Source organism: Lissotriton vulgaris, chromosome 9 (assembly GCF_964263255.1).
Source record: "Lissotriton vulgaris chromosome 9, aLisVul1.2, whole genome shotgun sequence".
Taxonomy (NCBI): domain Eukaryota; kingdom Metazoa; phylum Chordata; class Amphibia; order Caudata; family Salamandridae; genus Lissotriton; species Lissotriton vulgaris.
The window spans coordinates 903,831,886-903,903,974 of NC_141697.1; the positions used below are offsets into that span (position 1 = coordinate 903,831,886).

The following is a 72,089-nucleotide window of genomic DNA, read 5'->3' on the forward strand; positions in this document are numbered from 1 at the left end:
GTGCAGCAATTCACGTCAATGGCACTGGCTCGCAACATATTGGGAGGAGATAACCGATTTGCTTTGCAGAATAACTGGGCGACAGATTACTATGGATAAGGGAGCTTGCCTGTTACACTGGTTTCCACACACTAGTAAAAATAAGATAACTAGCAAGTTTGTAGACCTCAGATTTGTTCTGGCTAAGAGGGAAATTACTTCTCACTGGAAGGCGGCGGCTGGCCCTAGCTACGTTAGATGGAAGGCGGCATTGCTTATGTGGGCGGGCAGCGAGAGTTTGGTTTGATTGCAACAGGCTCATAGGTCCCATAGCGATAGGGCGCTGGAGGCGGCGCGGGCGTTGGAGGCTTTGGTGATGGAGCTCCGGTCGCCAGAATTAGACACTGACTCAGACTCCGGGGCACCGACGGAGGATGAACACCAATAGGCGACTTCCTTTGGCCTTGGGGAGATTAGCATGGGAGATGACTCCCGACTTCCATGGTAGTCGCGGTATTTACTAATATTATGGATGCGACAGCCTGCACACTAGGGTAGCCTTTAGTAGCACTCACTCTTTTAGATAGTAGCGCCGGCGGCGGGGGTGGGGTGGTGGGGTAGTTGGACAAGGAGGGCAGACCTGCCTGTGGTGCCGAATGATGTCCTAGAGCCCAGAGTTTCATACGTGATGGAATGCTGACCAAGGGAGCTTGCCACTGCAGCGGCAGGCCTAGAACAGGGGCATTCCGACATTGACTAAGATTTTGATATTTGCCCTGTCAGATTGCTGGGTCTCTATCAATGTTTATTTTATTATTGAATGTCGGACTCTTTGTATTGATGATGGTCCTACCTCATGTATGTTTGTGTTGTTGAACTAATAAAAATATATTTTTTTTAAAATGGCACTGGCTTGCAACCCTTTGACATCAGGCGGGGCACCAGACAGTGTTGCCCACTCTCGCCTTTACTCTTTACGCTCTACATAGAACCACTTGCGCAGAGAATCAGGGACAATCCTGATATAACTGGTATCACCTTCGGGGGCGAGCCACATACCATCAGCCTCTACACCGATGATATCCTGGCAGCTTTGGACAATCCCACACAGTCCATGCCAGCTTTTCTGAAAGAAATGGAGGCCTGTGGGAAAGTGTCAGGGTTCAAAATGAAAACAGGGAAATCAATGATCCTCCCACTGGGCCGTAATGCTCGTAAGTCCATTGGCATATTCAGGACATATGGTGGACTGTCATCTCGCACTTTGATCCCATACTTGGGAATCACCCTGACACCGAGCATTATGCAGACCGTCAACCGGAACTACTGTACACCCAAATTCAGGGAGACCTGAGAAGATGACGGCAACAACCGCTTTCACTGTTGGGGCGCGTGGCAGCAGTTAAAATGTCCCTACTACCCAAGGTCCTATATGTGTTCCAGACCATTCCTGTGACTCCACCGCTAGGAATGCTAAAGAAATTACAAGACGCAATACAGCAGTTCATATGGGCTGGGAAGCCCCCACGGATGCGCAGAGACCTCTCTCAACGCGCTCCACAGGAGGGGGGACTGGGGATTCCTAACCTGCTGAGGTATTTCCAGGCGACACAGCTATGCTATATCTTAAAATGGAACTGCTTCGAGTCAGAGAAGAGATGGCTCTTCCAAGACAGAGCGATGGCCCAAATGTCGCTCTGGAAGGTCCCCTTTTTGAAACGCTCGGATAGGCCGGTATACCTTAATAAGTCACCCATCACTCGCACAATACTCAGATTGTGGGACGCAGTGGCGGACAGAAGGGGACTCACCACCTTCCCTTCACCTATCACACCGCTCTTTGACAAACCTGCCTTTGCTTCTAGGATAGAATGGTAGTGGTTTCAAAATTTTCAAATTTGAATAGTGACTTTAAAAAGATCATCAAAAGACACTGGCCAATCCTGGGCATTGAACCCGATTTCAACGCTTTATTCACGAGACCACCGGTATTCGCTTACACTAGAAACAAAAATATGGGAGAGATATTTAAAACCTTACTATTCAGAGCACTACAGCAAAAGGAACCAGACCCTGTACCAACTGTAATAACTGCAACAATATAATAAGAGGCAGCAGTATAAAACATCCAATGAAGGGCCATAACATCAAACTAAAGGTTTCGGCCACTTGTGACACATCCAATGTGATATACCTACTTAAATGCCCATGTGGGAAAGTCTGCGTGGGAAAAACTGAATGAAAAATTAAAGTTCGGATCAACGAACACAAGTCAAATATAAGGACACAGAATGTAAAATCCTACATGGAAGACCATCACAACATCTCACAAATGAAGTTTTTGGTCTTAGAAGTAATTGAAAAAATGGAAAGTAGAGATAACAACAAATACCTACTACATTGAGAACTTCTGGATAAGCAAATTTAACTCAGGCAAACCCAATGGGTTAAATGATCGTATAGAACTGGCATGTTACCTTTAATGCAGGAATAGCACACTGCCAAAGTGGCAAAAATGTCTGCGACTATGGTACAAAAGGTGGTACCAATTTTTCCCTTACAGGCTGTTATTACCAGTTATGATGCCCAGTAAATTAGCAAATGTTAGCACTCACACACATGCTTTATCAATCATACAGAACACTCTAAATGAGCACGAGGGGTAACATTAGGATAGTCACTCACAAGTTTTTTCGAGCTTTTTCATGTCCTCGCGCTAATTATTTTGCTCTCATCATTATTTTTCCGTTTATTTTTTGTCGGTTTATTTTAGTGCGATTAATCCTTATGATTCATTTTCTCTATATCTTGGCACTTATGGATAGCGCGGACCGATGAGAGTCCACATAGTCTGTTGTTCATACCGTTGATGACGTTGGGACACATGACGCCCGCTTAACCAATACGCGGTCTCGGACAGAATAAACACGAAAGTGCCGCCAGAGATAAGGTATTTGGTACAAGAAGGTGATGTCGGACACTAGGAATACGGCGCCCGCACTGAACTAACTATTAGTAAGTTCTCAAGTTGTCCCATTACGTACGATTATACGTAATGCTATAATGAATTCATGTTCACTTTAGTTTCTTCTCGTTTGTAATTACAGACTTAAAGAAAACACAACCGACGAGCGCAATGTGAGTGCATACTCGCATTTTTATTTATTTATTTATTTTCGTTCACAACTTGGGGCACACTCAAACTAGATGATAAATACACCTATGCATGAGCACATGGGGCACTACACAGTTTAATGTTCACACATGTTGCCTTTAGGGGCTATAAGGACACATGGAACAGGAAGATAAATGTACTGCATTTTGGTTTGATATAAGACATAAGGATGTATTAAAAACTTGTGCTATGATTTCATATTTTAGAGATTCTCCCTGAAGAAGGGTTTTCTGCCCGAAATGCATAGGAGCCATCTAAGCATATGTGGAAAATATATTGGTTTTGAAAAAGCAAGAAAAATGAAATTATGTAAATTTCTGACACGCATTAAAGAATATCGAAGCAATTAATAATTAAAACATTGTTTAAAAAGCGCAAACAATTCTGTGGAGTCCGTTCTCTGTCAGCACCTAAGGTGTGCCCAAGTGGATGCAACCAAATCAGTTTGGAAGCACAGAATTCATTTAACCCCGCCTTTGCCCCAGGGATGGAGCCACATGCGTTTGACCAGTGGAGAAATTCTGACTGCAGGTCTGCGGGACATTTGTTCGACCTAGACGGCTTCATTCAGCTCGACGCCCTAACGGGGATGTATAATCAAATTGCACCACTGCGTTACCAGTATTAACAGATCAGACACTGGCTGACGCAGCCGGAAACGCTGCCGTTAGCGGCCAGGCGACTCACGGCCTTCGAGAAATGGCTCTTCACGAAAACGAGCAACAGACAAGCAATCACGGACCTCTCCAAAATGATCAGCCTACCACCGCTCCTACTTCGCTCTGCTGGCCAGAGAAGATGGGAAACCGAGCTGGGGAGAAGCTTCACAGACAAAGAATGGCAAGATATATATCATAGGCCAGGAACACGGCCAGTAAGGAAACAGCAGTTAAGATTACGTCTTACTGGTACCTAACTCCTGCCTGACTAAATAAAGGTAATCCAAACCTCAGCCCTACATGCTGGAAGGGTTGTGCCGAGACAGGGACTTTAACCCACCTGCTGTGGGAATGCGTAGAGGTGACGGACTACTGGACGGCAATTCTGGACGATATCAACTCACACTTCGACAAAGAGATTCCCCGATTCCCAGCCTTCACATTGTTAGGGCTCCCTAATGCACTCACATTCCCACTAAAGTCGATCAGAGGAAAACAAATGGTTTAGCAATGGGGGCTGCAGTTCAACATATCCTTTCGCTCTGGGGCACTTTGAGGCGTCCCACACACACAGGCAGGCTCCATAGCCTCTGGTATATATTGGGCATGGAACGGATTCAAGCAACTCTCACGCAATCCACGGCGTCATTTGCTACCATCTGGCAGCACTTCCTTACCCTGCTAGCCAAGGAATTTAATGAACTCACATGTCCGAAATACCTAAGATTGCTGCGGCTTACAGATGCATCTTCCACAGGGGCCACCCCCAAATGATTGAAAAAGTGCTGGCACTCTGTCTCTGCGCCTCCACAAGGCAAAGAAGCGACAGACCGGTTGGGGAGGGAGGAGGGGTGAGGGGATTTCACAGGAGGAGGGGGACGTTGACAATTCATGGGGTGGTTGGGTGCGCCGACTGCTGATGCCTGCTCTGAACATGCTCTCATGGACACATTACTTCCATACTTCTCCTGAGCCTGTACACCCTCTGTACCGGGGGGGGTAGGGTATTTGGACTGCAGGAGTTCGAAAGGAGCATGTATTTATTGTAATGTCCATACCTGATACACCTGAAAATTAATAAAACAAAGTTAAACAAAAAGAAAATAGGTTTATTGCATGTTCCAGAACACACTTCACCAACAGATTTGACCAAAGAACATTCAAAAGTACACACGAAGATTCAGCAACAAGGTCCACTATAGTGGATTCAACATTAGCATGAGCACTTGCATGCATGCTAAACAGTTGCTCACAGTGCATTCATAACCACAGACTTCAATTGTGTGAGTGAAGTTGTCTGAACTCCATCCTTACTTATCTAGTAGGATACTTGATCACCTTGTATAGTTTGGCTCTTGTAGTATAACTTAGTGACCTGAAGTCATCAAATAGGATGGCAATGACATTAATTCTTACAAGTCAAGTCAAGTCAAAAAATTTATATAGCGCGCTACATACCCAGAGGGTCTCAAGGCGCTTGAAGAGGGGTGGGGAATTACTGGTCAAATATCCACGTTTTAAGTTGCTTTCTGAATGCTAGGTGGTTCTGAGTAAGGCGAAGGTGAGTGGTAAGTGAGTTCCAGGTTTTAGCTGCCAGGTAGGAAAAGGATCTACCTCCCATGGTGCTTTTGTTGATGCGAGGTACAGTGGCAAGGGCTTGGTTGGATGATCGTAGCTGGCGTGAGGGGGTGTAGAAGGACAGTCGTGTGTTGAGGCATTCTGGTCCGATTTCGTAGAGTGCTTTGTGTGCGTGGGTTAGGAGCCGGAAAGTGATCCTCTTATTGACGGGGAGCCAGTGGAGGTTTTTCAGGTGACCAGAGATATGTTCTTTGCGCGGGATGTCTAATATGAGCCTGGCTGAAGCGTTCTGGATTCGTTGGAGTTTTTTCTGGAGTTTGGCGGTAGTACCGGCGTAGAGGGTGTTTCCGTAGTCCAGTCGGCTCGTGACCAGAGCGTGGGTGACCGTTTTCCTAGTTTCGGTGGGGATCCAACGAAATGTTTTTTTGAGCATGCGAAGAATGTTGAAGCAGGATGAAGAGACGACGTTGACTTGTCTATTCATTGAAAGTGAGGAATCCAGGGTGACGCCCAGGTTCCGTGCGTGGTCCGTCGGGATGGGTGCCTTTCCAAGGGCCTCTGGCCACCAAGAGTCGTCCCAGGCAGAGGGGGAGGTACCTAAGATAAGGACTTCTGTTTTATCTGAGTTCAGTTTCAGACGGCTGTGTTTCATCCATTCGGCTACTTCTTTCATTCCTTCGTGTAGGTTAGTTTTGGCGGTGCTAGGGTCATTGGTGAGTGAAAGGATCAGTTGAGTGTCATCCGCGTAGGAGATGATGTTGAGGTTGTGTTGGCGTGCGATGGCCGCGAGGGGGCTCATGTATACGTTGAAGAGGGTGGGACTGAGTGAGGATCCTTGGGGTACGCCGCAGATGACCTCAGTGGCCTCTGAGATGAATGGTGGGAGGCGGACTCTCTGGGTTCTTCCGGTGAGGAACGAGGTGATCCATTCCAATGCTTTTCCTTGTATTCCGATGTTTCTGAGTCGCTGTAGGAGGGTGCTGTGGCAGACTGTGTCGAAGGCTGCGGAGAGGTCAAGGAGGATGAGGGCGACTGTGTCTCCATTGTCCAGGAGAGTTCGAATGTCGTCTGTTGCTGCGATGAGGGCGGTTTCAGTGCTGTGCTTGGCTCGGAAGCCGGATTGTGAGGAGTCGAGGGATTTGTTTGTTTCAAGGAAGGCGGCGAGTTGGTTGTTGACTGCTTTCTCGATGACTTTGGCCGGGAATGGAAGGAGCGAGATGGGGCGGTAGTTTTTGAGTTCGGTGGGGTCAGCTGTGGGTTTCTTCAGGAGGGCGCTGAGTTCGGTGTGTTTCCAGCTTTCCGGGAAGGTTGCGGAGTCGAGGGAGCAGTTGATGACGTCTCGGAGGTACGGTGCTATGATGGAGTCTGCTTTGTTAAAGATGTGGTGCGGGCATGGGTCTGTGGGGGATCCTGAGTGGATAGAGTTCATCAGACGGATGGTGTCCTCAGTGGAGATTGGTTTCCAATCATTGAGGGTGTTCAAAGGAGGTGGGGGTCCTGAAAGGAGTTGGGTGGGTTGGTCTTCGGGTTGGTTGTTGAAGCTGTTGTGGATGTCTGCGATTTTGTTGTGGAAGAATGAGGCTAGGGAGTCGCAGAGGGCTTGGGAGGGGGTGATGTTGTTGGAGTTGGCCGTGGGATTGGTAAATTCCTTGACGATATTGAATAGTTCTTTGCTGTTGTGGGCGTTGTTATCTAGTTGGTTTCTTGAAAGCGGCTTTCTTGGCATTTCGGATCAGTTGGTGGTGTAAGCGGGTGGCGTTTTTGAAGGCTTCCTTGGTGCTGGTGGTTGGATCTTTCTTCCAGGCCTTCTCAAGGGAGCGGCAGAGTTTCTTGGATTTCTTAAGATCATCGTTGAACCAGGAGGCCTTCTTGCTGCCGAGTTTGTTTTGTCGTTTTTTCAGTGGTGCTAGGATGTCGGCGCTGTTGGATAACATTGGGTGAGGTTGGAGGCGGCTTGATCGGGATTTGAGGAGTGGGCTGGGGGGTTAAGAAGAAGCGATGAGGAGATCTGGTCGATGGTGATTTTGTTCCAGTTTCTTTGCAGAGTTGGTTGGGGGTGGTTGTTGGGTTTGGGTTTGTTGTAGGTAAAGTGAACGCAGCTGTGGTCAGTCCAAAGGAGATTCGTGGTGTGACTGAAGGAGACATGATTGCTGGAGGTGAAGATAGGGTCGAGTGTATGACCTGCGATGTGGGTGGGGGAAGTGACAAGTTTTTTAAGTCCGAGGTTGGCGAGGTTGTCCAAAAGGGTGGTGGAGTTGCGGTCGTTGTGCTTTTCAAGGTGAAAGTTGAGGTCTCCCAGAAGGATGTAATCTTTGGAGGGGAGCGCGTGTGGAGTGATGAAGTCCGTGATGTCCTCACTAAATTGAGCGCGGGGTCCTGGAGGTCTGTAAAGGAGGGTGCCTCTGAGTGTGGTCTTGGGGTCGATGTGGATCTGGAAGTGGAGGTGTTCAGAGTTGGCGAGATTGACGTCTGAGCTGGTAGAGATGTGGATTGATTTCTTATGGACGATAGCGATTCCTCCTCCTGTGTGGCCGGTACGGTCCTTGCGTATGATCTTATAATCTTCAGGGATGGCAATGGTGATGTCTGGGGCAGAAGAGGCGTTCATCCATGTTTCTGTTAGGAAGGCGACGTCCGGAGAGATGGTGTCTAGTAGATTCCATAGGTCAATGGCGTGCCTGTGGACCGATCGGGTGTTGAGCAAGATGCATTGTAGGTTGTTGGGGTCGGATATCTGTGGTGTGATCGTAGCGGAGTTGTAGACGGTGCCGTAGAATTTGCAGGAGTTGCATGAGAAAGGTCCGTGGGTGTGTCCAGGAGCGGCTTGGACGCAGTTGGGGGAGCGGCCGGGGTTAAGGGCTAGGAGGGTGGTGGCATCGTAGGTGATGCGGGAGGGGTGGGGGGTGCAAGGGCCAGGGGGTCTGGCGCTGGGCGCGGTCCAGGCGCGGACGGGCGTAGACGGGCTTACCTTTGGCGCACCTTTGGCGCGACAGGGGCGCGATCGCTGCGCCTAAACGCTGCGCGCGGGAACAGCTGTCATATATGGATAGTGGAGGGGGAGGGGCGAGGGCGGCTCAGCTGGGAGGCGGGGCGGGCTTACTATGACCACAACAACAAACAAAATGGCAGCGGAGCGCTTGGGGATAACGCGCAAACACACACAAAGTTACTATGGCAAATTAAAATGTAAACAGAGCAAAAGCGGCAAGCAAGGCAGACTGCAGGCAATAACAATGAGGCAGTTTGATACAAAGCGCTGCACAACGATACCAGGTGTCGTCAGAGACACTGGGGAGCGACCACTCGGCTCGAGAGCGAAGAGCGAGTCACAGCGCTTCGAGGAAATGGAGCGCTGGATGTAGTCTGTGGGAGGGCGGCTCAGCTGGGAGGCGGGGCGGGCTTACTATGACCACAACAACAAACAAAATGGCAGCGGAGCGCTTGGGGATAACGCGCAAACACACACAAAGTTACTATGGCAAATTAAAATGTAAACACAAGGCACTGCAATCAGCAAATGGTCATATACCTAATACTACATCATGATGAAATGATGGTCAACTAATATAGCTATGTTGCAGCAATCTGTACAGTAGCAGGAAGAAAGAAGGCAACATGTAAAAGCCCATTTCAGACTGAAACACTTTCTAATAGAAACTTCCTTGTATGTCCACAATCAGAATAGTCTCGTGAAAGCTGTAATTAAATAGCTTTACTATGTAGCACAGAAACGTAGACTCTAGAGAATCTGGCCCAAATATCTGGGAGAATTGTCTACAAATATCCACAACATAACGAATCAGCTAGGCCTAATGGCATCCTCAATCCAGCTACAGTTGAGGTCACCATTTTTGCATTGCATATATAAAAGGCAATAGACTATTGAAGGTTGTTAGGGTTCAAGGAATCTCCATTACATGAAGACGTGGTTTAACTTGTGTCCTAATGGCAAGGCACATCACAATACCTTTTTGCTTCACAAACACAAATAATTGTATTACTCACATGTAGTGTAGACACTCACATATGATCCCTACATTTCTGCATGTCAATCGTTGATGAATATGTTTAAACAACAAGAGAGACAGGGTAAAGCAGATTACTCTCACACCCCATAGGATAATCTTTCAGAAACAACTAGAGAGTATCTCAAACTACAAAAAATTGAACTAGAGGGTAAGAAGATGTAAGACAACCTCTCCCTACCACCCCCACCCGTAAGTGCACTAAGCAAACAAAGACTGTGTCAATTTAGAATAAAGGTAGTGAATTTCTAGTGAGGAAAAAGGAACCCTCAGGCATCCACACATGGTCGGTAGACGTTTGTCTTCATCGGGTTCCAGTTTTTAGTCAGTGCAAAAGTATAACATAAAAGTGCAAGTTAAAAAGAGTATAGACCACTCCCCCTGCCAACACTTTTAATAGAGGGGTGATTCAAACTCAATTAAAAACAAAGTGAAAGAATCGGACACATAAGGGTTAAGTCAGTTTGAACCCACTGTCCTAAAAAAGGGGGTCGACATGTTTCAGCTAAAGAGTCCTTATCGACTCAGCATTCCTCAGGACCAATCATATTTTTTCTCACCTTGCGGGAGGCACACACTAAGGAACCTACTCACACTTGGTGGAAAATTGTTCGTTAATACGCGTTTACCAACTTGGAATCGTTGCACACTCTCTAATCTCTGAGGGAAATGTAATCTGAAAAGAGACCAACAACATTAATAGATAATGATCATATATTCATGTTACTCACTTTCTAAATGTATAAACTCATAATACTATATATTTATACTACCCCCCACCTTCCCCGTGACACAGTCAATAAAATGTGTGTAGATCGGTAGCCGCCCTGGCCACTCAGTAAATGGGTAGGCCCAATCATAAAATACTAACTACCATCTAGGTAGTAGTGGTAATTACTACTTCAAATGGTGCATTCATATATTAACCAGAAGCACTCCGAAGGGCATAATTCGCCTAAGTCATAGGTTACTGTTCTTAACCATGAAAATGGTATTGTAATGAATTTAAAAACAAAAGATTTCCTTTTAGAATTGACCTGGAGGCCATTTGTGCTGAACGCCTCCAACTCCCTTTTTATCACACCTTCATAGTATCAAGACCCAAGTAGATATCACAATATTCATCGTCACTTCAAATTACTCAGTTTATTTTTCAACCATCTTCCTTAGCGCGTGGAAGGAGAAAAACTTCCACCTTCAGGATCTGCATAAAAACGCAAACCGCAAGTCATTTCAGAGACATCCAAATGATGTTGTTATTGCATATCTTTTAATTAAAGCATCTCCGCCGTCACCGTGGACCTAACTTTTAAGCAAGTACTGTGGAGGCACCCTGAAAAGTCATACCCTCCCCTGATGAATTACTCGATTTATCCTGTAGCCCAACTTCATGAGCACGTGGTGGGGGAAAAATCTTCACGCCAGCCTCTGTTTGGGAACAATGTTAAATAAGAAAAGATCACCTGCTGCTCAGGTTGTGGTGTTCAAAAGTTGCATTATCATGGCCCATGGTCGCTGTTACCTCTCAAGTCAAGGATATACGTACTGGAATTGATTACACAGTGTTAGAATGGCCCTGCTTGATGTTTATAACCATACTAGCCAAAGAATGTTACTAAGCATAAAAAGACATTAAACCAATTGTTTAACATAGCCTACTGTAATACACGCCTCAATTAACTGGCGCTTCGCTGACCTGGTGCATCCTAATGCCCGCATCAGGTTTCTATCGTAATGTCTTCTTTATTACATTTGTAGTACCGACTATCTGCACCACGATTAATTGCGCAGTGTCGAAATAGCGCTACCCGATCATTAGATAAGGCTCACTGTAAAGCGGGCCGCGGTAAAATGGCGCTTTGTTGAATGTCACCAGTCAGTGAATGACCCCTGATATATCAACATGTGTAGTTCACATAACTGAATACTCCCACATCAATGAGTAAGTAACTTTATTAACTGTGCGATTACTTAAAATCTTTACAGTATAAAACACATAAACAACACATAAACAACACCCCCCACCCAAAGTACCCTTCCCCCAGTAAAAACCCAGTAAAACCCCAATGTTCAGCTTTAAAATAGCACTGTGACTGCGCAGGCTCTATTTACTACTTTGTGTCCGTTAAAAATTCAATTAAAAGTTTTTTTTATTTTTTTTATTAAAATGATGAGTTAGCACCGTTTCGCATCTTTGCACCTCCAGGGATCAAATAGTTGTATAAGAGTCCAACAGGGTTGTTCTCTCCATAATGCTAATTGTCAATACGATAAATTCTTAACGAGCTCCCTGTCCGGCCCCAAGTTGGATTTCTAATTCTAGTGATTCCAGTGGCTTTGCAAGATATCCCTAAATTAGGTGACGACTAATAGGGTTAGGGCACCAGATAATTTTCATTGCAGAATGACAGGACCCCTGAGTTCTGTGGCCTTTTGATGGAAATCAAGTGCAATTCTAACTTGATGGATAAACTTGCCTACCCTGGCAAGTAAACAAGTTGTGGTTTCTGAGAAGCACCAGTCTGAGGCCTCTCTGTAAGTTCTGAAGCCCAAGTTCCTTAGGGCCGGGCGCAGTAGACGATGACGATCGCTGGCCAGCTTTGAACAGCAGCATAAAAGGTGTAGCCAAGATTCTCTGTGGTAGTTGCATAACCGGCAGGAGATGGTACCAGTTCGTGCCCATTTTGGGTTAAAATCCAAGATCTTAAGGGCCAGGAGGCGCAAATACTGAATTTTCTTTCTTGCTAGAGTTGAAAGTGAATCTTGCAAATATGGTTGAAGTTTGCCAGGAGTATATGACTTGTCCAGGGCCAATGTGAGAGGGTTGCACCGGAGTGATGAGCGATCCAGTTCAAACGAGATGGTCTGGACTTGGCGCTTTACAGCTTGGGCCCAGGCAGAATAAGGAATTTCCTGAAGGGGCATGCTCTTTCCCTCGATTTTCAATAGGTCTATTGCTTGTTCCAACTTGGAGTGCCATGGGGAGCCCGCTACTCTGAAAATAATTTTTAGAAAGTGTTTAAGATTGTTTTCAGGAGCTTTCAGTACCCTGATGTAGTATTTTATTAGGTCCCCCTGTAGTACCAACTCCGGGCGGTTCAAACCTATTTCCAGCCTTAGCCTGGTGTTCCTTGCTTGTCTGGGAGCTTGTAGCACAGTCTTGTAAGCTTTCATCTGGGCCGCATTAATGACTTTCTCAAGTGCTCCTGGGAAGGCTAAGTGACCATACATGATAGCGGGAATCAGTTTTGCCCTAAGTACAGTCAACATGGGTTCTATTGATGGACTAACTAAGCGATGGCTTAGACGTCTAAAAGACAGGATTATTTTGTTAATTCTCAGTGTTAACTCCTTTATGTGTTTGACTGCAGCGGCCCTCTCCGATATCCATACCCCCAGATAGTTGTAGGATGTGGCTGTCCTGATTCGGTGCTCACCCAAAGACCATGTTGCTTGTTTTTTGTAAGAGTATTCACCAAAGATTACTATCTTGGTCTTACTCTCTTTAATCCGTAGGCTATTTTCCTTGTTGTATATTGCAAGACTATTTAATGCTCTTTGGAGCCCCACCCTGGTGTGGTCCATGACCACCATATCGTCCGCATACTGGAGAGTTCCCAGGGCCAACTTCCCCAATCTCTGAGGTACTAAGTTGGCGTCTTTCAGGGCTTGCCCCATGTCTGCTGTGTACAAGTTGAAGAGTAGGGGGGCCGAAACACAACCCTGCTTTAGTCCGGTATTATTTTCAATTCTTGATGTTGTGATTGTTGGACTTAATTTGACCTGAACCCATGTCCCCTCATAGAGGGCTTTTATAGCTTTTAGCTGGGTTCGAGGGATCCCCCAAGATTCAAGTTTTGCCCATAACCGTCTTCGATTGACTCGGTCGAAGGCCGTGGAATAATCTATGAAGCAGCAAAACAGGGGCAGCTTGTTCCTCAAAACGGCTTGCTTCGAGAAGTAGGAGAGCGCTATGATATTGTCCATGGTGGAGCTACTGGCCCTAAAGCCAGTCTGAAAAGGCGGGAGAATGCCGTTCTTGTCCACCCAGGCCTCTAGGTCCGTTAGTAATAGGCGGGCATATACCTTGGCTTCTATGTCAAGAAGGGCTATGAGCCTGTAATTAGCCGGGTTTGAGTGGTCTCCCTTCTTATGTATTGGAAATAAGACCGAGTCTTTCCAGGATGTTGGTAAGATTGCTGTGGAGAATGAATGATTGTATAGCGGAGTAAGTATGGATGCAAAAAAGGCAGGGGCAGTTTTGAAGACCTGGGCGGGAATACCATTTGGGCCAGGGGCCCCATCAGTTCTCGTTGCCCTAATGTACCCTACTGTCTCCTCCTCTGTATAAATGACGGGCTGACTGGGCACTGTAATATCTTTCAGCGCGCTCTGAGTTTTAATGGTTACAGCTGCCACCTGCGACCACTCTGAACTAAGTGACTCTGAACTTGCGTCATAAAAGTGACGCAACTGCGGCGTAAAAGCGGCGCAAGGGGCTAGTAAATCTGCCCCTACATGTGTAATTCTCACATGCTAATCACTTCAAGACATAATTACACACTATGGTAGTCAACTGTTGACTATCATCAACACTGATCATGACCCACACTGACTAACTCAGCCCACTAACATCATGTAGCCCAGGGCCATCCTACATGTACTGTGATGTGAGCTACAATGAAACACAACATACCATTGTGACCTTCTGAAGTGCAGATTACTTGTGTATGACTGAACAGACACCTTTACAGCCACGCTTATTGATTTGATGCATACAGTCCATGCAGGCTGGTACCATAGTATAGACTACATCATAACACTTGTGTCACAATGAAAAGCTAGTATGTGAGTCGCTGAGAACTTCCTCTCTGGGGATGTGTGGACATGTGGACTACTTAATGGGATATCATTTTACATCTGATTGAGATTGTGTGGTATTTACTGCCATAACAGGACTCACATTTTTCCATATGTGGTACTGTTACAGAGATGACATCAACATACCATTGTATTTCTAGTTTGATACAGAAATGACATCAACATATCGTTGTATCTATAGTCTTCAACTATCTGCACTGTTAATGTGTTATGACAGTGGAAACATGAATTATGGAAAGGTGACAACAGACCTGTGGAAGTAAAGGGTCTGTCATCAGTAAATGGCACACATTGACAATTTGGGTCAATAGGAAGAAGTATCGGGTCTGTGGGTTACCTCAGTCACCATTCCAAATGAAGTCAATGTAAAAGCAATTAGGGCTACTATTGGGTCAGAAAACTCATTTTGGGAACATCCAACGGTCTGCAGGTCTTCAGGGAGATTACTCTGTGCATCAGTTGTATCAACAAAGTAACTCTGCCCCAGCTTGTGCCGTGGCCCAGATTGGACCTAACTCATTATCAGACCTTGCTGTCTGTAGGCTGAGCATACTGATCCCACACGAATGTCACATTTCCACCATGTCAATACATAAAGGTACATCTTGTGTCCATCTAATATGTGACCTCACGGTTTTGTGGCACTCTGAAAGGGTCTGTGAGGTTTAGCTAGCTCCCAGACAACAGTTTGGCAAGCCCTGATGTGGGGTGCGTGATATGTGGGACTGTACACATAGCTAACATTATCCTCAGCGGCTTCTTATAGTACACATACACAGCTCATGATGTAAAGCCTATACATTTCTTTGCACATTTAGCATGCCCTTATTAGCAATTATAACATAAGTACTATTAAATGTATACATGCATAGCTATGTGCATGCAACACAAGTAGGACGTAGGGCTTATCACACATCACAGTGGTGATGTTAAGGACACAAATTACAGTTCTAAAGAATCCATTACCTGATACAACAGTAATCTGAATTCACCCTAGGACTCAGAGGCACATTGTAGCCTGTGGGAATGGAAAGGATAAAGTTGAACAGAGTAATATATGTATGTGAGATAATTGTTTGTTCCTCTGGTGAGCCATAGAACTGGCCATACAGGGGAAGGACCTTTTCAACCAATTTTTCCAGCTCCTCTGGAGAAAAGAAATGGGCCCTCTCACCTGTTTGGCCGGGCATGATTGCTCCCAGAGGTGGCAAACAGCAGCTAAAGTGGAGGAGGTATTAATAACAGCAGTGTCAGGAGGCAAGTGAGTTATTTTTCAAACCCCGGCGTACATGCACGTACGTAGTCATCAGCATAGACTGACACAGCCATTGGGCAGTGACCGTCACCATCACCAACATTAGCTTTTGGCTGTGTACACTGTGAATGAAACCGCCCACTGCGCAGTCGACTTCCGCTGGCAGTGGTAGGTTCCAAATGTCGACTATGCGAGGTCAGGCAGCCGCCATTTTAGCGGTTGAAAGTACAGTTTTGGTGGTCCCACTACAAATGTGTTGTAAAGCGTTTACATATATACTACTCCATTGCCCTGTAATTTCCTTTATACAAACATCTGTTTTGTGCGTTACAGTGCATAAACGCTATATTACCGCAGTGCATTGTACACCGCAGGTGATTGTATTTTGTGAGAACAATTCAAAATTCACAATATTAAGGTGCTCATGAGATATTTTTAGATGAATAATGTGCACATTTATGTTACAATCATGTGAATTCCACAGTGGGGATTATAGGTAAATGTTGGACAGTAGACAATTATTATGTGAATCTTGTGTAATGCTTTCTGAACCAGTTATATTTGTTAATCTGGACACTGTGATCAATGCTCAAAATTGTTTTCTCTCCACACATAGGTACCCTGGGAGAGGGTGGAGATGCCAGCCTCCAGGGTACCGACCATTCTCTGACCTTCAGACCATGGAATAAAGGTATGTCTTCAAGAAGTTTTGTTTGAGTAGGCAAACAATACAGGATTTATGTCATCAGGTGGAGCATGAATTCCCTCTTCAAAATACTAATCCCACATGTATTCCACCAATTGTGAAACTTATGGCGGTATTGCATTTTCTAGTCACAGGTTCCTTTCAATACACTGTGGCTATATCTGATGGTATGTTACCGCCAATGTTTAGTGGTGAACGGAGTGTAGGTGGGTCCATTAGGGCGCTGGGTCGTTGCCCTACAAGCCTCCAGCACCCGCAAAGTTAACAAACAGTAATTAACTGACAATGCATGTCAGACAGTCAGCATGACACCAGAAGACGGACCGCCTACCCCCTTCAGAGTCTGAAGGGGTGGGCAGCCTGGTGTCATGCTGACTGACTGAAATGCATTGTCAGGCAGCCAAGGGTGGCACGGAATGCACAGCAGGCAGCAGCACAAGTGCGTATGCTGGGTGAAGGTTGGAGAATGTTTCCGACCAGCCCAGTCATGCGCAATAGTGTACTGGCTGGATGGCGGCTGCGCATTAGGAGATCGAGGGTTGCTCAACGCTGCAACCCTCTGTCTCCTAATGGGCGGCAGGGCGGCGAGTAACTCTGCTAAGCCAATACTGGTGCTGCTGGAGCAGCACCAGTATTGGCTTAGAGGGGTTATGTTACAGAATACACTGGAACATAAATTGATTTAAGTCTTTAATCCAAAGTTGTGGCACAGCAACAAACAGCATCAGGCTGGCAGACAGGAACAGTGCAACTGACCTGGTGCCTAGCAGCAGTGGAGGTTCTAAGTAGAACCAAAGAAGTACTGAATGATGCACAGGGTTTAAAGGGACATTAACAAAGTAAATATGTACAATGAGAATGTAACACATCTCCCTTTTATAATAAAACAAAAACAAGAAAGAAAATAAGTAATCTAGGAAACAACAAGAATTTAAGTTACATAATCAGCAAACCTAATAGGTTGAGATCTAGAGCAAACAGACATTTTAACTCTTGAAGCAACATCACAATTAGGACTAAGCTGTACATCAGGAGCGGTGGAATTAAGCAATGAAGAATGATTGGAATGATGTAAAGAGGGACTCTTAGAAACATGTCTAATGTTCCATAACTTACCATCCTGAGTAAGTAGACTATTGCTAAAAACCTTTACCACTTTCAAAGGTTTACCAAATTTGTTTGAACATTTGGTGATGAAACCAGGTTTCCTAATCCTGACCCAATCACCAATAGAAAAATTGGGATTTTTCACATTCCACTTGTTATCATACCATTCCTTAACTTTAGCTTGTTTGCATTCCACTCTTTCTACAACATCTTTAATCAGATCATCAGAAAAGGATTTGTTGGAACATTTGTCCTTAAACCACCATGGACAAATGGTAGAGGCGGGTCACGCCCTTTTAGTAAACGGAAAGGACTAACTTCTGTTGTAGAATGTGGAGTTATCCTGTATAGCCAAAGTTTTTTTCTCAACAAATTTCTCCATCCAGAACCCATCTTGAAAACATCAGAAACAAAACCCTTCAAAACGCTGTTGAAACGTTCAACTAAACCGTTCTCATGAGGTTCATAAACAGAAACTGTACAATGTTTAACGTTTTGTGATTTGAGAAAATTCTCCATTTCCAAAGAGGTAAGTTGCACCCCATTATCTGTTACAAGCACAGAAGGACACCCTTCTCTAGAAAAGACCTCTTTGAAGAACTCTATCACATTAGTGGAAACCGAAGAAACAAACTTGACCTCCGGCCATTTAGAGTGGTAATCCAGCAAAACAAGAGCATAATGAGAATCAAGCGGAAGACACATAAAAGGACCAGAAATGTGAAACGCAAGTTTCTTCCAAGGTTCATTCGGCCAAACAGAAGTTTTTAAAGGAAGAACATTTACCCTCAACATCTTCTCACTTACCATGCACACCTCACATTCTCTAACCTTGCGATCTTCCATTCTATCAATACCAGGCCACCAAAAATAGTTTCTTATGAGACACTTCATAGCAGACATTCCAGGATGCATCTTATGAGCAATATCTAAAATCACTTTCTGCATTTCAAATGGCGGAACACACTTCCCAGACTTGAAAACCAAACCATTTTCCAATGCCAACTCATCCAAAACAGAGAACATGGGTAAAATACTTTCCAAGATATCTTTTTTATCAGGCCAACCCTCAAGAATATACTTCTTGATGGTTTGTAAAATGACATCATGATCATCAGCAAGATTCCAAGACTGTTCAGAAATATCTTCAAACGAACCCGCAATAACATCTTGTAAACAACTAACCACTTCTTTCTCAAGAGAAATTCCATCAGTAGTCGACTTACAAGGCATGCGAGACATGAAATCTACAATGACATTCTTTTTCCCTGGAACAAACTCTGCTGTAAAACAATATTCCTGCAATCTTGAAGTTAACCTAGCTATACGAGCAGTGGAACTCCATCCACCCCCCGTAGACAAAATATTTACCAATGGTTTATGGTCAGTTCTCAAGAGAAACTTACTACCCCAAATATAATTTCGAAGAATGTTCTATGGCCCAGACACATGGCAAAAGTTATTTTTCTATTACCGCATACCTCCTTTCAGTTTCATTAAGAGTGCGTGAAGCAAAACAAACATTCCACTCCTCCTTACCTGAAATTTGAGACAGAACCGAACCCAAACCATATCTACTAGCATCCACTGTGATTATGCACATTTTGTTCAAACAAAACGGTCTAAGGGTTGGAGCTTGCAGGATATCAGACTTAATGAGATCAAAAGCTTTTTGCTGATCCTGTTCCCAAACAAACACAGCATTATGTCTGAGAAGCTTCCTTAAAGGTTCCATTTTGGAAGCAAAATTATACACAAATTTGCTATAGTATTCGCACATACCTGCAAAAGAAAGTAGTTGTTCCTTATTTGCAGGAGCATTTGTGATACCATCAACATTAGATTTTTTAGGAACAACCCCATCCCCAGACAATGTGTGACCCAAGTACTCTACAGAATGTTGAAACATTTTACATTTGTTGAGTTTCAAAGTAAGACCATTTTCTCTCAATTTTCCACAAACACACTTTAAATGTTGCAAATGATCATTGATATTGGCTGAGAAAATCGGAATGTCATCCTGAAAACATCTAACAAACTCATCCAAATCTCTAAAAATATGAAACATAACTCTTTGAAATACTGATGCCGCCGATGCTAACCCAAATGGCATTCGAGTGTACTGAAATAATCCTTGAGGAGTAATGAAAGCTGTCAGGCATTTGGAGTCTTCAGTAAGAGGTACCTGATGGTAAGCTGACCTTAGGTCTAAAGTAGAAAACACTTTTGCCCCCTCCAACATCGATACAACCTCATTTATGTTTGGAAGAGGATGACAATCCACAATGATACCTGCATTAAGAGCTCGAAGGTCCACACACATTCTTAGACTTTTATCAAGCTTCCTCACTAAAACAATGGGAGAAACCCATTCTGCCGATTCAATAGGCTCTATAATATTCTCAGTCACTAAATCATTTAACATTTTCTTAAGTTCTTCTCTAACATTAATAGGTACACCTCTCAGTTTTTGTTTTACCGGAACCACACCATTCTTAAGTTTAATTCTATGTGAATAGTCCTTAATTTTACCCAAAGTATCCGAGAATACATCTTTGAACTCTTCTTTTACCAAAGTCGGTAACCTAGATGAATTTTCCTCTTTTAATAAAGCAATATTCACCAGATCAACATTATTATCCAACATTACTGGCTCTGTAGCACGAGGATTGAGAGTAATTCCAAACTTCCACTGGTCTCTCCATCCTAGAACATTAACACCTTTTACAGCCACATATAACTTGACACTCAAACATTTAGTTTTAAATGTAAGATCCACTACAAAATAACCTAACATATCAATTTTGTCTTCATTGAAACTTACAGCTACAATGTCGGATGGAAAAATGTTCCTGATATTAAGAACAGAACTAAGTTGTAAATCAAAATACTCCTTTGTAATAATTGTCCAGGGAGACCCTGAATCAGCCATGAGCTCTAATTTGACATTTAAGACTTCCACCTCACAGACAGGTTTTTTGATGCAAATGCAATCAGTGGAATCATTTACATTCGATATACATTCCATCAAACATACCACAAAACCCTTATTGTCATCACAGTGATTCCCACCACAATCACATTTATTAACTTTTTGAATCTCTTCCATGACAGCAGCAACTTTAGCTTGAGAGTTAGGAATACTTTTCTTAAGATCTCTACACATATTTGAAAAATGTCCTGATCTACCACACTTCCTACAGTCTCTGTTAATCGCGGGGCATCCCCCATATGAAGCTAAATGTGTTCTACTTCCACATCTAAAACATATGAACGATTTATCAAATCTCCTAATATTTCCTTGAACATTACTCCTGTTAGAATTGAAATTATAATTCGAATGAGGATTTCCATTGGTAGCTGATTCTGTGCGTTTTACCACACATACTTCATCTACCAAATCTGCCTTTTGTTCAGTGTGCTTCTTAACAGTATTCATCCACTTTTCAGATTGTTCTAACGATTTCGCAATTGCAATGGCTTCATGTAACTTTGGATCACCCAATTCCCACAAGCGTTCCTGTGTTTTTTTATTTTTTACATGTACTAAAATTTGGTCTCTTAACATTTCATCACACATATTGCCAAAATTACAATGTATGGATAATGACCTCAAAGCAGTAATAAATTCATCAAAGGATTCCGTATCAAGTAGTGTTCTGGTATAGAACTTGTACCTGTTAAATGCAATATTCGTAACTGGTTTAAACCTCTTTTCTAATCTTAATAAAGCTTCCTTATACACATTGGTACCTTCACCCTCCCCTTCAGAGGGCGGAATTTGTGGAAGGGCCCTAAACACCATTTGTCCCTCAGAGCCCAAGAAATGTAAAAGAATGCTCTTCTTTCTCTCTGCTCCCATGCGTTCGCCATCAATTGCCTTCACGTAATTAATAAATTCTTCCTTCCAACGTGTCCAAGGTAAAGGTGGATCTCCTTTATGTTGCAAAAAAATTTCTGGTGGATCAAATTGCATGGCCATGAGAACTCTTCTTAATAAATACAATAAAATAGTGTGTAACACACCAATCCAAGGAAACACAGAAAACCAGAATATAAAATATATGTAATAGAATAATAGGATCAAAATAAAAATATTTAATGCGTATATGTTGATCCCTGAGGAGTCAATTACTAACTAGGTTTATTTCTCCAACAGTCATCCAAGTTTCATATGTAGTAAAGAAGAGTCTCACCTGTCTCACAAAAATGCAATTAAAAGTATGAGGACATTTTTTCATTAAAACAAGAAAAATAATCTGCACATATTACTTCCCCGATGAGACAACGCTGCTGTAATGTCCTTAGTGTATCGTATAAATCTTTTTTTAATACGATCGTTTACTCTGTGAGTCATTGTTATGGAAACCGAATCCACAAAATGGCCGCCACGTTTTGAATGACGTAGTACGTCGCGTAGCGTGGTGCAAACCAATCCTGAGGAGGTTCTCTTGGAGACGCGGTTGCAGACTAGTAAATCAGCGTCAGCGTCATACAGGAATGTTAAGAAGCTTCTTCCTCAGCGCGGGTGCAGAATCTTCCGATGGCGTCACGAGAATGCAGGCGCACGGCAATATATCCAGTAAGTGTCGCTCGCGAAGCTCAAGGAGGATTTTAAAAATAAACTTAAGCTCAATTGGTTCAAAATGCTTCAAATTCCTCTTCTCCCGACCCAAAATGAATAAAGAAATCGGGTTTCCAGGAAAACAAAGTAACAATACCTCCAAATCGCGATATTTCCTCAAAGTTTAAATCAAAGTTCAAGTTCCTTTAAAAAAAAAAATTCGATTCACTCCACACCGGTGCCACAAGAAGTTGATGGAGTGTAGAATCTTCTTAGTTGACCCTAGTCGCCAAAATTATGTTACAGAATACACTGGAACATAAATTGATTTAAGTCTTTAATACAAAGTTGTGGCACAGCAACAAACAGCATCAGGCTGGCAGACAGGAACAGTGCAACTGACCTGGTGCCTAGCAACAGTGGAGGTTTTAAGTAGAACCAAAGAAGTACTGAATGATGCACATGGTTTAAAGGGACATTAACAAAGTAAATATGTACAATGAGAATGTAACAGGTTGCCACTCCAGTGACGCCCCATGGCTGTTCCTGAAGACGTTGGGCACCAACGCGTGACCCCAGGGCCGGCCCAGGAGCAGAGGTGGTCAGGTAAGTTTTCTTAATTTTATTCTCCTGAGTGAGTCTCCCGGCCACCCAGGTGCGACCCCCCCCACGAGTATTGCGAGCCGCACTGTCCCTCCCGCTTTCCTTCCCCGCCATTTCCCCTTCTTCCCACTCTAATATAAGCAGCTGCAAAGCACTGTGTGTAATCTGAAGGTCACAGGTCTGAATATTGGCAAGAAAGCGTAACGGGTTCATGCATTTGTAGCTTTGACCACAGTGTTTGAGGTTTCAAGTTAGAATAGTGATAAAATAGCTCAGTAAGTTATGCAGCCACTGCAAAGGCTTGCTTGTAATTTACAGGAAATGTGCATTAATGTGGCAGTATCTTCTTGCATGAACCGAAGACAGGACATTGCATATTTATCATTGATATCAACTTTCTTTCTTTATTTTTTTACACATTTTGTTCGCCTCTATATGGGAAGTCGCTTCTCTTTTATGACTGTGTAAAATTGTAAGCTTGTACTCATCTGTTTAGGGTATGCAGATAACTGGATTGAGAGGCCACAAGTGTGTGTGTGAGGAGTCGGCAGGCGCAGGCTCTATGGACTCGCACAGGGGCAGCCAGAACACACAAAGACTAATGTGTTCCTTCTGTCCATCTCAGAGGGCACGCCACCTGCAGAATGGCTATAATTCACAAGTGTAAACCTCGAGGGGCTGACTCACACTGTCATCCCTCCTAGGTCGATAACACGAGATCCACTGAGTTGTTGAATACTGACATTTGCCATTAAAGCGCTTGAAAGTGTTTAAGAACTAAACATGAATTCCTCATTCAGAATTTCTCCTAACGGCCCCATGCTGAAATCCCAGCTTTGTGGGAAAGTTGTGTTATTTTATCCCAGCATTTGTGTAGCGTTTAACTGCCACTGGTTTGGCATCGTAGGTAGCACTGGAACTGTCCGGAGTGAGTACTACAGACGGACGTGTTTGGGATAGGGTGACCAACCGTCCGTATATTTCACGGACAGTCCGTAATTTCGGCCGTCTGTCCGTTGTCCGTGAATGATTCTTTAACTGACATCATTTGTCCGTAATTTTAACCCCAGGCACCGGTCGCAATACCCTAAAGTCGGCACAGCTTCCACCCACCTCCCTTCTTGACTCGGATGCAGTACCAAAGCTCAGATACCCAGCAGCATTGGAGAGGCACAACGGGATGGCAATCCTCACACCTCCAGTCCTTGATGAGCTGTTAAGAGGTGCTTGAAGGTAACTGTGAGGGAGGGGCGGCAGCTTCAGGAGCAGGGGCATCTATTCAGATGCAAACAGCCCTGAATGCGCCATGTCTCTGCGATTTAGGAGGGCTTCACACATTCCATTTCTGCCCAGGGCCCCAAACATCCTAGAACCGGCCCTGATTACACTGCGCAGCACTGGTTCTCTTCACAGAGCTTAAATACTGTCACTAAATTGTGAACAAACCTCGGTTCTTCAAACATGCAGTCTTAATGTAATAAAATTAAGAAATGGCACAATCGCACCCATGCTGATTAACAAAGTATGGAGGACAGTCAGTTAAATCAGTTCTCTTGGAACATCTCCTGTAAGTACTGTACATCACAGTGGGGGATGGCAAAACGAACATTTTGGAAAGAGGCTGTATTCTCGTTGTCTTGTCAGGAGGGGGTGAGGAGCCCTACCCCACCCTGGAAGAGACCAAGATTATACTAGAATACTGCATGCCCACCCCTGTGCCCACCCTGGTGGATCCTGTTCCCCCTCCTGCAATGCTCCTGCCCCGCCCCAGTGATGGCTCCTGTCCCCCCCCCCCACCGCCTGTGATGGCTCCTGTTCCCCCCCCCTGTGGTGGATCCTGTCTCTGCCCTGGGTGGCTTCTGTCCCAGTCCTGGAATGGCTCCTGCAGCGCGGGTGAAGTTCTGGATGGGCCTCTTGTCAAAAAGGCTCTGCTCAAAATTAATATGAAAAGGTGGGCGAGTGAGTAAGTGAAGGGATGGGTGGATGGCTGGATGAATTAGTGAAAGGGTGAATGGATGAATGAAAGATTGAATAGATGGATAATGAGAGAGGATGGATGGATTGATGAGTGAGTGGAAGGATGGAAGAGAGAAAAGGGAAATAGCTGGATATATGGGTGGAAGGGTAGCTGGGTGGGTAAAAGGGTGGATGGGTGAGTCAAAGCATGGATGAGTGAAAAGGTGGATGATGAGTGAGTGAGTGGGTGGATGGATGGGTAGAAGAGTGGATTGATGAGTGTACAGATGGATAGGGTGAGCGTGGCTCAATGGTTAGAGGGGCAGACCCTGATTCAGAGATCTGGCCCGGGACCAGGCTTCAATTCCCGCCTCGGCGGCTCTTGGACTCAATCTCCCCGGACCTGATAATTCTCGCCTTGGTGCCTAGTCTAATCATGGGTCCCACTCTGTGACTCTGGGCAATAGCTTGCTTAATCTCCACAACGGACCCAGCAGCACTTGGATGCCTGGCTTCACCTTGGGGGTGCCCAGGAGTGGACATCTCACAGGAAAGCCAGGAAGGGTTCCACAGCGGTATGAATACAACGCTACGAGACCTCTGGGTAGAAGGCGCTATATAAATACAAACACATTTACATTTAGGGTGAAAGGGTGGATGGATAATGGATGGATGAGGGGATGGATGAGTTAAATGATAGATGGAAGGATACATGATGGGTAGGTTTGCAAATGGTTGCATTTGTTTGGATATGGCTGGGCTTACTTCTATACTATTGCGCGACCTCGGATGTGTCTGTAATACGTATCAAATTGTCCTGAAGTTTTGTCCTGAATTTTGACCTCCTGTCCTGAATTTGTGTCCTGAATTTCGACCCTTTGTCCTGAATTTTTACACTCACCGTCCTGAATTTGCACCAATGCCAGTTGGTCACCCTAGTTTGGGAGAGTGTGTGGTTACATACTGTAAAGTGTCACGTTTAGCATTGTTTGGTAAGGTGCATACTGGGGTTGCCAGGGCGCACTTCAGGGGGTCAGAGCAGGTTCTGGCAGCAGGGCATCGCTTCCGCTGACACAGTACAAGGGCTGGTACAGAGGTCTGCTTCAGGGAAAGAGGTTTGCACGTTTTGGCGTCAGGCCGTCTGTGTCTCTTTTGAAATGTGCATTCTGAACCTAAAGGAAGCTCACTGTTTGTTTTTGGACATGGTACATTAGTAGCATTGCATTGCATTAGTAGCATTGCCAGGAAATTAATCTCGAGCAAAGTTGTTTCCTTGTGGTGTCACTCGAGCTCAGGGCCAGCGCCAGGCATGGGCGAGCCCAGGGCACTTGCCTCTGCTGAGCTTCCTCCCAAACTGCTTTTAATCCCAATTCCAGAGCTCTCTAAATATCTTTTTGTTCTCATCCTTTAATACCTTATTTTACTCCTGTTTCACATTCTCCTTCACTGTACTCTTTGTCCCTACCGGCCCCTCACTTCTAATTTGGTATGATTGGGCATGAATGGGCAGGAAGTGCGCACCCGCTTTCGCCCAGCGTGCTAGATGTTACAGGGGCTTCTGTAGTGTGACATGCATAATAAAGGTCTGTACCGTGCAAAGTAATTCAGTGTGTGTGTACTGCATACGTAGCTATGGTATGAGATAGTGCCAATGCTTGCTCACACCCACCCATTGCAGGAAATCATTCGAAAAAATTGGCACCTGGTGGAAGAAATCATGCCTGATGTCGATTCACCATTGTTTGCCCTCAAGAAAAATCGGAGCATAGTACAGCTGATCACCATGGCCGGACTGGCCATAGCGGGCACCGGGCGTTTCCCCGGTAGGCCGCCAGGGTGAGGGCCGGTTTTGGGCCCCTGGGGTCCGTTTTTGTTACGGGGGGTCGGCAACATCGGCCCCCGGTAAAAAAATCACCCGAAACCGGCCCTCACAAACTGCTCAGCTGCACTCCCCTTCACCCCAGGGGGAGGCAGCTGAGCAATTTGCCAGGGCCCGTTTCTGTTCCCAGTCCGGCCCTGCTGATCACATCCACACGCCTCCCCAAGGAAAAAGGACACTCTGAGCACCATTTTTGGAATGAACCTGGTCAAGGGACATCGCAAATGTGGAACTTGTTCCGTTTGCAACCTCACGATAGAAGGGTCACTGTTTGCTGACGGAAGGAAATTTTGGCGTCATGAGGAACATACCAACTGCAAAACTAAAAACGCAGTATATGCCATCCAGTGTCCATGTGACAAAGTTTACATTGGAAAGACAACACAGGAGGTGCGACAAAGGATTATACAACATCGTTCTCGAATCACCAACAAAACCCTGGCAGCACCACTAGTGTCTCATTTTTTACAACATAACCATTTGGCGAACGTTCTGAGATGGACGTTGTTGGCAGTAATTAAAGGTGGCAGTGGGGATCCAGAAATACGTCTATCTCAAAAAGAAGCGTACTTAATACTGAAATTTGATACAGCCACCTCAGGGCTGAACGAACTCTCTGAATCGGGCAATCTATGATCAAAAGGCCGCTCTTCCATTGTACTGTGAGCCGATCTCATCTGCAGTGTCTGTGACGTTTCTCAGCTTTGGCCGTTTCTACCTTTCAAATGCGCACTACATTTACCACCATTCTTAGCGCCCCGCGGTCCCTCACAATATATGACGCCGTGCTAATCAAACGTGGCTTTCTCTAAACCACTTTAACCTAACAAGCCTAACGAGCACTACGATTACCATCCTCCTCTGCGCCCTGCCCCTCCTCGCGGCCGCTCAAACGCGGTCCCTTTAAATCACCAAAGTCGGCTTGCGTCGTTCACACGCTAAACGCCGGAGGTGCAGACGCGGAGCGGTTCACTAACTGAACGAGTAAGTACATACGCCCCAGAGAGTGTATATTTTTCTGCCCAGATTGTGCCCGATCTTGAATCTAAATGTATACCTTTGCATTCCTGAACAGTCTAAACCTAATAGAGCAGTACACAAAAGATTCACTGGACCGAACGGCCCTCTTATTATCATTCTACACGGCACTCCGCCTGAAGATCAGGTAGGCTTGTTGCCGAGCAGTCCCGCACGTTTGAAACTTTAAAACCTCATCACGTTACAGCGCTTGTCACAGATACAGGCCTTTACTCATTTAAACACCTGTTTTTCTGCAGAAATTCTGTCCCCCGAGAGGCTTGCGCTTTCATCGAATTGGCCATGAGTGCTACACACAGGTATTTCTCTATACCGTCCTTAGAGTCTTAGAGTCCACCCTAATGTGATTGCAACACAATACTTACACCAAATATCACTATGATTGTTTACAGCTACGGCTTCATCCAGTCCATGTCCTGAGGAGAACCCTCAATCCTTCTGTGGTTCGAAACGCGTTGACCCCAAGCCTGTGATAAAGAAGAAGGGTGCAACTAGGGATAATAAAAATAATACCACACTTTCCATCCCTAGGAGTGCAATCATCAAAATATCTAATCACTGGCTCAGTAAGACAGGCAGGCAGTATCTATGAACTCTGTTGTCCGCCTGGCTTCTGGTATATAATGTGAAGGACTGGTGCCTATTTCAAAAATTGTTTTTAGGCATTGTATTAATTTATTTGTTGTAATGTACCTTTGGTGTTTTTGAAACTGAGTATTGATGGTGTACATACTTAACACTTGTATATATTGCGCACATTGTTTTCTGAATGCATTCTTTATTGTTTGATAACTGTTCTTTTGATGACATACAAAAAAATGAAATGAAAAAGTAAAAGAAGATAAAAAATTGAAATAAAACGTTGATCACTCAGTACTCACAGGCTGGGTGTGATCAAATGACAAAAAAGTAAATCTGACTGGCCATCTGTTCTGTTTGGTATATAATGCTTGCTGCTGGACAGCCTCTGGGAGCTACTATTAGTTTTTTCGAAAGGATGCGTCTGCAGGCAGCGATTTGTAACAGTTCGATATAGCAGCGCTCTGGACTGGTTAGTGGCAGGGCGGGGTATCGGAGAAGGACGTACGGGCACATAGAAGAGTCAGTACCCCGGGCTTGGGATGAACCAGTTGCGTTACAGATGGACACTGTCTACTACAGAGCTGTTCAGCATTGTATGCTCTGTGTAAAGCTTGTAGTGTTAGAGACAAATCTCTCATCGCACGCATATGCGTGATAAAATAGCCTACTCACAGTCAGTGGCTTCGATGTGTGCAGGATGGACGCAATGTGTATTTGACGTTTCTTTATTTCCAGAGGGAAAATCCTCATGTGTAAAATCATCCTGTTTTGATGACCTTGTTGCATTGTTCCTGTCTTGCTGCGTTCGCGCAGCCTGCTGCAGCAACTTTGGGCCAGACATGGTTTCCCAGCAGTTTATATATTTTGTAGCTCCATAATCCACCCAAGCCTAATTACCAGCGCCTAATGAGACCCCCTTTACTCTGTGACGTGCAACCGCTCCATCTCATTTAGGAAATCGCTCTTCCATGCTGATTATTTTATTTGCAGCCATAATTATATTTCTTTCGGCTAAATTACAGTTTAATCAAGACAAAAGTGTGGTTGTGAGTTTAGGTGGCAGGGGCTGAAGAACGAAAGCAGCAGTGGCTGGGAGATAGCTCAGCATTGTACATGTGAAAATTAATAGATTAATTTCCAAGGGTGGAACAAAGCAGATTGAGGCACATTTTAATTGGAATAAGGAGTGGTAAAAATGGCCTGAAAGAGCAGTAAATTAACAATAAAAATGGGAATAGGAGAGCTCAATTTGTGCTCACTTCAATATTTGCCGAGAATGCATAGACATTCATACAGGCAGGAAGGGCGGACAGTACAACTTTACTTTCTAAAATTTGCTTGGAAATGCACCATTTGCCCACTATCTTTTCAAACATTTCTCAGGGAGAGAACCCCCCTTAGGTTGTTAGGGCTCGCTCGCTACACTCGCTCGCCACGGTACACTCCAACTAAAGTTTTACGCCTCACCACTTTCAAATGTCACTGGATGGACCTGGATGGACTACAAGCTTTCAGAATAATGAGACACATTGACAGATACACCCAGTTCCCCAGACATGAGGATTTAACCAATGTGAAAGTTGACGTCTATGGATTTGGTCGCCTCCCACATGTGGTTGAAGCCATTTATGGCACATATATTGCCTTAGTACCACTGTAAGCCAGGGAACAAGTTTACTGTAACAGAAAGCACTTCCGTTCTATCATCGTACAAGTTATCTGATGATCTAATTTGTACATCTGAAACCTCTGGGCCCTGTTCCCAGGATCAGCCCATGATTCCTTCATACTGTGGAACAGCACTATACTCCAGCTGTGGTCACAACTACTACTGGAGAGGGCCTGGCCTGTTGGAAAGTTTGATCAGTCCTAACTTTGTGTGGGTGATGTCATGTAGTATGTTCAGAAAGTGTGTAACTTACTGTTGCACTTATGTCTGTTTTCCATCTAGGAGACTCAGCGTATCCCACCCTTCCATGGTTGTTGGCACCGCTGATAAATCCAACTACGCCTGGGGAAATCCTCTTCAATCAGGCCCATGGAAGAACACAGTTACCTGTGGAAAAGGCTTTTGGGCTCCTGAAGGCCATATTCAGATATCTGGACAAGACTGTGGGAGCCCTCTTCTACTCACCCAGGAAGGTGCATCACATCACCGTGGCCTGCTGCATTATCCACAACATCTCCCTGCAACAGAACATCCCTTATATTTCAGAGGGTGGAGACCATTGAGTGCCACTGGGTGAGGATACTGAAATGCCAAATGATGATGATGGTGGTGAAGAGTAAGAAGCTAACTTGCGTCAAGATGTCATTGACAGCTTCTTCTCATGAGTGTAAGTATGTTGTGAAATGTCATGACTTTGATTGTTACAGCAACTCTTGTTATGACGATGTGAGGAGTATGTTAAGGGAAAATATTAGGGAGGTAAACTTCAGAAAAATCCAGGTGAAAGGTGTTTGTGGAGGAAGGTTTCCGCACATGGTCATTCTGTTAGCATTGCTTTGCTCAACAGAAGTTGACTTTGTGCATTGTGTTGTACCTATGGTTTCATAGCTAATCTCTTTGTTTTGGTCTGTTTTAGGTACCTTCACCATGTCATCTTCATTTGGACCTTTCAGAGTTGTGGGTATAAGATGCTGTTTGGAAGTACGAAGGTGACTTCGGTTGTTCCTGGGAATGTCTGTCCTAGACTTTGGGTGTACAAATCCTGCACCAAGACATATTGCACAACGATAGGATGGAAGTTGTGAGGAATCCATTGGACTTGTTCCTTGTCGTGTGGTGGTCCTAATGTAATATGTGTGCCATCATGTGCTCCAACACAATGTTGTTGTGTGGCCAAATCATGCTAGTCGCCCTTTACATTGGCTAACTCCCGATTGTGTTTAAATTGTATGTATCTGTTGACGTGTCTCCTCATTGCAGGCCAAAGTGCGTGTGGCACGCCAATGACATTTGTTTGTGACATTCCACCAGATGTGGCTACACAGTATTGGAATGATCCTGCGATCAGAAAATGTTGTGCTGCCAAGTGTCTGTTCATTGGTGTTAGTGATGTGGGATTCTATTTGTGAGGTAGTTGACATGGCTGCTGCTAATGACATAGACCAATGGTATTTTGCCAACTCAATATGAAATTCTCTGATGTATCTCCTCCTTGTGTGTTTTGAAGGCCTGTACCTGAAAATATGATCACTAACACACAATATTTGAGTCATGCATTAATTACTATATTTCAGACAGAAGGCTAGCCTATTGTTGGGACAATGGAATAAAGATGTTATAAGACAATACATTTGTATGTATGTGTTGGTTTAACATGGTTGAGATCCTAAGATGCACATTGTGTAAATGCAACATATTCATGGTTACACATGTTTTTCCCCATGTTAAAGTTCAGATGGGAGTACATATATACATTGCCAGATGTAAGCTATACTACAGCAGACAATGAGTTTCTGACTTGTGTATTTATTGAAGTGGTAAAGGTGAAGAGATACATTGTGCTAAACCAAACAGAAAAAAACAGTGAAGTAGTCAATCATGGTGAATAAACCCATAGTTCTAGATGTCAAATTGTTTGAACTCCAAAGTTCAAAATGCTACTCCTATCAGAAAGGTCAATGTGTCAAGAAATAGTCCACAGAGCGAATGTGTTATACATACTGGAGGAAATTAAGGTTGAAGTTTCTTGCTGGTGGATTTCTTGCCATCGGTACCTCCTGTATTTTTGCATGAATATCCCCGCTTGTGAGTGCGGGGTTGAGGGATCCGCGTCTGCAGGGACAGGGGTGCCTGCAGGGCTGTCTTCCTCTGGCAGGGCCGCCTTTCCTGTGGCTGCCGCAGATGTAGATGTGCTGGATGTAGGTGGACCACAGGAAAAGGTAGATGGTGGTGGAAAAGCCTTGCACAGGGTTGTCTTGATGTCCTGTAGCACCCCAATTATGGAGCCCATGTTGATGTTGTCGGTGGGTAGCTCCTGGTGTATGTCCCTCTACAGCTGCTTCATCCCCTGGATTTCTGTCAATACCTGGCTCATCACGTTTTGGGACTCATGATAAACTCCCAGGACTAGGTCGATGGTGGCCCACAAATCCCCTCCCATGACTCCTACCCCCACGAGCCTGTGCTCTTGACCCAGGGTGCCCTCTCCCACTGGGTCCTGGATCATCTGTATTTGCATTAGTGATTATAACCTCAGGATCCAGTACTGGGGGCACATGATGGTAGTAACTGTGCTGGGTACACAGGTTGGAGAGACATGTTGGCTGAGGTGTTGGTGTGGGCACAGCGAGACGCACTGTTGCCGTCTACCCAGGTTGACCAGATGGACCAGCACCGTCATCCACTTCTACATCTCCAGAAGTATTGTCATCACTGAGGGCTTCATCTGGGGGTGGAGTAGGAGTCTCTTCCCTGGCCAAGCTTTGCCCAGGTGCTGTGCCAGATCAACATGTCGTGAAATTGAGAGCATTGTTATTGGTGGAAGTTTGGTAATTACATCCAAATGTTTGGTGACAGGGTCATATTTACAAAGACTTGCGGCTGCCAGAATGTCACTTTCTGAGACATTCTGGTGGCGTTAAGTCCTATGCCTTATTTACAAGGTTTAATGCCGCCTTGTAAAAATGCCCCTATTCACGCAGCATTTAACATGAAAGGTGCAGGCAATGGGTGTTGCAGTGGGCGTTCCGCCGCAACACCCATTGCTTTTTGACGCTGCCCCCTATTTACAAGAGTGGCGTAAATATGGGGCAGCACCAAAGATAAGACCAGGGAAAACCTGGTCTTAACCTGGTGCAACAAGGAGAAATGAGAATGAGTAAATTCTCCTTGTTTTTGCTGTTTTTATGCATCGCCAATAGTGATTGTTCATGTGCAGAAAGGTGTCCCTTCCTGCACATGAACAATCATTAAAAAATGACGAGTTGGGAAGGAGCCAAGCTCGCGACTGCGATGGCCGCATTGTAGCTCGGCTCCGCCAACCTTCCTGCCCAACACGCATATCCTGATAAGCATCCTGCCCGAGGCGACACACTCGGGAAGAAATGGAAAGGTGGAGAAACGCTCGTACTCACCGTCTGTCCCGGGGGCTCCTGCGAGCTGCGGATCCGAAGCTGTGCCCCTGTTTGGTCCGGGGCCTCCGCGGCGTGGAGACCGGGGACTTGCCTGTGAAGGTCGGCCGGAGTGAAGGTGTCGGCGGCGGCCCCTGGTGGAGGAGAGGGGTCGGCTGGGAGAGGCCGTTGTGCGGTTATGCCGGGGACGACTGACCGGGCCCGGTCTGACGGCCTGGGAGCCCTGTGGTAGGGCACGGCCCGCCGTGGATGGGGGAAGACCGCACAGGAGGCATACCCCCTTTGTTGCCCTGTCCGGCCATCTTGAAGCCCTGCGCCCGGATTCGGCGGGCGGCGTCCGTGGGATGGTGGCGCTGGCGGTCCCCACTTTTGGTGGCCCTCCTTTCTGCACCCAGGTTGCCATTTCTGGGGCTCCAGGGGGCTCCAGTGGTGGCCTTGCTTGAGAGCCCGCTCCAGAAGTTGAGGCGCGTGGAGACGCGGCTGGACCTGCAAGATGGCGACCAGCGCCCTGGGTCACGGATCTACTCAGGGCGGCGAACTTGGGTCGCTGAAGTGCACGGGGTCCTGGTCCTGTGAGCTCGAGCCCACGCTTGGCGATGTCCTTGATGCCCTACAGTCTTTACGTGCGGCCATGGCCCTCAACGCCTCTGTGCAAGATAGAAGGTCTGCCGCCATTACTGCTGGGCCGTCCCTCATGGACGCGGCTCGACTTCGAGTGTGTGCTGATTCGCCCCCCTCGGCTGCTGCGAGGAGTGCTGCCGCCGCACATCGACAAGACTGTACGCCTGCGGCCCCGGATCTCCAGGTAGCTTTGGTTGTGGCGGGCGCAGGTGTGGGCTCCGCGCTGGGGCCCGTTCCTGCTCGAATGATTGGGGAGCGATGTGGATTTTCGATTCGAACTGCCTCGGTGAGGTCCCGCTGTTACCTTGCGGGGGAGACCTCACTTTCCTGGGCGGCCAGACTGCACCCGTACTGTTTGCTGCTCCTGTTGTCGCTATTGGAAAGTCTGGACTGCCGCAAAAAGTTCTTGCTTTGCCGTTTGTTGCTGGGGTCCTCTGGTTTGCACCCTTGGCCCGTTTTGTTCCGTTCCTGTGGCCTCTCCACCTCGAAATGTTTGCTACCCACTACTCTACTACGCGTGGTGGCGATAACTAGGAAAGGACAGGGGTGAGCCGTTCTGAATCCGGAGGACTACTGGTTAACGGTTGGAGATGAGGAATGCCCCCAACCACGACAATATGGCTGATTCCCTCGATTGTTTCTGATACCTGAGACTGTGTCGATTTCGTTTTGATGTGGCATAAATGTGTGTGAAGGCGGGGGGCAGGGGCCGAACGACTCGATTGATGGTCTCCTCTCCCCTGGTTCTTTTCCCTTTTTTCTCTTTTGTTTCCTTCCCGTCTTTCTAACTTTTCCTATATTTCAGGTTTCTATTTAGGGCGACAGGCACGCTGCTGGGCGGGTAGGCCGTAGCCTTCTGCAGGGGTGCAGGGTGGGGTGGGTGGGACGGGGTCTCTTTCCTGTTCGTTTTCCCTTTAGTTCTATGGCTCTTTTGTATCCCTTCATCGGGACGCTGTGTCTGTGCGTGTCTCCCATGGTGTGATAGCTGGTGGGGATGGGGGGTGAGCTGCTTTTTTTTTACGGTATTGATTGCACATATATCCTGACTTGCATGGCCTACCCCCGATAGCGGGTTTTTCAGTCTTGCGCGCCTTTATCGCTGTGGGGCGCGTGCAGCAGTGCGGCGTTCTTTCTTTTCCTTTTTATAATATTTCCCCCCCCTTTTCCCCCTTTTTTCTTATTACTTGGGTTAGTATAGAGGATGATTGTAACTACGTTGCTGTTCTGGTTCCTCCGTTAGGTATTAGCATAATAATTAGGTGGTTGATGGGTGCGTGATGGGCCACGGTGGGCACTGACTTGAACTATGGCATCTATAAGTTGATTGCTGTGAACCGCTGCTTATACCCGTTTTTATCGATGCCCCTATGTCTTGGTGTTTGAATTTGTGGCCCGCTATGGGAACTTAGATGACTAAAAACTGCAACTGATCCTGCTATACTTCCTATTATAAAATTAACCTTCTTTAATCCTGCTTCCAGCGGTCGTATTCAGCTTTTCTAAGATTGGACTGCTCGCTTGCACAACGCTGGGCGACTGCCGGGAAACCTCCTTATTGTCTCATGTGCTTCTCATAATGTGTCGTGGCCGGCCTGATTGGTTGTAGGCCCGTATTTGTATGCTTTCATCTGCACAAAAAAGGTTTAAAAAAAAAATGACGAGTTACAACTTCTATGTGTGCTTTAGAACGCAACATATATAGAAGTTACAAATCGCCATTAGTGGTTGTTTATGTGCAGGAAGGGACACCTTCCTGCTCAGATAGAATCATTCCCGGCAATGCAGGCACCCTTGCACTATGGTGCAGGGGTGCCTGTGTTGGCTCTAGGCAGTTAAATTTAGCACCAGTGCTAGAAGAAACACAGGGGTGTGTTTTATTTTTGTAAATATGGTGTATCTCTGTGTGTTCAGAATGTCGGAGCAGGGCATTAGCAATTATGGCGGAACACCTCGCTCCGCCTTTCTTTTGCACATACGCCCCACAGTGTGTAGAAACCTTGGAAAATAACATAGGTAAAGATTACTATTGTGATATATTTCAGTGGTATTGAACTTGTTAACAAGACATTTGGAGACATTCAATGTTGTGGAATTAAGGAGATCATTAGATGTCCTGAGATGCTGCATTTTGGATCAAGGAATAAATATGAGATCTAACAACCCTTGAAGCAAATAGAGTGGAGAAGTTATGCCATTGAAAGGCCTAGTTGTGTACAAAATAGGCCTTCACACAACTTGGTTGTATGAATTTATAAAGGGTTATATAGCGTGAACATGACCCGTGAGGATATCAGAACACTTTACAGGGGGAGGAGTGAAAAACTAGTAAAAACACAGTAATAAAATGCTGATATATTATAAATACGATCATAGAAGAATAACAAATTGAGGAACGGGGCCTCCCTGGGAGATCAGTAGAATAGTAGTCATGATCAACAAATGAAAATATACCAGGTAAGATCCATCAATACAGGGTATGATTATGATTTTAGGACAAACTTTGCTCATCGGCAATGTTGTCACTTCTATTTTGAAGGAGGCAGTAGGAAGAATCAGAGTGATTTCCTTTGGCAAAGAATTCAACATTTTTGGTTTGATACCCGAAAAGGCTCTGCTGCACGTTTATTTTTATTTTTGCGTGGAAAATCTGTGATTTTAGCATTAGCGAGTTGGTACTTTACGATTATCTACATCTGCCATATAATTCTACCTTTTATGTCAAATATCTGGGATAATTGAAATGAAGGGCTTTATGAGACATGCAAGCAATTTTTTGTTGAATTTGTGATTTATAAGGGAGACAGTTTAGGGATAGAACAGGGGAGATGTTTGTTTCTTTTTGTTTCAGTGACGAGTTCGACCACAGCGTTGAGTGGCCCATAAAGGGGCCATCTTGTATCTGGGCAGACAACTGAGCCTAGCAATTACATAATCATGGAGATGACTAGTGCTTGTACACGAGATTTAAGGTCGTCATGTGGGAGGAAGGGTTTTGATTTCCTTAGGATGCCCCTTTTTTAGTTCACTCCTTTGGTGGCGTTAAAGATTTGGCCCTGCATATGCAGATGTTTGTCTAGTATAATTTCCAGAGATCTTGCAGAATCTATAAAGTGAGGTGTGCAATCAGGGCAATTAGATGCTTAATCCAAAAGTCGATCTTGAGATTGTGTCTAGGTGGAGCAATGAGGAGGAATTCCGGTATGATGGAATTAAGTTTGTGATGTTTGAGAGCAGGCCAATTCTGAGTATTTTGAAGAATAGTGTTGAGGCTTGTGAAATCATCAGGGTAAGAGATTTCCAGGTACAATTGTGTATCATCTGCGTACATGTGATAATGAATGTTGGAGGATGACAAGGAGTTTGCTAAAGTTTCCATGAATAAGTTGAAGAGAATGGGAGAGAGGACAGATCCCTGTGGGACTCCCAGGGTGACCGCAGAGGGCTTGGACAGAGAACGGTTGACCATGACTCTCTGGGTTCTCTTATGGAAGAATGAAGTAAACCATTGAAGGACGGCCCCTGATAACCCCATCCTTCTTTCAATTAGGTTTAGAAGATTGCTGTGCTTCACAATAGCGAATGCTGACATCTGATAGAGATTACTAGCCGCAGATTCCTTAACGTAGAAATATCCCCAGGCGTGAGACTGGATCCAGAAAAATGTTCTTTGCCACAGCATCTCTGCGCGCTGGGGGGGGGTGGGGGGCGGTTCGACATGGCTCCGCCCGACGTCGTCTGCGAGCTTGACGTCAGCAAGGTCACATAAGCCCCACTCCCGATCGCCTATGTCAGTTTTTTCTCTTTTCCGCATGCAATGCGGATCCGGGTCATGTCCTGGCCTGTTTGCAGGCCTCCTTTTCACACTTTGCTTCAAGGAACAGTGTGCGAATGCCTTTGGGCTTCAAGACGTGTACTGATTGTGCACGTCAGATGTCGGCGACGGACCTTCACCCTATATGTATGTGGTGTTTGGGCGAGCACCATGACTCTACAGACTGCGAAGCTTGTCAGCACCTCAAACCGAAGTCCCGGTGGGAGAGCCGGATGAAATTGCTGTCGGCCCGCTAGTCCAGGTCGGTGCCATCCCAGCGTCCGTCCCCTACCTCAGAGTCCAGGAACCGCTGATTCCGTGTGCGGCATTGCTCTACGCCATGGGCCCAAGGGCGTTGCTCACCAGCTGGTAGGTCCTGTAGCTTGTCTCCGAGGTCTTGTCTGCGTTCGGCGGAGGGCGCGGGTTCCCCTCGGGATATGCGCCCCCGTCAGTCGCCACCCTACCCACCGTTTCCCGGCATCGGGCGACTAGGGCCCAAATGACAGTCTACGCTGCAGCTCTGCAGGCTTCTTTGGCCCCTCCTCCACCTCCTGAGACGTCCACAGATCCGCGGAGTCGCCGGCGGCTTCAGCCCTGGCGCCAAAGGTTTCAGCTTCAGGTTGTAGGAGGGTGGTGTCATCGAGGGGTAGTCCTTTGGGGTTCCGCTCTTTGACCTGTGGTGCCCCTGCCTCGCCGCAAATCCCTACGGGGCTTCCTGTGGTGTGGCAGGAGGTCGCCGGGACTCATGGCTTGTCCCTGAGTTTCCCTCCGCCCTCTGAACAGGCGGCTGCCACACCAAAGGCCGAGCTGGTGCCGTTTTGGCACCAAAGGCTTTCCTCCCTGGCCCTGGCAGTGGCACGGGTGGAGGCCGGGGCCTGGGGTGCTTTCACAAGTCCCTCTCGGTCCTCTTCGCGGGTGGCTGCCCTGAGTGAGGTCAAGCCGGTGCCTTTTTGGTGCCGTTCCTTGGCCGAACGGGCTCCGACCCTGCCCCATTCTCCTAGGGAGCATGTGGTTGAGGAGGTTGAGGAGGTTGACTCGGCGCCGCCGATGCCCACTCCGGCACCGGTCAGCATCGACCCGGCGCCTGTGTTGCGGACTCCACAGTGCTGTGCCAGTGTCTCCTGAGGATCCTTCCTCTCCGGAGGTTGGTCCTCTGTATGTCTCTTCCTCTCTGGAGACGGAACACTGCATTGTTGTCTTTTTATCAGCGTCTTCCAGGGAGGGCTCCTCACCGTCCCTGCGGCCTAAATCCTCGGACCCTCTTTTCCGCAACTCGCGTTTGGTTCTTTCACCGGCTTCTCTGCCTTCCCCAGAGGCCCCTCAGGTCCTCCACTCATATGGGGATCCCTCGGCATTCCGGGGCTGGCCACTTCTCCCTAAAGCTGGACTTGGGAATGCACGGTTCATTTTGCAGCAGTCGCCCATGGAGGAATTGCTTTCTCCCCCCCGGTGCCCTACTGAGGCCAGTGTTGCCTTTGATCGGGCTATTTCCACGGCCGCTGTCATTTTGCGGATGGGTGAACCTGTCACCCAGTTCCCTACTGATAAACTCTTGGAAGTCCTCCACCAGGGCGCTGGTGGATGGGAGCTGTTCCTTTCTTTTGAAGCTTTGTTCCACAATTCTCTTCTGGAGGCTTGGGGGCGTCCAGCCACTGGTGAAGCTGTGCCTCAGCCAGTCCTGCGTCAATACCGTCCTGCTCCGCGTGACTCAGTCTCCCTTTCCTTCCAGCTTCTACTCAGGACTCTCTTCTGCGGACTGTTTTTCCGTCCTTGCCTATGGTGTTGTTTCTTCTGTCCCGGGAGGCCGGGTGGTTGGATTCATGGGGGCGCAACATCTTCGCTTCATCAAGTGCTGCCTTGCGGGCGCTAAACACTCTGTGTGTGTTGGCTAGGGCTACCTCCGGCCTGTGGGATTCTGTGGAGTCCCTTTTTCTCATGTCCCCCATGAGGGTGCCCGTGCTGATCTGCGGCATCATGTGTTGGATGTTAGGGAGTTGGCCGCGTTTATTCTCCGTGCACCATTGGATGTTGCCTATGCTCTCGGCCATGCTTGGCTGCGGGATGCTGTTTTTCCTGAGAATATTCAGGAGCGTCTGGTTGATCTGCCCTTTGATGAGGTCCTTTTGTCCTTTTGTTTAACACTCATGCGGACTCCGAAATTCAGCGTCTCCTTGCCAGGCTCCGTCCTCCTCCCCCTCCGTAGACTGACTTGTTGATCCTCTGAGGCTTGATGGGAGGTGCTATCCCACCCGCTCCTGGACTCTGGTGTTTTGAGTGACCGTTTATATGTTCTGTGTAGTTTTAACGTGTCTTCGGTCCCTTGGTTGACCCTTCTCTTCTGTTGGCTGCTGGTTCAGCCCTTTTCGCAAGTGTGTATTTTTTGGCTGATTGCTAAGCCATCTGTGGTTCATACGGCAGGTCTTATGTTCTTGTTCTCTAATGCGGGAATTTTTCCCTAAGAGTGGTTCCCAGGTTTTCTTTGAGATGTGTCATACCCTAAGTAGGGTAATTGTAGCTATTGTATAGCTCTGTCCCATGCTGGGAGGGTGTGGACTCCCCTTGTGGGCCCCTCGCCTTTCCTGGTGTCGCTGTATACCGCTGATGCGGTTATTTTTTCTTTGTCGGGGTGTAGCTTGCGCTACTTCAGGGTCTGTTTTTTCAGTATTTGCTGCATCGCTGGACCAGCTTTGGCATCCCTTTTGTGGCGTTGTGCTGTGGTGTTTCTGCCCCCTTTCGTCCGGCGTTTTGGCCTGGTCCTCTGTCTGGTGTTCCCGGGGGGATGGGATTTCCTGGTATTTTCCTGGATTCTGGGGGACAGCTTTTGTCCGTCCTACATATTTTTTCTCCTCTTCTCTTCTGGCTAGTTTCACTTCTTTTGTGGGTCGGTTTATGTCCAAGACGATCTTTCTTTAGGGGTTCTTCAGGATTTCCCTGGCCTTTGCCTTCGTCATGTGCTCGGCTTGGTCTCGGCACTCGGCTTCATAGAACACCAAAATCAGGGGAATACCTGTACAACAATTTCAAACAAGGCCCTAATAAAGGGTCCTTCTACTGATCCATTAACATTGAAGCAACCAAGGGCTTAATCAAATGATCACATCAAGTAATACAAAATATATAGTAGTTTTATTATAAGAAAAGTTTCTTCAATTCATAAACAAACATGATAAATATCAAACCCCGTCATAATTTAAAAAAAGACATAAATCAATAGATCCAGTCCCACACACCAAATCCATACATCACAATCATACCATCATACATTCCAAAGTGCAACATAACAACTCATACATCAATCCAACTTCACATCACACAAAGTGTACATAGCAGCCACAAGATGATTAGATGAAAGAATGGACACAGATCATCAACGGGGCAGGGGTAGATACGATCCAGCTGCCCCCACACGAACAACGCCAATGCACGTTTCGATGTGTTGCCCCAGCCGGGGCTACACTTTCATCAGGGCAGAGATGTACAGTGTCCCTTTCACTGTGTGTGTATGTTTTTCTGTGAAGGGCTTGCCTCCACTTCTACCTCTTCTCCTTGGAGTTTTAGGGTGCTTCTTTTCTTCCTCTGTAATCCTCTACCGTTGTCTGTCTCTTCGGGATTTCTGGTGGATGTTCATGGTACCTTGGCTGGGTGGGGGGGTGTCCTGGCCTCCCTTTGCCTCGCCCTTGTTTCCTTCTGCTTCGTAGGGGCTGAGCTGCCCGTTTTGCCCTATTACACGTCCCCTACTGGGGCCCTGTGTTCCTTCCCCCTGGAAGGTTCTCTTGCAGACCCTCCTCCCTTCTGGGTACGGCTAGGGTATCTATTCTATGTTAAGGAGTCCGCGGCTAGTAATCTCTATCAGATGTACAAGTTACTTACCTTCAGTAACGATGTATCTGGTAGAGACGATTCTAGCCGCAGATTCCTTAACGACCCGCCATTCCTCCCTGTTCTGCGAGGACCTCCAGCTTGGTCTTCTGCACTCGCCTGCCTCCGGGTGGTTTGGTCTTCTGCGAGTGCCTTCTCTCACTTCCCCCCTAGTTGGATGCTTCGGGCCAGATTTTCAGAAATAACTTAAGACAAAATCCTAAACTTACTACTTTTGGTATTCACAGAATACACTTTCTACTTTTGGTATTCACAGAATGCACTTACTAATTTTGGTATTCACAGAATGGATTTACTACTACTAACTTTACGTCTGCACTTGGGCTGGAAATTCTGGCCTGGAGGCGGAGCTTCTGGCCCGGAGGCGGAGCTCGCGGCTTTAACACGGACCTTCCGGCTCGGAGGTGGGGATTTAGCCATGGCTGAAATCTCCACCTCCGGTCCGCAAGCTCCGCCTCCGGTCCACAAGCTCCGCCTCCAAGCCAGAAGCGCCGCATCCAGACCGGAAGCTCTGCCTCCGGGCCGGAATTTTCACGCCTGAGTGCGGACGTAAAGTTGTAGTCGTAAATCCATTCTGTGAATATCCAAGGTGTAGTAAGTGCATTCTGTGAATACCAAAAGTAGTAAGTGCATTCTGTGAATACCAAAAGTAGTACGTTTAGGATTTTGTCTTTAGTTAGTTCTGTGAATCAGGCCCTTCGTTTTGTTTGTTTGATTCACTTCTTCCTTATGGTGATTGGTTGATGATTTCATGGGTACTTCTGTGTCCTTGCACCCTGGTTTCCAGTGTGGGGACTTCTCGTGCCCTTCTGCCTTTTCATTGCTTGAACTTCCAACTTCTCTGCAGTCCTCGGGGTTGGAGTCTCTTGGCTGTGCCTCGGCCCTTAGCTCCTTATAGGAGATGCCCTCTCTTTGCTGGTGTTGTCTTGGGGTGAATTGTGGTTACTCTCCTCTTCGTCTGCTGTGACATTTTTCACATGCTTTCTGCCCCCAGGGAGGCTGTCGTATTTGCTTGCAGGCTTGCTCCACAGTAACTGTGCTCTGCTCTTTCCTTCTTTGTCTTTTGGTGCTTTAATGTCTGGCACTCCTCCGGATGGTGCAGTTCCTCACCATTTGTTTCTTTCCTTTTCTGTTTGACTGATTTTTTCGCACACTGTTCCCATATTGTCACAGTTTTTGTTTGTGATGGCTCCGCGTTGTGGCGCGGAAAAGTTCTCTGAAGAAAATTGACGTTGGCGCGCCGGGGTGGGGCTTTTGTGACCTTGCTGACGTCATGCCTGCGGATGATGTCGGGTGGAGTCACTTGGTATCGCCCCCCGGCGCGCAGAGCTGCTGTGGCAAAGAAAAAACTTCCAGGTCCAGTCTCACACCTGGGGATAATTTTACGTGACGGATTCTGCGTCTAGAATCGTCTTTACCAGATACATTGTTACTGAAGGTAAGTAACTTGTACGATAGGTCAAGGAGGATAAGAAGACATGATTCATTCTGATCCAACATTGATAATACGTCATCCACTATGTGTGTGAGTGCTGTTTCTGTGCTGGGACCGGGGCAAAAACTAGACTGGTATTAGTCTAGGAATTGGTAATGATTTATGTCAGGGGTACTCATAGTACGGCCCGCGGGCCTGTGGCGGCCCTGCAAGCCTTCCCTGGCGGACATTGTACCCGAGTTTTTTTTTTCTCTAAGATGTCGGCAACCAGAGCGCGACTCAGACTCTGCTGCTCTGTGGGGGCTGGGTGATTCCCGCCATAGTCAGAGTGGGGCTGCAGGGGCGCTGAGAGGTGAACAAAGCCTCATTAACATGCCAATGGTCTTTTAAAGACCTGTGAACTGCTTGGGTGCGGCTGTGTGTATGCGCCTGGAAGCTGTCACAGCCCGGGACCACACAGGCAGGGTGAGGAGGGAGAGCGAGGGAGGGAGGGAGAGCAAGCGAGGGAGGGAGAGCAAGCGAGGGAGGGAGACCAAGCGAGGGAGAGGGAGGGAGGGAGAGGGAGCGAGGGAGAGTGAGGGAGGGAGGGAGAGCGAGGGAAAGAGGGAGAGCAAGCGAGGGAGAGGGAGGGAGGGAGGTAGGGAGGGAGGGAGAGCGAGGGAGGGAGGGAGAGCAAGCGAGGGAGAGGGAGGGAGGGAGAGTGAGGGAGGGAGGGAGAGCGAGGGAGAGCAAGCGAGGGAGAGCAAGCGAGAGAGGGAGAGCAAGCGAGGGAGAGTGAGCGAGGGAGAATGAGGGAGGGAAAGGGGAGAGGGAGAGGGAGCGCGAGGGAGGGAGAGCAATGGAGGGAGGGAGAGTGAGCAAGGGAGTGAGGGAGAGCGAGAGAGAGGGAGCGAGGGAGAGGGAGGGAGGGAGAGCGAGGGAGAGCAATAGAGAGAGAACGGGAGAGGGAGCGCGGGGGAGGGAGAGGGAGCACAAGGGAGGGAGAGCGAGGGAGGGAGGGAGAGCAAGCGAGGGAGAGCAAGAGAGAGGGAGCGAGGGAGGGAGAGCGAGGGAGGGAGAGCAAGGGAGGGAGAGCAAGCTAGGGAGAGCAAGAGAGAGGGAGGGAGAGTGAGGGAGGGAGGGAGGGAGAGCAAGCGAGGGAGAGCGAGAGAGAGGGAGGGAGAGCGAGGGAGGGAGGGAGACAGAGCGAGGGAGACAGAGGGAGAGAGACAGAAGGAAAGAGAGGGAGACCTCAGAGAGAGGGAGAGCTCAGAGTGAGGGGAGGGAAGGAGAGAGAGGGAGACCTCAGAGTGAGGGAAGGAGAGAGGGAGACCTCAGAGTGAGGGAGACCTCAAAGTGAGGGAGACGGAAGGAGAGAGAGGGAGGCAGAGGGAATGAGGGAGAGGGAAGGAGACAGAGGGAAGGAGGGAGATGGAAGGAGACAGAGGGAGAGGGAAATAGAGTGAGGGGAAAGGAAAGAGAGTGAGGGAGAAGGAAACAGAGAGAGAGGGAGACAGAGGGTATGAGGGAGAGGGAAGGAGAGAGAGGGCGACAGAAGGAAGGAGGGAGAGGGAAGGAGAGAGAGGGAAATAGAGTGATGGAGAGGGAAATAGAGTGAGGGAGAGGGAAATAGAGTGAGGGAGAGGGAAATAGAGTGAGGGAGAAGGAAACAGAGAGAGAGGGAGACAGAGAGAGAGAGTGAGACAGTCAGGGTGAGTGAGACAGAGGAAGAAGAGGAAGAGAGGGAGTGAGACAGTCAGAGTGAATGAGACAGAGGGAGAGATGGAGAGAGGGAGTGAGAGAGTCAGAGTGAGTGAGACAGAGAGAGAGAGGGAGGGAGGGAGAGGGAGAAAGTGAAGGAGGAAGAGAGAGAGAGAGAAAGAGATATGTGTGTATTCAGGGTCTGGTGGCTCATTGGACGAAGGCGTCCGCTGCAGGGACCTGTGATCAACCTCATGGTCACAGGTTTTTTTTTGCTCTAGCCCCGCCCCCTTCCCCACTGACCCCGCCCCCACCAGTGTGGACCTCAGACACAAACCACACTGTAAATTTGGCCCCCGAGAGAACGTTTGTGAGTACCCATGATCTATGTGGTTGCTCAATACGCTTCACCAGAGTGGAAATGTTGGCGATTGTGTGGAAATTGTTTAGGTCTGAGCAATCTGCTTTTGGTTTTTTTAGGATGGGGGTTACCTGCCCTACTTTCAGACAGTCAGGGATAGTGCCTTGAAGGAGTGAGGCATTTACAATCTTGTTCCATAAAGGGATGATAGACAATTTGATCTCCTTAAAGATATTCAGGGGTGAAGGGTCGATTAAGTGATTGGAAGGTTTCAGTACTGTAAGCAAGTAGTGAATGTCGCTTTCCTTGAGAGAAGTGAATGTGTGCCAACAGGAATAGCAAGCTGTGAGGGATGAGGACTGGTGAGTAAGTTAGTGGGTTGCAACTCCCTCGTTGTCTGTAGCTCCTTTTAAAAAACGTCTGTTTTTTCGAAGAAGAAGGAGGCAAAGTCTTTGCAATTTGGAAGCTTGTTGAACCAAATACCGGGAAGCTTGAGTTGGTTGTTGGATTGTTGCTTGACAATTTAAAAATGTTTTTGGAAGTGATTTCTAGCTTGGAATCACTGACAAATTATCGATTTCACTAATATCGACCAACACTAATATCGAGTCTCAAATATCGATAACAATTACATCGACTCCCTATACTTATTTAAATAAATACTAAAATATCGATCACACAATATCAGTGTACAAAAATATTGACTACACTAATTTCAATAGCATATTTATCGAAATACAAAATATCGACATTTATAATTAAAAATAGGACATAACTATTATATCGATTACACTAATATCTACAGCAGTTATTTCGACTATCTCCAAATATCGACAACACTAAATAAATAAATAATTAATTTCTAAACACTACACATAAACACTATTACAAATACACCCATAAAAATATATTTGAAATGAAAATATACTTTTACATACTTATATATCACAAAAACCTTTATTATTAATGACAATATTAATAAATAAAATATAAACACACACATTCAATACATACTATTTCTTTTACTAATATTATACTATTTTTACTACCAATACAAATTATATACATTATTATTAAATACTTACAAATACACTACTCCTCTGTATAAACCTTTAACAAACAAGTAACTTAATTCTTTAACTTAAAAAAATTCAAACTAACCAATACAAACACTTCTCAACGTATGTGACCAATCAGAAATAAACACCAATTAAGCATACCCTATATAAAGAAGTCACAATTATACCCTAAAACCTGCAGAAAATATTCAGCTTCAAGACAGACTGCCAAATTTTCGACTACCTTGAAGATTCTTCTGTGAATGGAAATACTACTAAGTACAAAAAGTAAGTAATCTAATAGCTCTGAATGCTAAGTTTGATCTAATGTAACCTACTACTCATATTCACTATTTTATAATTAAATATTTCTTTCTCACTCTCCTTTTTTCAACAACAGACTCTACTATTAAAAACAGATAAACATTTTCATCAAGAAATACTACAACCTAATTATAAAGTAGGTATATAACTAATTGTTGTTTTAAACTTCTAAAAATTAGACAAATAGTTAAAAGGATAAAAACATTTTATAATTGTGTCTTCTCTTTTAAATTGTTAGAAATAAGTAAATACAGGTTTAAAAGACGAAATAAGAGAAATTGTTTTTGTAAAAATGTCACTTCTATTATAAATACATAACTAAATTATTACACATACAACATTTTTTATTACAACAGATAACAGAAAAACAAAAAACAGCAATTTATCATCCAATAACCTACATTCAACAACTAAGCATAAACACTTGGTAAGTACAGAATGCCAACACATATACTAATTTTTAGCTCTCACACATGGACAATGTTAATACTTGACTTTATAATAATTTTTGTTTGTATTTTCTTAAACTTTTTTAATCTAAATAAACTTACCTTTCTCATTATGAAAGGTTATACCCTACCAAATGTGTAACCAAAATACACAAATATACATTTCCTATAATATTGTTTGCTTTCTTTCTACAGACCAATAAAAACTATAAAAGCATCAAACTGAAAATACATCTACTTTCTAAATCTACAATTTTACTGTTGGTAAGTAAGTAGCTACAAATGGTACATATTTCACTTAATATGCTTTTAAAGTTAAAATGTTTCCTAATATTTTGAATACAACTTTTCTAGATTTAAGAAAACAATGACAGAAGATGCAAGATTTATAACATCTCAGAAAGGAAAATTTTTATTATGCTATATGGGGTATACTTATACTCAGGAAAAACAAAAAGACCTTAAAGTTAACTGGAAATGTACTAAGTATTACTCTAACTAATGCTATGGGCGTGCAACAACCAGAGAAACAAGTGTCATTAATACTACTGAACATAACCATCCACCTAACAACTCAGAAATAGAGGTTAGATCTACTCTAGAAAATATAATAGAATTAAGTAGCACATCTGACCTACCAACAAGCGTAATTCTAAAAGAAATACTACCTAGAGTACCTAGAGAAGCAAGAGGTCAGTTACCATCAATTGCTTCTATAAAAAGAACCATAGCTAGGACCAAAAAATCCAGTAGACCAACAATACCAACACCTAAAACTTTTGAGGACATCATTATTCCACCTGAACTTACCATCACACATAATGATGAACCTTTTATCTTCTATGATAATAACAACAAAGATAAAAGGATAATAATGTTTGCTACAAATAACAACCTGAAAAAATTAAATGAAAGTCAAAAGTGGATGATGGATGGCACTTTTACCATATGCCCAAAACCATTCTATCAATTATATACTATACATGGGCAATACCATAATACCTGTATCCCATTCATCTACTGTTTGTTACCAAACAAACAAACAGCAACTTACACAGAAATATTGAATAAAATAAAAGAACAAACATCAGACTTCTTTCCACTAAAAATAATAATAGACTTCGAACAAGCTATGATCAATTCCATTCTTAAAACATATCCACACACATCCATACAAGGATGTTACTTCCATTTTAACCAATGTCTATGGAGACATTTGCAAAAATCAACACTTGTATGCAATCAATATTACCTTTGCGTACCAAATCAAACACCTAATAGCCCTAGCATACGTGCCAATAACTGATGTGGCGGAACACTATAATCTTTTAATAGAAAGTCCTTTCTACACACAAAACGAACAAAAACTTGCTCCACTTTTGGATTACTTTGAGGACACCTGGGTGGGGAGACTACACAGGTCAGGCCACAGACGCCAACCTAAATCCCTAATACCTTGGTGGAATGTCCATCTACCAACCCTAAACCAAGAAGCCAAGACAAACAACGCAGTTGAGGGTTGGCATAATGCCTTCCTATCTTCAACTGGACGAATAACTCCCACACTACACAAACTCCTAACAGCAATCCAAAAAGAGCAAAGTTTTCAAGAATTACGAATGGAGCAATCTGTCTTACAACTAAAACCCAAACTATCAAGACAAACTGCCCAAATTTACCAATATTTACAACACCAAGTACAACTTTACCCTACAACAAGAGGACTGGAATACTTAAAAATGATAGCCAAAACATTAAACTAACCAAATCAAAGGATCCAAATCCTAAAGAATCCTGAAATATTACACCACACATATCCATAAAATATCATAACTTCCTTATTTTGTCTAATATATTTATTTAATGTATAATATATAGACAAAATAATTATCTAAGTATAGGAAAAACATTTCATAAGAGCACATTTCCCACCCAACATTAATATTAATATTAAATCACTTACCTTTCACAGCAACGTAATAGGGAAATCCAATAATCCATAACAATCCATGTAATGATAAATCCACAAAATTTTAAATGAAGAAGCCCAATAAAATGTAAAAATACAACTGTGCAAAATCCATCCAGCATCCAAATAAATCGATAGGTCAAAATCCATGAAAAACCCGAAAATAGTTTAAAATTGTAAGAAATGCTCCTGGAAACCCGAAAAATAAAGGAAGTATTCTATACATCTCAGTTCAAACAACTGAAACACACTTCCTTAGATAAAAAAAAAACATCACAGCTCGGAAACGGAAATGGCTATATCCAAACACCTAGAAGAAAAAAATAAACATTCCCACCCACATAACACTTAGAACGAGACATTAAAAATAAACATTAAATACTTATTTTTAACAAAATAGACATAACCTGCCACAAACGCACTAAGTCCAACTTCTGAAAACCACAAAAAGCCTCGATAACGGAAATACGTACCTACTCAACTCCATAATATGTAAATAGTCATATACTAATCCACAAACACTAAATAACAAACTACTACCTTCAAAAGTTAGTGAAAATAGTTAAAATATAACTAAATAAACTCTTACCTGCTCAGACGTGAAGTAGCTTCCAACCGCGAGCTTCAATCTTCCAAAATGACCCAAAATGACAATGAGCAGTTACAAAATAAAAGACCCAAATAATAGAATAATAAAGGAAATAGTGAAATAAATGCCAAATACATTTATTACTATTGTATTATAATCATATGTTTAATATTTATTACATTAAATATTAATACTGTTTAATATTTAATTAAATATTTATTACGAAGGTTCTGAAAAAAGTGTCAAAATGACTGCATATTTTTTCTGTATGTATTTTTCACAATGTCACTAACATTTTAAAATTATTATTATTAATATTAAAAATGTTATAATAATAAATTTTAAATATATAAATAATATTATAATTTAAAGATGTTATTAAAATGATGTTAATTGTATGATGTATAATATTATTAATATCAATATTTCTTTATAAATATGTGAATTCATTTATAACATCATTTGTACAGCACAGTATTATATTAAACATTTTAAAAATGCTAATTTAATATCAATGTATAAATATTTTACTTTGTATCAAAATGTATGTACTCTATGTATAGTATTCCTCATTGTATAATCATGTACTATATTTTATGTATCTACCTAAAATGTACTTTACTAAACAACTATCCAAAAATGTTTATTTTCTAATTACATTGTACTTATACTTTTTTGTTAATATATTATACATTGATTTGTAATACATTTATAATTGACTTTATGTACTATGTAAACAAATGAATAAAGATTTTTTTGAAAAACCACTGTGTTATTTTTATCTACTAGCTATTAGAAAATCATGATTAATAATATTACAAATGTTTTTTAATAAAATTTATAAATATATATATATAAACATTAGAAAAATAAATATTACAATGTTATAACCCTTTTAAGATTCACACATATAACTACATTTAAATTTCATACATACCACACACTTAACCTATATAATTTAGTACTCCTAATCAAAACTACATTTCATTAGGGTAGATGCAGGACACACAACCTAAATAATTTACTATTCCAACTCTAATCAACATTTAATTAGGGTAGGTGCTGGACACTGAACCTATTTAATTTACTATTCCAACTCCAATCTACTATTAATCAGGGAAGGTGCAGGACACTGAACCTATTAAATTTACTATTCCAACTCAAATCTACATTTAATTAGGGTAGGTGCTGGACAGTGAACTTATTTAATTTACTATTCCAACTCCAATCTACTATTAATTAGGGTAGGTGCTGGACACTGAACCTAAATAATTAACTATTCTAACTCCAATCTACATATAACTAGGGTAGGTGCTGGACACTGAACCTATTTAATTTACTATTCCAACTCCAATCTACCCTTAATTAGGGTAGGTGCTGGATACTGAACCTATTAAATGTACTATTCCAACTCCAATCTACATTTAATTAGGGTAGGTGCTAGACACTGAACCTATTTAATTTACTATTCCAACTCCAATCTACTATTACTTAGGGTAGGTGCTGGACACTGAACCTGAATATTTTACTATTCCAACTCTAATCAACATTTAATTAGGGTAGGTGCTGGACACTGAACCTATTTAATTTACTATTCAAAATCCAATGTACTATTAATTAGGGTAGGTGCGGGACACATAACCTATTTAATTTACTATTCCAACTCCAATCTACTCTTAATTAGGGTAGGTGCTGGACACTGAACCTATTAAATTTACTATTCCAACTCCAATCTGCATTAAATTAGAGTACGTGCTGGACAGTGAACCTATTTAATTTACTATTCTAACTCCAATCTACTATTAATTAGGGTAGGTGCTGGGCACTGAACATCAATAATTTACTATTCTAACTCCAATCAACATATATTTATGGTAGGTGCTGGACATTGAACCTAGTTAATTTACTATTCCAACTCCAATCTACTCTTAATTAGGGTAGGTGCTGGACAATGAAGCTATTACATTTACTATTCCAACTCCAATCAACATAATTAGGGTAGGTGCTGGACATTGAACCCATTTTATTTACTATTCCAGTAAATAGTATATTTCTGAGCACGGATGTTCCAACGTAGAATCCTCGTGAGCACCACAGACAGGGCACCGCCATTACAGTGAGAGACGCCGAGCCCTGCAGATAAACAAACACAGGGTGCCGCTCGCAGCTGTGTTGGAGACCGTGACTCTGCGTGGGATTCTTCCTGCCCGCTAGCCGCTTGCCAAAGTGCGAGGAGAGGAGTATTTTGCCCTAAAGTGTTCGAAAGGCTGCTGTAACAGGGGCCGGGACTGCGAGACCCAGGGTTCCGCGCAGGGGCATCGTAGCGCACCTGGAGTCTCTTCCCGCCCCCTGCTCCTCCCTGATTGCCTGACTTGCCGTTAAAACAGCTCGTGGCCCCCGCTTCGCGGGAGCCGCTCGCAGCTGTGTTGGAGACCGTGACTCTGCGTGGGATTCTTCCTGCCCGCTAGCCGCTTGCCAAAGTGCGAGGAGAGGAGTATTTTGCCCTAAAGTGTTCGAAAGGCTGCTGTAACAGGGGCCGGGACTGCGAGACCCAGGGTTCCGCGCAGGAGCATCGTAGCGCACCTGGAGTCTCTTCCCGCCCCGTGCTCCTCCCTGATTGCCTGACTTGCCATTAAAACAGCTCGCGGCCCCCGCTTCGCGGGAGCCGCTCGCAGCTGTGTTGGAGACCGTGACTCTGCGTGGGATTCTTCCTGCCCGCTAGCCGCTTGCCAAAGTGCGAGGAGAGGAGTATTTTGCCCTAAAGTGTTTGAAAGGCTGCTGTAACAGGGGCCGGGACTGCGAGACCCAGGGTTCCGCGCAGGAGCATTGTAGCGCACCTGGAGTCTCTTCCCGCCCCCTGCTACTCCTACAAAAACGTACAACAGACGCACAGCGGGACGCGTGTGCGGGACGCCGGACGAAGCCCGGACAAAGGGCGGACAGTCTTAGACAGTCCGAGACAGGCTGAGACTAGACTGGACACGCCACTCTGCCCCTGTTGAACCAGACCTACATGGTTGCAGTAAGACTGTCTATCTTTGATATTAACGTTCACCCTGGACATATTTGTATCGTTTAATTGTGTGCCCTCTCATCTTATTTGACCGCTAAAGTCTGGGACTTAACATCAGTATAAACAAGAATGCCTAAAAAGAATTTAGTGGCAGGGGGTAATACTATAGAAAACTACTTGGTACAAGTAGTGTCAAAGATTAATAACGAAAGGAGACAATCCTTAGGACTTAGTCATTCCCCTAATTTATCCCCCTTAAGCCCATCACCAGGATCACCGTGGATTGATATCCCTTCTCAGGCTGAGGGAAGTGTAAACTTAGATTCTGATACACTTGAAAATGGTACCTCAAACTCGAGCTATTAGAAAGTGCAGAAAAACACAACTACATCGTGGCGGAGCTTATTCTGGGAGGAAGAGGGCCGCGTCACCCGTGAGAAGTAGGGAAAAAGGTAGGGGGAAAGTAGAAGATGTAGAGAAGTTAAATGTGGATGAAGAACTTATATCTAGGATAGCAGATTTAATTGATACCAAATTCAAAGCTTTAATTAAACCAGTAGTGACCAAACTGGATAAGCTATCAGCAGATGTAAAGAAGTTAGGCGCAGATCAGAAAAAGATAACGGAAGAGGTGTCAACCATATCAGAAACAGTTAAAAATTTAGTTTTTCCTGTAAAAGAGGCTTTGGGACCTAGATCAGATGGAGGTACAACCTCCAACATCACACAAGTAAATCTATTAGAACAGACCCCAACTATTGCGTCCAATCATTTATTGCTAAGTGAGATCCACCCCACACACCCTCCTGTAATATCCCTACCAAGTGTAGAAGAAGATACACTACACTTTATTGAAGATGCGGCACCTTTAGTGCTGGTACTGGCAAATGCTCCCCCACTAGCACCAGATCAATCTGAATCCCCCACAGCGCTAACAAGTAAAGCCCTGCATTGGTTATCTGGTAATATGCAGTTGGCCTAAACATAAGGATTCTATCAATGTGTGGAGGTGCAAGATATTTTTAAGGATTTTTACAAAAATTTAATTAGAGTGAAGTGATAGACTCTCTCTTAGAGACGTAAAGATGAGAGCACATGTGCTTGTTTAAAATACCCCTCACACACTAAAAAAATCCGTTAGTGTCATGCTTCATCATAGGGGTCTTCCCGTCCCTATAACGGGGCGGGGCGTGCTGCGACCAGACGGACTACGCGGGAGCACTATAAATCGTGACAGAGCTATGTGTAGGTGTAGTGATGAAAAGTGGAGTGTAGGGATCTAACTAGTGAGTGCAAAAAATATAAAAAATTAAAAATTCCCTGGCTAGTAGAACAAATACACTTTATTGGAGTCTCTGGCTGGGAATGTTAAAAAGGGGATGTAGGTAGAGCAATTACTGACTACCAAGTCGACATGTTTCATAGGCAGTCCCCTGCTGCCTACTCATCAGGACCAAATCGTGATCCCTACTGTGAATAGCTCAGTTCTAAAGAAGTAGGCCTACTGTCCTACAAATATACCGGCAAAAATAAGCTGGATATTTGTGCCTCAGGGCATGAGCTGGCCCGGGTGAAGCAAGGCATCAAAAAATAAGTGCCAAAAAACGGTGACCCTTGGTCTCTGTAAAGGAAAAGGAAGAAAACGAGGGAGAAAGCACAGACATATTCATGTCATTACTGCTGGTCATGAAATGTGCATCGTTGATACGTTTTGATATTCACAACCATAGCCAGTTTGGTAGAAATCGTAATGCTAGGTACAATTACCTTCACCGCAGGTTTGAATATATTAATCAAAATGCACCTCTTGTTGTTGGACAGAGTGTACGTCATATTGACCAGAACCATCCAAATGGACGTGGTTCATTCATAACCCATCATACATACATTAGTGGCTCAACACATTCATACAAACGATCCCAAAAGCATCAAAAAGGACATCAATATTTCGTATTTTTTCAAGATCGATATTCTAGACACAGTATATCGTATTTTCTCAGCATAATTATTCTAGAAATAATGCCAGTGTAGATGGTCACAAAATACACTCGTTATATACATACTTTTTGGTAGTTCTCTCAGTGCCCCATGAGCTGGCAGGAGGAGGGAGATTAGCGCGGTCTACTGAAAAATAGAAGTGGCCGCCCCCACTGTTAGATGTGGTTCGTTCGTTTCCTGACAGTGCAATGGCCCAGTAACCCGTTTATTAAAGACTCGGGGTCTGAGTCTATCACTTACGTTACCGGCTCGAGCGATTCGCCTGGCATTCCTCCCGTCCGAGCTCCGAGGATAGGTAGTCGCTCGTCTGCCGGTGGAGTTATATTGTGCCTTCCGTCATGCTCATTGTTACACGGAGAAACGCCCAAAATGAACACTGGAATGGGCAAATCCAAGATGGCCGCCGCAAAACGGCTCAATGTGAGGATTATGACCGATAGTCTTTTCTCGCTTTCTGTCGCCAGCGTGAGGGACCCGGATTAACTTAATGCAACTAAATACAAATTGTATACTCGTGCTATGCCTCATTATTAAATACTATGCCTCATTGTTAAATGTTTTACTCTTTGGTGTTCACAGGTCAGACAGAAAAATAAAAAACTAAATGTAATGTGTTATCACATTCACAGGACACCTCATTGTTGATGCTTGTTAATTGGTGTTCCTAGGTCAAAAAAAATAATAAAATATAAAATAAAATGTAGTGAATAATCACAGTTTCAGGAAACAAAAATGTTGTCACTCTGATTATCATGGGTCAAATTTGTCATTCAGCTGGTGGGTTTTTTTGCGCAGGGTCCAGTGTTATTGCATTCCTGCTAGATTGGTGTAGCCCAAGGGTCACAGGATTCAGCTCGCAGATTACCCAAAAAGACAGATAGATTCATTATGTATCTATGGCATGAGGATAAACGGATGAGGTTCACACCTATCCCCAAGGAAAGGCATTGTTCCAGAGTTCATGTATGTTGATTACATCAGGTTGGAATACTGGCTTCAGAAAAACCAGGGGTCACAGCTGTCCCCAGGGTATGTCATCGTTCAGTCCCTTTTTATGGGACTGAATGCGAAACACCCATCTCTGTTCTTTTTCCAGGAGGTACCTCTCGTTGTTCACTAGCTCAACTAACTAACTTTCACTGCCCTGCGGAAACTGTAAAGTATGTTGTCTCACGAAGAAAAGCAATAATCTGACCTTTAGTGATGGAACAACCTGGGAGCAAAGGGGCTTCAGCAACTGCAATAGTACCAATGTGGTCTATCTAATCATATGCCCCTGCGGATTGGAGTATATAGGTATGACGAGCAGGGCAGTGAAAGTCAGGATAGGTGAACACAAGAGCACCATCAAATGCAAGAAGACCAGCACGAAACTCACGAATCACTACCTAGAGATGAACCACAAACCTGGCGAAATATCCTGGACTGTAGTTGAGCTAGTGAACAACGAGAGGTACCTCCTGGAAAAAGAACAGAGATGGGTGTTTCGCATTCAGTCCCATAAAAAGGGACTGAACGATGACATACCCTGGGGACAGCTGTGACCCCTGGTTTTTCTGAAGCCAGTATTCCAACCTGATGTAATCAACATACATGAACTCTGGAACAATGCCTTTCCTTGGGGATAGGTGTGAACCTCATCCGTTTATCCTCATGCCATAGATACATAATGAATCTATCTGTCTTTTTGGGTAATCTGCGAGCTGAATCCTGTGACCCTTGGGCTACACCAATCTAGCAGGAATGCAATAACACTGGACCCTGCGCAAAAAAACCCACCAGCTGAATGACAAATTTGACCCATGATAATCAGAGTGACAACATTTTTGTTTCCTGAAACTGTGATTATTCACTACATTTTATTTTATATTTTATTATTTTTTTTGACCTAGGAACACCAATTAACAAGCATCAACAATGAGGTGTCCTGTGAATGTGATAACACATTACATTTAGTTTTTTATTTTTCTGTCTGACCTGTGAACACCAAAGAGTAAAACATTTAACAATGAGGCATAGTATTTAATAATGAGGCATAGCACGAGTATACAATTTGTATTTAGTTGCATTAAGTTAATCCGGGTCCCTCACGCTGGCGACAGAAAGCGAGAAAAGACTATCGGTCATAATCCTCACATTGAGCCGTTTTGCGGCGGCCATCTTGGATTTGCCCATTCCAGTGTTCATTTTGGGCGTTTCTCCGTGTAACAATGAGCATGACGGAAGGCACAATATAACTCCACCGGCAGACGAGCGACTACCTATCCTCGGAGCTCGGACGGGAGGAATGCCAGGCGAATCGCTCGAGCCGGTAACGTAAGTGATAGACTCAGACCCCGAGTCTTTAATAAACGGGTTACTGGGCCATTGCACTGTCAGGAAACGAACGAACCACATCTAACAGTGGGGGCGGCCACTTCTATTTTTCAGTAGACCGCGCTAATCTCCCTCCTCCTGCCAGCTCATGGGGCACTGAGAGAACTACCAAAAAGTATGTATATAACGAGTGTATTTTGTGACCATCTACACTGGCATTATTTCTAGAATAATTATGCTGAGAAAATACGATATACTGTGTCTAGAATATCGATCTTGAAAAAATACGAAATATTGATGTCCTTTTTGATGCTTTTGGGATCGTTTGTATGAATGTGTTGAGCCACTAATGTATGTATGATGGGTTATGAATGAACCACGTCCATTTGGATGGTTCTGGTCAATATGACGTACACTCTGTCCAACAACAAGAGGTGCATTTTGATTAATATATTCAAACCTGCGGTGAAGGTAATTGTACCTAGCATTACGATTTCTACCAAACTGGCTATGGTTGTGAATATCAAAACGTATCAACGATGCACATTTCATGACCAGCAGTAATGACATGAATATGTCTGTGCTTTCTCCCTCGTTTTCTTCCTTTTCCTTTACAGAGACCAAGGGTCACCGTTTTTTGGCACTTATTTTTTGATGCCTTGCTTCACCCGGGCCAGCTCATGCCCTGAGGCACAAATATCCAGCTTATTTTTGCCGGTATATTTGTAGGACAGTAGGCCTACTTCTTTAGAACTGAGCTATTCACAGTAGGGATCACGATTTGGTCCTGATGAGTAGGCAGCAGGGGACTGCCTATGAAACATGTCGACTTGGTAGTCAGTAATTGCTCTACCTACATCCCCTTTTTAACATTCCCAGCCAGAGACTCCAATAAAGTGTATTTGTTCTACTAGCCAGGGAATTTTTAATTTTTTATATTTTTTGCACTCACTAGTTAGATCCCTACACTCCACTTTTCATCACTACACCTACACATAGCTCTGTCACGATTTATAGTGCTCCCGCGTAGTCCGTCTGGTCGCAGCACGCCCCGCCCCGTTATAGGGACGGGAAGACCCCTATGATGAAGCATGACACTAACGGATTTTTTTAGTGTGTGAGGGGTATTTTAAACAAGCACATGTGCTCTCATCTTTACGTCTCTAAGAGAGAGTCTATCACTTCACTCTAATTAAATTTTTGTAAAAATCCTTAAAAATATCTTGCACCTCCACACATTGATAGAATCCTTATGTTTAGATGAACTGTTCAGGAGGGTGATTCTATCTCAACCTCTACGCTTCCCTCTTTTGATTTTTTGTAATATGCAGTTGGCCCCATGGGGGAAACAACAGCTAGCTGGAGATATCAAATCAGCCAGAAGGGTCTCATGGATAGGACAAAACCCAAAAAAATTTAAAGGTGACTGCATAATTATAAACTTTGTAAACTCTGCGGTTTTACCTAACATCCTGCCAAATATTCTACCGCCGCAACGCAGGAGAGGCACCATCATTCCTCTTACCTTGGAATTCTTTGGCGAAAAACAACGGAGCATGACATATCCTAAGCCTATTCATACCCACTCTAGGCCAATATGGCCAGAAACAACTAACGGATGGGGTTTTGGCGCACCAACTAATAACTGGGGCTATAGTCGGGACAGATGGGATCGCCCAATACGACCACACCACATAGATCAACAATACCCTAGCCACCTCAACAATTGTTTTAATATTCCTATTTCCAACAGGTATGACGTCTTTTCTGTTGGGGGTGGGTTGGATGGGGTGGAATGACTACTTGACACACCATGTAACACTGCCCCCAATGATCGCCTACCAGAAGATATAGGCTTAGGGAATGTTACCCAAGTCTTAGAACTGCAAGGTAGTAATGTTGCGGCACTGGGTGCTGAGAACCATTTAATCGATATATCTGGTTCACATATTGATATAAATTTAGCTCTTCTCCCAGCTCACATTACGGACAATTCTGGGACAGTTCAGGAATGTTACAGTACTGGTTTAATACCCACTAGCCTACATGCACGTGAGAAAGTGGACATAATACAATGTGAACCTCAAAAATGTAAGGAGGGGCTATTATTATCGTGGAATATAGCTGGACTCCTTGATAAACTGAAAGACAAAGATTGGTTGTCCTTTGTTAAAAATTATCCCATAATATGCCTCCAAGAAACTTGGGTAGTGGGAAAAAATGTACACATTGAGGGATACCAGAGCTTTATAATTCCGGCAGCTCCATCTGCTAGTGGAAGAGCTAAAGGGGGTTTGGCAATTTTTGTTAATTTGTCGCTTATATGTCATAAAATTGAACACTACTCTGGTAACAATAATATCCAGATTCTAGAACTCAAGAGGGGTAAAACTAATTTTGTATTGATCAACTTCTATAATGCAGTGAATCAGTCTGGAGATTGTAATATTGAGTCTTTGCGTGATTTCCTAAGGGCAAATGATAGTTCTCTGCCACGCCTCAAGATACTAGTGGGTGATTTTAATACACATTTATGTGGGAACCCCAGCGTGAGACCTGTTGGACAAATGGGTTGCAATAGTATGGAAGGAATTCATTTTGACCACTCGCGGAGGGGTACAGGTTTAAATGATTTAATGAATGAAAACAACCTTTTCACAGCAATGTCGATAGTATCGGACCAAACTGTATTTTCAACCCCTACCTTTAAAGGCCATGCTACAGGAACTTACATAGACCATATTCTTCTTTCAGCTGATTTTGCTAATATTATTGAGGATTTCTCGATTCTTCTAAGCGTTTATAGCGACCATAACCCTTTATGCATTACAATGGGCGTGAATATACTTGAAAAGTGCAATTCTCGAGAGGATCGCGGCCTTACAAAATGCATTACTGGTAAGCGTCGCCTAAAATGGTCAATGGTGGATTGTGATCAATTTTATACCTCTATTAATGATGTTTGCAATCACGAACTGACGGTATGTACATCTCCTGTATCAGCACCATTACAAATCTTGACATCTTTTAAGGAGATTGCCAAGAAGGTGGAGTCATTTTTAACGATACCTACTAAGGGGAAAATCAACTCAACTAGTAACCCGAAATGGTTTGACAGTGATTGTTCGAAGGCTAGTTGTGAGCTTAAGAAAGCCCTAAAAATAAAACCAAGAGATCCGCTGATCATCAGGGATTTGCGGGCTGGGTACAAGAAGTCACTTGCCACCCGCAAGCGAGCAGTTAAAAAAAGTGTATGGGAGTCATTGTTAGACCCTGAGACACTAAAAAATAGTTCGAAGTTCTGGGAGATTATTAATAAGCCTATATTTGATTATCCTAGTACTTCTAATGTGGGCACTAATATCCCAGAGGAAGAATGGATTAACCACTTCAGCTCTATTTTTAAAAACAATGAGTTGCAGGCAGAACACAGTTCAAATGAAAGTAGAGAAATTTTATTATGCTTCTCAATTGATGAAATAATAAAGGGAATCAAAGGTCTATCAAATAACAAGGCCCCAGGACCTGACGGTCTTCCGCCTAACCTCTTTAAATCCTGTATAGCACTATGGGCACCGGTCCTTACAGCAGTACTTAATGCGGCTGTGTCATGTGGATGCCCAAAATCATGGGGGGTATCTACAATTGTGCCCATTTTCAAGAAAGGAGACCGTAGCAGCCCTGCCTGTTATAGACCAATATCACTAATAAACTCCGTGGCTAAAGTTGTTGGAGGAGTAATTTTAAACAGGTTGGTCAGATGGTCAGAGGAAAATAATATAATATCCCCAATCCAGTATGGATTTAGGCCTGGACATTCCACTATTTCTCAATGCTTAAATTTGTACCTTATTATTGGAAGTATACCAAGGCTCGAAGAGGAATGATTCACATGGCGTTCATGGATCTTTCCTCGGCTTTCGATTGCGTGAGTCGGGGGAAGCTCTGGGGCGCCATGGAAAAAATGGGCGTGGATAAAAACTTAGGTAATTTTTTAGAAGATATGCACTCTGATACTAAAGCGAATGTCAGATACACCCAAGATCTAAAAGTGACCAAAGACTTTGGAGTGTACCGGGGCGTCCGACAAGGGTGCATTTTGGCCCGTTCCTTTTTAACCTCTACATTAATGACTTGGAAGAGCACCTTTTAAGTACTAACACAGACTACCCGTATATTGGCCGAAAAGGACTGCCGGTTCTACTATATGCGGATGATGCAGTCCTCTTATCTAGAACTGCCAACGGACTTCAAATTTTATTAGATTCCTTCTACTCTTTCATGAAGTCAAGAGAATTAAGTATTAACAACACCAAATCCTACATAATGAAGGTTGGTCAAGGCTTTAAAAAACTCAAACCGCTTAAATGTAAATGGAGTAGAAATCCCTGTAACACATACATTCTCCTACCTTGGGGTCCTCTTTGATAGTCAATTAAATTGGGGACCCGTGATCCAAAAAAAGAAGGGAGAGGTTATTAGGGTAAACGCGGCTATACTGGATTTCTCCAGGAAAATGGGAAATAGCCCAGTTGCTGCTCTACTCCAACTTTACAAGGCCAAAAGTGTCACCACAGCATGTTATGGCAGTGAAATTTGGGGATATGCTCCTCTGGAAGCCCTACAGATAGTCGAAAATACCTTTTTAAAACAGATTCTAAGGGTTCCCAGGGGTACAGCAAATTTTTCTGTGCATGAGGAATTGGGGGTTCCCTATGTATGTGACAAAATTGCAGTGAATCCCTTGTTATGCTGGATGAATTGTTGGTTAAATGACAACATACCACTCACCAAGCTTATTCTAAGAGAAACACTTACATGGGATAACAGGATGGAGGTTCCCTGGTTAAAGTACTTATACAAGTGCTTTACTGACTTACGTCGTCCTGAACTTTTCTTATTTCCTGAATCCATTACTAAAATGGATCTTATTACGGTCAAGAAGGCTTTTATTGATTCTAGACAACAGGATAGGGAATCATGTGAACTAAAAAAAGAAAGTGTACGTAATCATGTATTAATTAAAAGCACTTTGCTCATGGAACCCTACCTGACATGGCAAATGTCTAGTTATGACCGTTTCCTATTGACAAGGTTCAGGTTCAACCTGTTTCATTTTTTGTTGGCTGTTCCCAGGGGTTCTCATCGTGGACAAGTGTTGCCGGCTTGCGGCTGCGACAATAAGTCTCCGCAAGACCTGGCACACTTCTTGTTCTTTTGTCCTTTTTATGTCATACCAAGGAAGCTATATTTGAAACCCTGTTTGAAAAAATTGAATTTTGTACAATTTCGTCCTGCACAACATTTTCTCCAGCTGCTAAGTTGTGAATACACTTTGTATATATGTAGTTTTTTAAAATTGGCAGTGAAATTCAGAAATAGTATGGAAGGATAAAAACACTAATACATGAATTGTTATTTATTTTTCTTCAAAGGATCTTTTTTAAACGATTTGAATGTCTGATGTAGTTCTGTGTTCTTATCCCTGCGATTTTATTAATAATTGAATTCTCTCTTTTTAATGAATATGTGTGCTATTAATTGTAATGCAAATGCTTTTATGGTTGTCAATAAGAACAACCAAATAAAGTTTATTGACTTGACTTGACTACTATTCCAACTCCAATCTACTCGTTATTAGGGTAGGTGCTGAACACTGAACCTATTAAATTTACTATTCCAACTCCAATCTACATTTAATTATGGTAGGTGCTGGACACTGAACCTATTTAATTTACTATTCCAAATCCAATCTACTAATAATTAGGGTAGGTGCTGGACACTGAACCTAAATAATTTACTATTCTAACTCCAATCAACATACAATTAGGATATGTGCTGGACAATGAAGCTATTACATTTACTATTCCAACTCCAATCAACATAATTAGGGTAGGTGCTGGACACTGAACCTATTTTATTTACTATTCCAACTCCAATCTACTCTTAATTAGGGTAGGTGCTGGACACTGAACCTAAATATTTACTATTCTAACTCCAATCAACATATAATTAGGGTAGGTGCTGGACACTGAACCTATTTAATTTACAATTCAAACTCCAATCTACTCTTAATTAGGGTAGGTGCTGGACACTGAACCTATTACATTTACTATTCCAACTCCAATCTACATTTAATTAGGGTAGGTGCTGGACAGTGAACCTATTTAATTTACTATTCCAACTCCAATCTACTATTAATTAGGGTAGGTGCTGGACACTGAACCTAAATAATTTACTATTCTAACTCCAATCAACATATAATTAGGGTAGGTGCTGGACACTGAACCTATTTAATTTACTATTCCAACTCCAATCTACTCTTACTTAGGCTAGGTGCTGGACACTGAACCTATTAAATTTACTATTCCAACTCCAATCTACATTTAATTCGGGTAGATGCTAGACACTGAACCTATTTATTTACTATTCCAACTCCAATCTACTGTTAATTAGGGTAGGCACTGGACACTGAACCTAAATAATTTACTATTCCAACTCTAATCAACATTTAATTAGGGTAGGTGCTGGACACTGAACCTATTTAATTTACTATTCAAAATCCAATCTACTATTAATTAGGGTAGGTGCTGGACAGTGAACCTATTTAATTTACTATTCCAACTCCAATCTACTATTAATTAGGGTAGGTGCTGGACACTGAACCTAAATAATTAACTATTTTAACTCCAATCAACATATAACTAGGGTAGGTGCTGGACACTGAACCTATTTAATTTACTATTCCAACTCCAATCTACTCTTAATTAGGGTAGGTGCTGGACACTGAACCTATTAACCACTTGGACGCTATTGGAATCATGCCCATCTAATGAGATTTCCATTGAAATGAATGGGCAGTGCATGACGAGTTACCCTTGTCATTAGCATTGAAGAGGTTAAATTTACTATTCCTACTCCAATCTACATTTAATTATGGTAGGTGCTGGACAGTGAACCTATTTAATCTTCTATTCCAACTGCAATCTACTCTTAATTAGGGTAGGTGCTGGACACTGAACCTATTTAATTTACTTTTCCTACTCCAATCTACTATTAATTAGGGTAGGTGCTGGACACTGAACCTAAATAATTTACTATTCTAACTCCAATAAACATATAATTAGGGTAGGTGCTGGACACTGAACCTATTTAATGTACTATTCCAACTCCAATCTACTCTTAATTAGGGTAGGTGCTGGACACTGAACCTATTAAATGTACTATTCCAACTCCAATCTACATTTAATTAGGGTAGGTGCTAGACACTGAACCTATTTAATTTACTATTCCAACTCCAATCTGCTATTAAGTAGGGTAGGTGCTGGACACTGAACCTAAATGATTTACTATTCCAACTCTAATCAACATTTATTAGGGTAGGTGCTGGACGCTGAACCTATTTACTATTCAAAATCCAATGTACTATTAATTAGGGTAGGTGCTGGACACTGAACCTATTTAATTTACTATTCCAACTCCAATCTACTCTTAATTAGGGTAGGTGCTGGACACTGAACCTATTAAATTTACTATTCCAACTCCAATCTACATTTAATTAGAGTAGGTGCTGGACAGTGAACCTATTCAATTTACTATTCTAACTCCAATCTACTATTAATTAGGGTAGGTGCTGGGCACTGAACATAAATAATTTACTATTCTAACTCCAATCAACATATATTTAGGGTAGGTGCTGGACACTGAACCTATTTAATTTACTATTCCAACTCCAATCTACTCTTAATTAGGGTAGGTGCTGGACAATGAAGCTATTACATTTACTATTCCAACTCCAATCAACATAAGTAGGGTAGGTGCTGGACACTGAACCCATTTTATTTACTATTCCAACTCCAATCTACTCGTTATTAGGGTAGGTGCTGAACACTGAACCTATTAAATTTACTATTCCAACTCCAATCTACATTTAATTATGGTAGGTGCTGGACACTGAACCTATTAAATTTACTATTCAAAATCCAATCTACTAATAATTAGGGTAGGTGCTGGACACTGAACCTATTTAATTTACTATTCCAACTCCAATCTACTCCTAATTAGGGTAGGTGCTGGTCACTGAACCTATTAAATTTACTATTCCAACTCCAATCTACATTTATTTAGGGTAGGTGCTAGACACTGAACCTATTTAATTTACTATTCCAACTCCAATCTACTATTAATTAGGGTAGGTGCCGTACACTGAACCTAAATATTTTACTATTCCAACTCTAATGAACATTTAATTAGGGTAGGTGCTGGACACTGAACCTATTTTATTTTTCTATTCAAAATCCAATCTACTATTAATTAGGGTAGGTGCTGGACACTGAACCTATTTAATTTACTATTCCAACTCCAATCTACTCTTAATTAGGGTAGGTGCTGGACACTGAACCTATTAAATTTACTATTCCAACTCCAATCTACATTTAATTAGAGTAGGTGCTGGACAGTGAACCTATTTATTTTACTATTCCAAATCCAATCTATATTTAATTAGGGTAGGTGCTAGACACTGAACCTATTTAATTTACTATTCCAACTCCAATCTACTATTAATTCGGGTAGGTGCTGGACACTGAACCTAAATGATTTACTATTCCAACTCTAATCAACATTTAATTAGGGTAGGTGCTGGACACTGAACCTATTTAATTTACTATTCAAAATCCAATGTACTATTAATTAGGGTAGGTGCTGGACACTGAACCTATTTAATTTACTATCCCAACTCCAATCTACTCTTAATTAGGGTAGGTGCTGGACACTGAACCTATTAAATTTACTATTCCAACTCCAATCTACATTTAAATAAGAGTAGGTGCTGGACAGTGAACCTATTTATTTACTATTCTAACTCCAATCTACTATTAATTAGGGTAGGTGCTGGGCACTGAACATAAATAATTTACTATTCTAACTCCAATCAACATATATTTAGGGTAGGTGCTGGACACTGAACCTATTTAATTTACTATTCCAACTCCAATCTACTCTTAATTAGGGTAGGTGCTGGACAACGAAGCTATTACATTTACTATTCCAACTCCAATCAACATAATTAGGGTAGGTGCTGGACACTGAACCCATTTTATTTACTATTCCAACTCCAATCTACTCGTTATTAGGGTAGGTGCTGAACACTGAACCTATTAAATTTACTATTCCAACTCCAATCTACATTTAATTATGGTAGGTGCTGGACACTGAACCTATTTAATTTACTATTCCACATCCAATCTACTATGAATTAGGGTAGGTGCTGGACACTGAACCTAAATAATTTACTATTCTAACTCCAATTAACATACAATTAGGGTATGTGCTGGACAATGAAGCTATTACATTTACTATTCCAACTCCAATCAACATATAATTAGGGTAGGTGCTGGACACTGAACCTATTTAATTTACTATTCCAACTCCAATCTACTCTTAATTAGGGTAGGTGCTGGACACTGAACCTATTAAATGTACTATTCCAACTCCAATCTACATTTAATTAGGGTAGGTGCTAGACACTGAACCTATTTAATTTACTATTCCAACTCCAATCTACTATTAATTAGGGTAGGTGCTGGACACTGAACCTAAATGATTTACTTTTCCAACTCTAATCAACATTTAATTAGGGTAGGTGCTGGACACTGAACCTATTTATTTACTATTCAAAATCCAATGTACTATTAATTAGGGTAGGTGCTGGACACTGAACCTATTTAATTTACTATTCCAACTCCAATCTACTCTTAATTAGGGTAGGTGCTGGACACTGAACCTATTAAATTTACTATTCCAACTCCAATATACATTTAATTAGAGTAGGTGCTGAACAGTGAACCTATTTAATTTACTATTCTAACTCCAATCTACTAATAATCAGGGTAGGTGCTGGGCACTGAACATAAATAATTTACTATTCTAACTCCAATCAACATATATTTAGGGTAGGTGCTGGACACTGAACCTAAATAATTTACTATTCTAACTCCAATCAACATACAATTAGGGTATGTGCTGGACAATGAAGCTATTACATTTACTATTCCAACTCCAATCAACATAATTAGGGTAGGTGCTGGACACTGAACCTATTTTATTTACTATTGCAACTCTAATCTACTCTTAATTAGGGTAGGTGCTGGACACTGAACCTATTAAATGTACTATTCCAACTCCAATCTACATTTAATTATGGTAGGTGCTGGACACTGAACCTATTTAATTTACTATTCCAACTCCAATCTACTATTAATTAGGGTAGGTGCTGGACACTGAACCTAAATAATTTACTATTCTAACTCCAATCAACATATAATTAGGGTAGGTGCTGGACACTGAACCTATTTAATTTACAATTCCAACTCCAATCTACTCTTAATTAGGGTAGGTGCTGGACACTGAACCTATTAAATTTACTATTCCAACTCCAATCTACATTTAATTAGAGTAGGTGCTGGACAGTGAACCTATTTATTTTACTATTCCAAATCCAATCTACATTTAATTAGGGTAGGTGCTAGACACTGAACCTATTTAATTTACTATTCCAACTCCAATCTACTCTTAATTAGGGTAGGTGCTGGACACTGAACCTATTAAATGTACTATTCCAACTCCAATCTACATTTAATTATGGTAGGTGCTGGACACTGAACCTATTTAATTTACTATTCCAACTCCAATCTACTATTAATTAGGGTAGGTGCTGGACACTGAACCTAAATAATTTACTATTCTAACTCCAATCAACATATAATTAGGGTAGGTGCTGGACACTGAACCTATTTAATTTACAATTCCAACTCCAATCTACTCTTAATTAGGGTAGGTGCTGGACACTGAACCTATTACATTTACTATTCCAACTTCAATCTACATTTAATTAGGGTAGGTGCTGGACACTGAACCTAAATAATTTACTATTCCAACTCTAATCAACATTTAATTAGGGTAGGTGCTGGACACTGAACCTATTTAATTTACTATTCAAAATCCAAACCACTATTAATTAGGGTAGGTGCTGGACACTGAACCTATTTAATTTACTATTCCAACTCCAATCTACTCCTAATTAGGGTAGGTGCTGGTCACTGAACCTATTAAATTTACTATTCCAACTCCAATCTACATTTATTTAGGGTAGGTGCTAGACACTGAACCTATTTAATTTACTATTCCAACTCCAATCTACTATTAATTAGGGTAGGTGCTAGACACTGAACCTATTTAATTTACTATTCCAACTCCAATCTACTATTAATTAGGGTAGGTGCTGGACATTGATCCTAAATGATTTACTATTCCAACTCTAATCAACATTTAATTAGGGTAGGTGCTGGACACTGAACCTATTTAATTTACTATTTAAAATCCAATGTACTATTAATTAGGGTAGGTGCTGGACACTGAACCTATTTAATTTACTATTCCAACTCCAATCTACTCTTAATTAGGGTAGGTGCTGGACACTGAACCTATTAAATTTACTATTCCAACTCCAATCTACATTTAATTAGAGTAGGTGCTGGACAGTGAACCTATTTATTTACTATTCTAACTCCAATCTACTATTAATTAGGGTAGGTGCTGGGCACTGAACATAAATAATTTACTATTCTAACTCCAATCAACATATATTTAGGGTAGGTGCTGGACACTGAACCTATTTAATTTACTATTCCAACTCCAATCTACTCTTAATTAGGGTAGGTGCTGGACAACGAAGCTATTACATTTACTATTCCAACTCCAATCAACATAATTAGGGTAGGTGCTGGACACTGAACCCATTTTATTTACTATTCCAACTCCAATCTACTCGTTATTAGGGTAGGTGCTGAACCATGAACCTATTAAATGTACTATTCCAACTCCAATCTACATTTAATTATGGTAGGTGCTGGACACTGAACCTATTTAATTTACTATTCCACATCCAATCTACTATTAATTAGGGTAGGTGCTGGACACTGAACCTAAATAATTTACTATTCTAACTCCAATTAACATACAATTAGGGTATGTGCTGGACAATGAAGCTATTACATTTACTATTCCAACTCCAATCAACATATAATTAGGGTAGGTGCTGGACACTGAACCTATTTAATTTACTATTCCAACTCCAATCTACTCTTAATTAGGGTAGGTGCTGGACACTGAACCTATTAAATGTACTATTCCAACTCCAATCTACATTTAATTAGGGTAGGTGCTAGACACTGAACCTATTTAATTTACTATTCCAACTCCAATCTACTATTAATTAGGGTAGGTGCTGGACACTGAACCTAAATGATTTACTTTTCCAACTCTAATCAACATTTAATTAGGGTAGGTGCTGGACACTGAACGTATTTATTTACTATTCAAAATCCAATGTACTATTAATTAGGGTAGGTGCTGGACACTGAACCTATTTAATTTACTATTCCAACTCCAATCTACTCTTAATTAGGGTAGGTGCTGGACACTGAACCTATTAAATTTACTATTCCAACTCCAATCTACATTTAATTAGAGTAGGTGCTGAACAGTGAACCTATTTAATGTACTATTCTAACTCCAATCTACTAATAATTAGGGTAGGTGCTGGGCACTGAACATAAATAATTTACTATTCTAACTCCAATCAACATATATTTAGGGTAGGTGCTGGACACTGAACCTATTTAATTTACTATTCCAACTCCAATCTACTCTTAATTAGGGTAGGTGCTGGACAATGAAGCTATTACATTTACTATTCCAACTCCAATCAACATAATTAGGGTAGGTGCTGGACACTGAACCCATTTTATTTACTATTCCAACTCCAATCTACTCGTTATTAGGGTAGGTGCTGAACACTGAACCTATTAAATTTACTATTCCAACTCCAATCTACATTTAATTATGGTAGGTGCTGGACACTGAACCTATTTATTTTCCTATTCCAATTCCAATCTACTATTAATTACGGTAGGTGCTGGACACTGAACCTAAATAATTTACTATTCTAACTCCAATCAACATACAATTAGGGTATGTGCTGGAAAATGAAGCTATTACATTTACTATTTCAACTCCAATCAACATAATTAGGGTAGGTGCTGGACACTGAACCTATTTTATTTACTATTCCAACTCTAATCTACTCTTAATTAGGGTAGGTGCTGGACACTGAACCTATTAAATGTACTATTCCAACTCCAATCTACATTTAATTATGGTAGGTGCTGGACACTGAACCTATTTAATTTACTATTCCAACTCCAATCTACTATTAATTAGGGTAGGTGCTGGACACTGAACCTAAATAATGTACTATTCTAACTCCAATCAACATGTAATTAGGGTAGGTGCTGGACACTGAACCTATTTAATTTACAATTCCAACTCCAATCTACTCTTAATTAGGGTAGGTGCTGGACACTGAACCTATTACATTTACTATTCCAACTCCAATCTACATTTAATTAGGGTAGGTGCTGGACACTGAACCTAAATAATTTTCTATTCCAACTCTAATCAACATTTAATTAGGGTAGGTGCTGGACACTGAACCTATTTATTTACTATTCAAAATCCAATGCACTATTAATTAGGGTAGGTGCTGGACACTGAACCTATTTAATTTACTATTCCAACTCCAATCTACTCTTAATTAGGGTAGGTGCTGGACATTGAACCTATTAAGTTTACTATTCCAACTCCAATCTACATTTAATTAGAGTAGGTGCTGAACAGTGAACCTATTTAATTTACTATTCTAACTCCAATCTACTATTAATTAGGGTAGGTGCTGGGCACTGAACATAAATAATTTACTATTCTAACTCCAATCAACATATATTTAGGGTAGGTGCTGGACACTGAACCTATTTAATTTACTATTCCAACTCCAATCTACTCTTAATTAGGGTAGGTGCTGGACAATGAAGCTATTACATTTACTATTCCAACTCCAATCAACATAATTAGGGTAGGTGCTGGACACTGAACCCATTTTATTTACTATTCCAACTCCAATCTACTCGTTATTAGGGTAGGTGCTGAACACTGAACCTATTAAATTTACTATTCCAACTCCAATCTACATTTAATTATGGTAGGTGCTGGACACTGAACCTATTTAATTTACTATTCCAAATCCAATCTACTATTAATTAGGGTAGGTGCTGGACACTGAACCTAAATAATTTACTATTCTAACTCCAATCAACATACAATTAGGGTATGTGCTGGACAATGAAGCTATTACATTTACTATTCCAACTCCAATCAACATAATTAGGGTAGGTGCTGGACACTGAACCTATTTTATTTACTATTCCAACTCCAATCTACTCTTAATTAGGGTAGGTGCTGGACACTGAACCTATTAAATGTACTATTCCAACTCCAATCTACATTTAATTAGGGTAGGTGCTAGACACTGAACCTATTTAATTTACTATTCCAACTCCAATCTACTATTAATTAGGGTAGGTGCTGGACACTGAACCTAAATGATTTACTTTTCCAACTCTAATCAACATTTAATTAGGGTAGGTGCTGGACACTGAACGTATTTATTTACTATTCAAAATCCAATGTACTATTAATTAGGGTAGGTGCTGGACACTGAACCTATTTAATTTACTATTCCAACTCCAATCTACTCTTAATTAGGGTAGGTGCTGGACACTGAACCTATTAAATTTACTATTCCAACTCCAATCTACATTTAATTAGAGTAGGTGCTGAACAGTGAACCTATTTAATTTACTATTCTAACTCCAATCTACTAATAATTAGGGTAGGTGCTGGGCACTGAACATAAATAATTTACTATTCTAACTCCAATCAACATATATTTAGGGTAGGTGCTGGACACTGAACCTATTTAATTTACTATTCCAACTCCAATCTACTCTTAATTAGGGTAGGTGCTGGACAATGAAGCTATTACATTTACTATTCCAACTCCAATCAACATAATTAGGGTAGGTGCTGGACACTGAACCCATTTTATTTACTATTCCAACTCCAATCTACTCGTTATTAGGGTAGGTGCTGAACACTGAACCTATTAAATTTACTATTCCAACTCCAATCTACATTTAATTATGGTAGGTGCTGGACACTGAACCTATTTATTTTCCTATTCCAATTCCAATCTACTATTAATTACGGTAGGTGCTGGACACTGAACCTAAATAATTTACTATTCTAACTCCAATCAACATACAATTAGGGTATGTGCTGGACAATGAAGCTATTACATTTACTATTTCAACTCCAATCAACATAATTAGGGTAGGTGCTGGACACTGAACCTATTTTATTTACTATTCCAACTCTAATCTACTCTTAATTAGGGTAGGTGCTGGACACTGAACCTATTAAATGTACTATTCCAACTCCAATCTACATTTAATTATGGTAGGTGCTGGACACTGAACCTATTTAATTTACTATTCCAACTCCAATCTACTATTAATTAGGGTAGGTGCTGGACACTGAACCTAAATAATGTACTATTCTAACT

The 72,089-nt window shown here is 43.0% G+C and overlaps 1 long non-coding RNA gene across 1 annotated transcript; it reads left to right on the forward strand.

Moving 5' to 3' along the window:
• The first annotated feature begins 2,928 nt into the window (after window positions 1–2,928).
• Window positions 2,929–31,282, forward strand: LOC147692474 (uncharacterized). Its single transcript, XR_015300038.1, has 4 exons — window positions 2,929–2,994; window positions 16,169–16,243; window positions 29,939–30,323; window positions 30,573–31,282. It is a non-coding gene; the product is annotated as an uncharacterized LOC147692474 (long non-coding RNA).
• The last annotated feature ends 40,807 nt before the right edge of the window (window positions 31,283–72,089 follow it).